The sequence below is a fragment of the Prionailurus bengalensis genome, chromosome C1, assembly GCF_016509475.1.
Source record: "Prionailurus bengalensis isolate Pbe53 chromosome C1, Fcat_Pben_1.1_paternal_pri, whole genome shotgun sequence".
Lineage (NCBI taxonomy): Eukaryota > Metazoa > Chordata > Mammalia > Carnivora > Felidae > Prionailurus > Prionailurus bengalensis.
The window spans coordinates 73,231,749-73,295,637 of NC_057345.1; the positions used below are offsets into that span (position 1 = coordinate 73,231,749).

General features: G+C 38.6%; 1 protein-coding gene across 1 annotated transcript; it reads left to right on the forward strand.

Annotated features, from left to right (window-relative positions):
* The first annotated feature begins 18,792 nt into the window (after positions 1 to 18,792).
* Positions 18,793 to 49,680, forward strand: CLCA1 (chloride channel accessory 1). Its single transcript, XM_043575489.1, has 14 exons — positions 18,793 to 19,093; positions 23,887 to 24,027; positions 24,193 to 24,340; positions 26,896 to 27,001; positions 32,341 to 32,518; positions 35,354 to 35,572; positions 36,145 to 36,372; positions 38,970 to 39,144; positions 40,990 to 41,096; positions 43,121 to 43,336; positions 44,191 to 44,452; positions 45,480 to 45,650; positions 48,140 to 48,379; positions 49,222 to 49,680. The coding sequence occupies exons 1-14, from the start codon at positions 18,887 to 18,889 to the stop codon at positions 49,608 to 49,610; spliced, it is 2,787 nt and encodes a 928-aa protein (XP_043431424.1). The 5' UTR covers positions 18,793 to 18,886; the 3' UTR covers positions 49,611 to 49,680.
* The last annotated feature ends 14,209 nt before the right edge of the window (positions 49,681 to 63,889 follow it).

The following is a 63,889-nucleotide window of genomic DNA, read 5'->3' on the forward strand; positions in this document are numbered from 1 at the left end:
GAAGCATTCTAGGTGAGACCCATATTTAACTAGCTTTTCCCTCTGAAGGCATTCCCAGTTTGCTCACAGCATCTGGATAGAGCCCAAGCAGAAAGCGGCAGTCTTACTGGATTGACAAGCTGAGGTAAGAGTTCTGGGTTGCCAAAGCAGTTGGAAATTGAGGGAGAAACTCCCCAAAAGGAAGCAATTACAAGGGGAAGCCCTCAAATCTGTATCCTCACAATCCTTCGGTGAGTCCTAAGCTGCAAAGGAATCTAATAGAAAAAAAGAGCTTGGAGGCTAAAAGAGCTAAACATAGATTTCAGTAACTGCCCAGTACTAGGGAGAAAAAAGTTTACTCAAGTTACAGAGGGTTGGTAAGAACCTTGTGTTTTCATTGAAACTCCAGGAGGACCACATTAGGGATAAGGACCACGTCCCCAGACTAAGAGTTATGCTGTAGAACAAGAGCAAAACTGAAATAGATCTGCTCTCACAAAGCCTCAAACCAAGTCTCCACAGAATCAAGATGATTCACCAATAATTAAACTACTGCTAGAAGAAAACATATACTGATTCTCTACATCATACAGTATATAATAAAAAATTAACAGACATGCCAACAAGCAGGGAATGTGTCCCGTAACTAATAAGAATCAAAATCTGTTAAGAGAAGATCCAAAATTTATCCAGATTAGAAATTAGCATCCAATGAGTTTACAATAACTATTATAAATATGGTACGTTATAGGTAAAAATAGGAAAAAGTAATGAAAAGAGAAGAAATTTCAGGAAAGATGCCAAAACTCTAAAAAGAAGTAAATGAGAACACTAAAATAGAAAAATACAATGTATGAAAGATTTTTGTAATGGATTAACAACAGACTGGTACTACAGAAGAAATGATCAGATGATTTGAAGACAGAAAAATGGAAATCATGCAAACTGAAGGAAGCATTTCATTTTTTAAAAATGGAAAAGCCAAAATGATAGGTGGAACATTATCAAAAAGTTTAACACACATAACAATTAGTCCCAGAAGTAGAAGAAGAAAAAAGGGAGCATAAAAATATTCAAAGAAATATTGGTTGAAATTTTTCCAAATTTGACTTAAACTATCAGCCTATAGATCTAAGATCCTCAGTAAACCTAACATAGGATTTATGCAAAAAAAAAAAAATCACCTCAGTATATAATAGAAATAATGACTGATTACTCATCAGAGCCAGTTGAGGCCAGAAGACAACAAAATGACATCTTTGAGGATTGGCGGCAAGATGGCGGCTTAGGAGGACGCTGGGCTCACCGCACGTCCTGCTGATCACTTAGATTCCATCTACACCTGCCTAAATAACCCAGAAAACCGCCAGAGGATTAGCAGAACAGAGTCGCCGGAGCCAAACGCAGACGAGAGGCCCACGGAAGAGGGTAGGAAGGGCGGCGAGGCGGTGCGCGCTCCACGGACTGGCGGGAGGGAGCCGGGGCGGAGGGGCGGCTCGCCGGCCAAGCAGAGCCCCCGAGTCGGGCTTGCAAAAGCGGAGGGGCCGGGCGGACTGTGTTCCGACAGCAAGCGTGACTTAGCGTCTGGGAGGTCAGAAATTAACAGCTCTGCTCGGAAAGCGGGAAGGCTGGAGGACAAAGGGAGGGAGAGCTGCTGAGCCCCCTGACAACAGAGCTCAGTTTGGTGGGGAACAAAGGCGCTCACCAGCGCCATTTCCCCCGCCCATCCCCCACCGAAATCCCAAAGGGAACCGGTCCCTGCCAGGGAACTTGCTCGCTCCGCGCAAACACCCAACTCTGCGCTTCTGCGGAGCCAAACCTCCGGCAGCGGATCTGACTCCCTCCCGCTGCCACAGGGCCCCTCCTGAAGTGGATCACCTAAGGAGAAGCCATCTAAGCCTGCCCCTCCTGCCCCCGAGCACCTTGCCTACCCACCCCAGCTAATACGCCAGATCCCCAGCATCACAAGCCTGGCAGGGTGCAAGTAGCCCAGACGAGCCACACCACCCAACAGTGAATCCCACAACTAGGAGAGGGGAAGAGAAGGCACACACCAGTCTGACTGTGGCCCCAGCGGTGGGCTGGGGGCAGACATCAGGTCTGACTGCGGCCCCGCCCACCAACTCCAGGTATACACCACAGCACAGGGGAAGTGCCCTGCAGGTCCTCACCACGCCAGGGACTATCCAAAATGACCAAGCGGAAGAACTCCCCTCAGAAGAATCTCCAGGAAATAACAACAGCTAATGAGCTGATCAAAAAGGATTTAAATAATATAACAGAAAGTGAATTTAGAATAATAGTCATAAAATTAATCGCTGGGCTTGAAAACAGTATACAGGACAGCAGAGAATCTCTTGCTACAGAGATCAAGGGACTAAGGAACAGTCACGAGGAGCTGAAAAAAGCTTTAAACGAAATGCATAACAAAATGGAAACCACCACAGCTCGGCTTGAAGAGGCAGAGGAGAGAATAGGTGAACTAGAAGATAAAGTTATGGAAAAAGAGGAAGCTGAGAAAAAGAGAGATAAAAAAATCCAGGAGTATGAGGGGAAAATTAGAGAATTAAGTGATACACTAAAAAGAAATAATATACGCATAATTGGTATCCCAGAGGAGGAAGAGAGAGGGAAAGGTGCTGAAGGGGTACTTGAAGAAATCATAGCTGAGAACTTCCCTGAACTGGGGAAGGAAAAAGGCATTGAAATCCAAGAGGCACAGAGAACTCCCTTCAGACGTAACTTGAATCGATCTTCTGCACGACATATCATAGTGAAACTGGCAAAATACAAGGATAAAGAGAAAATTCTGAAAGCAGCAAGGGGTAAACGTGCCCTCACATATAAAGGGAGACCTATAAGACTCGTGACTGATCTCTCTTTTGAAACTTGGCAGGCCAGAAAGAATTGGCAAGAGATTTTCAGGGTGCTAGACAGAAAAAATATGCAGCCAAGAATCCTTTATCCAGCAAGTCTGTCATTTAGAATAGAAGGAGAGATAAAGGTCTTCCCAAACAAACAAAAACTGAAGGAATTTGTCACCACTAAACCAGCCCTACAAGAGATCCTAAGGGGGACCCTGTGAGACAAAGTCCCAGAGACATCACTATAAGCATAAAACATACAGACATCACAATGACTCTAAACCCGTATCTTTCTATAATAACACTGAATGTAAATGGATTAAATGCGCCAACCAAAAGACATAGGGTATCAGAATGGATAAAAAAACAAGACCCATCTATTTGCTGTCTACAAGAGACTCATTTTAGACCTGAGGACACCTTTAGATTGAGAGTGAGGGGATGGAGAACTATTTATCATGCGACTGGAAGCCAAAAGAAAGCTGGAGTAGCCATACTTATATCAGGCAAACTAGACTTTAAATTAAAGGCTGTAACAAGAGATGAAGAAGGGCATTATATAATAGTTACAGGGTCTATCCATCAGGAAGAGCTAACAATTATCAATGTCTATGCACCGAATACCGGAGCCCCCAAATATATAAAACAATTACTCATAAACATAAGCAACCTTATTGATAAGAATGTGGTAATTGCAGGGGACTTTAATACACCACTTACAGAAATGGATAGATCATCTAGACACACGGTCAATAAAGAAACAAGGGCCCTGAATGAGACATTGGATGAGATGGACTTGACAGATATATTTAGAACTCTGCATCCCAAAGCAACAGAATATACTTTCTTCTCGAGTGCACATGGAACATTCTCCAAGATAGATCATATACTGGGTCACAAAACAGCCCTTCATAAGTTTACAAGAATTGAAATTATGCCATGCTTACTTTCAGACCACAATGCCATGAAGCTTGAAATCAACCACAGGAAAAAGTCTGGAAAACCTCCAAAAGCATGGAGGTTAAAGAACACCCTACTAACGAATGAGTGGGTCAACCAGGCAATTAGAGAAGAAATTAAAAAATATATGGAAACAGGGGCGCCTGGGTGGCGCAGTCGGTTGAGCGTCCGACTTCAGCCAGGTCACGATCTCACGGTCCGGGAGTTCGAGCCCCGCGTCAGGCTCTGGGCTGATGGCTCAGAGCCTGGAGCCTGTTTCCGATTCTGTGTCTCCCTCTCTCTCTGCCCCTCCCCCGTTCATGCTCTGTCTCTCTCTGTCCCAAAAATAAATAAACGTTGAAAAAAAAAATTTAAAAAAAAAAATATATATGGAAACAAACGAAAATGAAAATACAACAATCCAAACGCTTTGGGACGCAGCAAAGGCAGTCCTGAGAGGAAAATACATTGCAATCCAGGCCTATCTCAAGAAACAAGAAAAATCCCAAATACAAAATCTAACAGCACACCTAAAGGAACTAGAAGCAGAACAGCAAAGGCAGCCTAAGCCCAGCAGAAGAAGAGAAATAATAAAGATCAGAGCAGAAATAAACAATATAGAAACTAAAAAAACTGTAGAGCAGATCAACGAAACCAAGAGTTGGTTTTTTGAAAAAATAAACAAAATTGACAAACCTCTAGCCAGGCTTCTCAAAAAGAAAAGGGAGATGACCCAAATAGATAAAATCATGAATGAAAATGGAATGATTACAACCAATCCCTCAGAGATACAAACAATTATCAGGGAATACTATGAAAACTTATATGCCAACAAATTGGACAACCTGGAAGAAATGGACGAATTCCTGAACACCCACACGCTTCCAAAACTCAATCAGGAGGAAATAGAAAGCTTGAACAGACCCATAACCAGCGAAGAAATTGAATCGGTTATCAAAAATCTCCCAACAAATAAGAGTCCAGGACCAGATGGCTTCCCAGGGGAGTTCTACCAGACGTTTAAAGCAGAGATAATACCTATCCTTCTCAAGCTATTCCAAGAAATAGAAAGGGAAGGAAAACTTCCAGACTCATTCTATGAAGCCAGTATTACTTTGATTCCTAAACCAGACAGAGACCCAGTCAAAAAAGAGAACTACAGGCCAATATCCCTGATGAATATGGATGCAAAAATTCTCAATAAGATACTAGCAAATCGAATTCAACGACATATAAAAAGAATTATTCACCATGATCAAGTGGGATTCATTCCTGGGATGCAGGGCTGGTTCAACATTCGCAAATCAATCAACGTGATACATCACATTAACAAAAAAAGAGAGAAGAACCATATGATCCTGTCAATCGATGCAGAAAAGGCCTTCGACAAAATCCAGCACCCTTTCTTAATAAAAACCCTTGAGAAAGTCGGGATAGAAGGAACATACTTAAAGATCATAAAAGCCATTTATGAAAAGCCCACAGCTAACATCATCCTCAACGGGGAAAAACTGAAAGCTTTTTCCCTGAGATCAGGAACACGACAAGGATGCCCACTCTCACCGCTGCTGTTTAACATAGTGCTGGAAGTTCTAGCATCAGCAATCAGACAACAAAAGGAAATCAAAGGCATCAAAATTGGCAAAGATGAAGTCAAGCTTTCGCTTTTTGCAGATGACATGATATTATACATGGAAAATCCGATAGACTCCACCAAAAGTCTGCTAGAACTGATACAGGAATTCAGCAAAGTTGCAGGATACAAAATCAATGTACAGAAATCAGTTGCATTCTTATACACTAACAATGAAGCAACAGAAAGACAAATAAAGAAACTGATCCCATTCACAATTGCACCAAGAAGCATAAAATACCTAGGAATAAATCTAACCAAAGATGTAAAGGATCTGTATGCTGAAAACTATAGAAAGCTTCTGAAGGAAATTGAAGAAGATTTAAAGAAATGGAAAGACATTCCCTGCTCATGGATTGGAAAAATAAATATTGTCAAAATGTCAATACTACCCAAAGCTATCTACACATTCAATGCAATCCCAATCAAAATTGCACCAGCATTCTTCTCGAAACTAGAACAAGCAATCCTAAAATTCATATGGAACCACAAAAGGCCCCAAATAGCCAAAGGAATTTTGAAGAAGAAGACCAAAGCAGGAGGCATCACAATCCCAGACTTTAGCCTCTACTACAAAGCTGTCATCATCAAGACAGCATGGTATTGGCACCAAAACAGACACATAGACCAATGGAATAGAATAGAAACCCCAGAACTAGACCCACAAACGTATGGCCAACTCATCTTTGACAAAGCAGGAAAGAACATCCAATGGAAAAAAGACAGCCTCTTTAACAAATGGTGCTGGGAGAACTGGACAGCAACATGCAGAAGGTTGAAACTAGACCACTTTCTCACACCATTCACAAAAATAAACTCAAAATGGATAAAGGACCTAAATGTGAGACAGGAAACCATCAAAACCTTAGAGGAGAAAGCAGGAAAAGACCTCTCTGACCTCAGCCGTAGCAATCTCTTACTCGACACATCCCCAAAGGCAAGGGAATTAAAAGCAAAAGTGAATTACTGGGACCTTATGAAGATAAAAAGCTTCTGCACAGCAAAGGAAACAACCAACAAAACTAAAAGGCAACCAACGGAATGGGAAAAGATATTCGCAAATGACATATCGGACAAAGGGCTAGTATCCAAAATCTATAAAGAACTCACCAAACTCCACACCCGAAAAACAAATAACCCAGTGAAGAAATGGGCAGAAAACATGAATAGACACTTCTCTAAAGAAGACATCCGGATGGCCAACAGGCACATGAAAAGATGTTCAGCGTCGCTCCTTATCAGGGAAATACAAATCAAAACCACATTCAGGTATCACCTCATGCCAGTCAGAGTGGCCAAAATGAACAAATCAGGAGACTATAGATGCTGGAGAGGATGTGGAGAAACGGGAACCCTCTTGCACTGTTGGTGGGAATGCAAATTGGTGCAGCCGCTCTGGAAAGCAGTGTGGAGGTTCCTCAGAAAATTAAAAATAGACCTACCCTATGACCCAGCAATAGCACTGCTAGGAATTTATCCAAGGGATACAGGAGTACTGATGCATAGGGCCACTTGTACCCCAATGTTCATAGCAGCACTCTCAACAATAGCCAAATTATGGAAAGAGCCTAAATGTCCATCAACTGATGAATGGATAAAGAAATTGTGGTTTATATACACAATGGAATATTATGTGGCAATGAGAAAAAATGAAATATGGCCTTTTGTAGCAACGTGGATGGAACTGGAGAGTGTGATGCTAAGTGAAATAAGCCATACAGAGAAAGACAGATACCATATGGTTTCACTCTTATGTGGATCCTGAGAAACTTAACAGGAACCCATGGGGGAGGGGAAGGAAAAAAAAAAAAAAGAGGTTAGAATGGGAGAGAGCCAAAGCATAAGAGACTGTTAAAAACTGAGAACAAACTGAGGGTTGATGGGGGGTGGGAGGGAGGAGAGGGTGGGTGATGGGTATTGAGGAGGGCACCTTTTGGGATGAGCACTGGGTGTTGTATGGAAACCAATTTGTCAATAAATTTCAGAAAAAAAAAATAAATAAAAAAAATAAATTAAAAAAAAAATGACATCTTTAAGTGCTAGAAGAAAAATCTGTCAATGCAGAACTCTATATTGAGCAAAAATACCTTTCAAAATAAAGGCACATAGATAAAAGCTGCAATCATGTTCATCAGCAAGAAATACCAAAGTAATTTCTTTAAGCTGAAGGAAAATGTCTGGTGAAAATACAGATCTACAACATTGAATGAAGATCACTGGAAATGATAAATAGGTAAATGTGATATATTGTTGGTTTTCTCTTTTTACTTTCAATTCCTTTAAAAGGCAATTGACTGTTTAAAGTAAAAATAAAAACAATGTGTTATTAATAACAGAAAGAAGTGAGATGTATGACAGTAAGGGCAGACCAGACTTACACTGTTGAAAGTTGTATATTCAAGTAGACTGGGATCAATTAAGAAGGCATATTATAATCCCCTTGCCACCCATTAATAATAGAGAAAGGTATATCTAAAAATCTAATAAATGTGATAAAACAGAACACTAAAACTAACCAATTAACACAAAAGAAAACAGGTAAGGTACAATAAAGGAACAAAAAACAGAAGGAAATAACAGAAAGCAAATAGCAAGAAGGTAGGCTGAAAGCCAGCTAAATTAATAATTATATTAAATATAAATAGACTACTAAAAAGCAGAGATTTTTCTACTTGATTAAACAAAAAGCAAGATTCAACTATATGGAATTTATAACAGATACATTTTAACTTTAAAGACATAGAAGTCAAAAGTGAGAAGAGGAAATGGTATATCATGCAAACACTAAGCATAAGATAGTTGGTGTCAGTATATTACCATAATACAAAATAAGCTTTGAGAAAGGAGAAAAAAGGGGGTCATTTTATAATGCTAAAATTTACTGGTAACATATAGCAATCCTAAATTTGCATTTACCTATAAACAAAACTTCAAAATACATCAACAAAAATTTCCAGAACTGAAGGGAGAAATAGACAAACCAATAATCAAACTTGGAGGCATAAATATCCCACTGTCAAAAACTGTGGCAACTAGATAGGAAAACTCAATATTATGGAACAGTATTCAACAATGGAACAAGAATTTGAACAACATTATCAACCAATTATGACATTTATAAAAAACTACAACCAACTAGTGCAGAGTACAAATTCTTTTTAAGTGTCTAATAATAGTCACCAAGTTAGATCATGTGCTATACCATAAAACATATCCCAGAATATAGAGTCCAGAAATAGACCTGCACACATATGGTCAACAGGTTTTCTACAAAGGCATGGGCAAATCAATGGGGGAAGGCAACGCAATGGATGAAGGAGATTTCTTTTCAATAAATGATGATGGAACAAGTAAACATATGTTTGGGAAAGTGATTTTACTCCTACCTTATAAAAATATGAAATCACAATGAATCATAGGTATAAAAATGAATTAAGACATTATTTGTAGAAAAAATATAATATCTTCATAAGTATAGTGTAGAAAGATTTCTTATAACAGAGATAACACTAAGCATAAAAGGAAAAAAATAAGCTGGACTGCACCAACACTAAATATTCGTGCTCATCAAAGGGCACTGTTAATAATGAAAAGGCAAGCCACACAGTGGAAGAAGTACTCACAACACATATGTCTGACAAAGAAGTCAGATCTAGAATATGTAAAAATGTTACAAATCAGTGACAAAAGATAAAGAACCCAATAAAAATGGGGAAAAGATTTTTTTTTAATTTTTTAATGTTTATTTATTTTTGAGAGAGAGAGAGAGTAAGTGAGGGAGGGGCAAAGAGAGAGGGAGACACAGAATTCAAAGCAGGCTCCAGGCTCTGAGCCGTCAGCACAGAGCCCGACGTGGGGCTCAAACTCACAAACTGTGAGATCATGACCTGAGCTGAAGTCGGACACTCAACCAACTGAGCCACCCAGGTGCCTCAAAAAATGGGCAAAAGATTTAAGCAGACACTTGACAAAGAGGATATATAAATGGCCAATAAGCACATACACACCAAGGCTATCAACACCATTAGCCCCCAACAAATTAAAATGATAAATATCACAAGATAGTTCTTCATTCTCACCAGCAAAAGTATAAAGATTGACAAGAAAATGTCAACAAGGATGTGGAACAATGGGAAGTTTCCGATATTGGTGAGTGTGCACGCACTTTGGAATACTGCTTGGCAGTTTCTTAAAAGTTATGCATATATCTAACCTTTTACCCAGCAGTTCCACCTCAAGAGAGATGAAACGATGTCCACCAAAAGACTTCCTCAAGAATTTTATAGCCACTTTATTCATAATAACCCCAAACTAGAAACAACCAAGTTTTTATTAACAGAATGGATAAAACAAATGTTTCTATTTGTATGACTTCACAAGAGAATACCATTCAGCAACAAAAAGAAACAAACAACTGACACATGCAACAATGTGCATGAATCTAAAAAGCGTTATCTTGGGGCGCCTGGGTGGCGCAGTCGGTTAAGCGTCCGACTTCAGCCAGGTCACGATCTCGCGGTCCGTGAGTTCGAGCCCCGCGTCGGGCTCTGGGCTGATGGCTCAGAGCCTGGAGCCTGTTTCTGATTCTGTGTCTCCCTCTCTCTCTGCCCCTCCCCCGTTCATGCTCTGTCTCTCTCTGTCCCAAAAATAAATAAACGTTGAAAAAAAAATTAAAAAAAAAAACAAACATACAGAAACTCATTGATAATAATACAGTAGTAATAGGGGACTTTAACCCCTCTTCCCCCTTACATCAATGGACAGATACCCTAAGCAGAAAATCAACAAGGAAACAATGGCTTTGAATGACAGACTGAACGAGATGGACTCAACTGATATATTCAGAACATTTCATCCTTAAGCTGCAGAATACACATTCTTCTCGCATGCTCATGGAAATTCTCCAGAACACATCACAGGTCACAAATCAACCCTCCACAAGTACAAAGAGATCAAGATCATACCATGCATATTTTCAGATTACAACACTATGAAACTTGAAGTCAACAATAGGAAAAATATTGGAAAGCTCTCAAATACATGGAGGTTAAAGAATATCCTACTGAAGAATGAATGGTTAACCAAGAAATTAGAGAGAAAAGAATTTTACATACATGGAAACAAATGAAAATGAAAACACAATAGTCCAAAACATTTGTGATGCAGCAGTCCTAAGAGGGAAGTATATTGCAATTCAAACTTATCTCAAGAAACAATAAAAGTCCCAAATATACAACCTAACCTTACACCTAAAGGAGCTAAAAAAAGGAAAAGCAAATAAAGCCTAAAGCCAGCAGAAGAAGGGAAATAATAAAGATTAGAGCAGAAATAAAGGATATAGAAAGAACAACAAAAACAGATCAATGAAACTAAAAGCTGGTTCTTTGAAAGCATTAACAAAATTGATAAGCCCCAAGTCAAACTTTACAAAAAGAAAAAAGAAAGGACCTAAGTAGATAAAATCATGAATGAAAGAGGAGAGATCACAACCAGCATCATGGAAATACAAACAGTTATAAGAGAATACTATGAAAAATTATACAGGAACAATATAGGCAATCTGGAAGAAATGGACAAATTCCTAGAAACTCACAAACTACCAACACTGAAACAGGAAGAAATAGAAAATTTGAACAGGCCCATAATCAGCAAAGAAATTGAATCAATAATCAAAAATCTCCCAACAAACAAGAGTCCTGGGTAAGATGGCTTCCCAGGGGAATCCTACCAGACATTTAAAGAATAGTTAATACTTATTATTCTCAAATTATTTCAAAAATAGAAACAGAATAAAAATTTCCAAACTCATTCTACAAAGCCAGCATTACCTTGATTCCAAAACCAGACAAAGACTCCACTAAAAAGGAGAATTCGAGCCAATATCCTGGTTACATAGATGTGAAAACTCCCAAGAAGATATTAGCAAATTGAATTCAACAGCACATTAAAAAACTTATTCACCACAATCAAGTGGGATTTATTCCTGGGCTGCAAGGCTGGTTCAATATTCGCCCATCAATCAACATGATATATACCACATCAATAAAAGAAAGGATAATAACCATATGTGATCTTATCAACAGATGCAGAAAAAGTATTTGACAAAATACAGCATCCATTCTTGATTAAAAAAACCCTCAACAAAGTAGGAACAGATGGAACATACCTCAACAACATAAAGGCCATATATCAAAAAGACACAGCTAACATCATCCTCAATGGGGAAGAAAGGAGAGCCTTTCCTCTACAGTCAGGAAGAAGACAAGAATGCCCACTCTCACCATTACTATTTAACATAATACTAGAAGGCTTAACCTCAGCAATCAGACAACAAAAAGAAATAAAATGTATACAAACTGGCAAGGAAGAAGTCAAACACTAGTTGCAGATGACCCAAATAGAAAACCCAAAAGATTCCACAAATACATGAATACAGCAAAGTCACAGGATGTGAAATCAACTTGAAGAAATCTGTTTAAAAATTTGTTTAACGTTTATTTATTTTTGAGAGACAAAGAGAGACAAAGTGTGAGCGGGGGAGGGGCAGAAAGAAAGGGAGACACAGAATCTGAAGAAAGCTCCAGACTTTGAGCTGTCAGCACAGAGCCCGATGCAGGGATTGAACCCATGAATGGTGAGATCGTGACCTGAGCCAAAGTCACATGCTCAACCAACTGAGCCACACAGGCACCCCAAAATCTGTTGCATTTCTATACACCAAGAACAAAGCAGCAGAAAAAGAAATCAAGGAATCGATCCCACCTGCAATTGCACCACAAACAAAATATACCTAGGAATAAACCTAACTAAAGAGGTAAAAGATCTATACTCTGAAAACTATAGAACACTTATGAAAGAAATCAAAGATGACACAAAGAAATGGAAAAGCATTCCATGCTCATAGATTGGAAGAACAAACATTATTAAAATGACTATGCTACTCAAAGCAATCTACACATTTAATGTAATCCCTCCCCAAATACAACCAGCATTTTTTGCATACCTACAACAGACAATTCTAATACTTGTATGGAAACACAAAAGACACCTCATAACCAAAGCAATCCTGAAAAAGAAAAACAAAACAGGAGGCAACATGATTCTGGATTTCAAACTATATTACAAAGCTGTAGTCATCCAGACAGTATGGTACTGGAACAAAAACAGACACATAGATCAATGGAACAGGACAGAAAACCCAGAAATGGACCCACAACTATATGTTCAACCAACCTTTGACAAAGTAGGAAAGAATATCCAATGCAAAAGACAATATCTTCAACTAATGGTACTGAGAAAACTGAATGGTGACATGCAGAAGAATTGGACCACTTTCTTACACCGTACACAAAAATAAATTCAAAATGGATCAAAGACCTAAATGTGAGGCAGGAAACCATCAAAACACTACAGGGAATCACACTCATAAATCTCTTTGACTTTGGCTGGAGCAACTTCTTACTAGACACATCACTGAAGTCAAGGGAAACAAAAGCAAAATGAACTATTGGGACTTCATCAAGATTAAAAGCTTGTTCACAGTGAAGGTAACAATCAACAAAGCTAAAAGGCAGATTTCAGAATGGGAGGAGATATTTGCAAAAGACATAAGGATTAGTGTCCAAAATCTATAAAAACTTATCAAACTCAACACCCAAAAAACAAATAACCCAGTTAAGAAAGGGGCAGAAGACAGGAATACTTTTCCAAAGAAGACATCCATATGGCTAACAGTCACATGAAAAGATGCTTAACGTCACTCATCATCGGGGAAATACAAATCAAAACCACAGTGAGATACCACCTCACACCTGTCAGAATAGCTAAAATTAACAACACAAGAAACAACAGGTGTTGGTGACGATGCAGAGAAAGGGGAACCCTCTTGCACTGTGGGTGGGAATACAAACTGGTGCAGCCACTCTGGAGAACAGTATAGAGGTTCCTCAAGAAACTAAAAATAGAATTACCTTACAATCCAGCAATTGCACTATTAGGTATTTTCCCAAAGGATACAAAAATACAGATTTGAAGAGGTACATGCACCCAATGTTTATAGCAGCATTATCAACAGTAACCAAACTATAGAGAGCACAAATGTCCATTGACTGTTGAGTGGACAAAGAAGATGTGGTGTGTGTGTGTGTATACATATACATATACATATATATACGTTTGGGCTCTCTATAGTGTGTGTGTGTGTGTGTGTGTGTGTGTGTTTGTGTATGTGCGTGTGTGTGTGTGTGTGTATTTATATGTAATGGAGTATTACTCAGACATCAAAATAATGAAATTTTGCCATTTGCAATGATGTGGATGGAGCAAGAATGTATTATGCAAAGTGAAATAAGTCAACCAGAGAAAGACAAATACCATATGATCTCACTGATATGTGGAATTTAAGAAACAGCCAGATGAACATATGGAAAGGGGGGTAGGGAAGAGAAGAGAGGGAAATAAACTACAAGAGATTCTTAATGACAGAGAGCAAACTATGTGTTGATGGGGGAGGTGGGTGGGAAATGGGCTAGATCAGTGATAGGTACTAAGGAAGACACTTGTAATAAGTACTGGATGTTGTACGTAAGTGATGAACCACTGAATTCTACTCCTGAAACCAATATTACACTGTATGTTAACTCACTAAAATTTAAATTTAAAAAAGGAAAAGAAAAAAATAAAGAAAGAAATGTAAAGGACTTAAAATAGCCAAAATAATCTTAAAGAAAAACAAATCTGGAGTGTTTACACGACCAGGTATCAAGACATACAAAGCAGGGGCACCTGGGTGGCGCAGTCAGTTAAGCGTCCGACTTCAGCCAGGTCACGATCTCACAGTCCGTGAGTTCGAGCCCCGCGTCAGGCTCTGGGCTGATGGCTCGGAGCCTGAAGCCTGTTTCCGATTCTCTGTCTCCCTCTCTCTCCGCCCCTCCCCCGTTCATGCTCTGTCTCTCTCTGTCCCAAAAATAAATAAACGTTGAAAAAAAATTAAAAAAAAAAAAAGACATACAAAGCAGCAGTAATTAAGACTATATGCTACTGAGGTAAAGGTAACTACATAGACCCATGAAACGGAAAAGAGAGTCCAGAAACAGACCTGCACATTTTCAGGCACCTCATTCAGAATAAAAGCACAACTACAATTCAATGGGGGCAAGTATGGTCTTTTCCATAAATGATTTGGGCCTCTTGGCTATCCATAAAGGAAAACAAAACAAAAAAAGACAAAACTTATGAATCTTACCTTACGCTATTTACAAAAAACACCTTGAGATAGATCACACACCTAAACATGAAAGGTAGAACAATAAAACATAACAGAATACTGTATAATATTTTCATGAACTTGAAAAAGCTGTCTTAAATATGATGCAAAAAACACTACCCATAAAACAAAAGATTAAATTAGAGTCCATTAAAATTAAGACCCTCTGTTCATCCAAGGGCACCATTAAGGCAAGCCACAAACTGGAAAAAGCAATTTACAATACATATATCCAACAAAGGACTCAGGACCTAGAACATGTAAAGAACTACTATAAATCAATAAGACAACCTAATTAAAAATTGGGCAAAAAAATTTGAACAGGCACTTTACAACAGATGACATCCAAATGACCAAAAACATAGGAAAACGTACTTAAAAACATTAGTCATCAGGGAAAATGCAAATTAAAACCACAGTACAATATGGTTACATTCCTCTTAGAGTAGCTAAAATCATAAGGACTGACAGTACTACATACTGGTAGAAAAGCAGAGCAATCAGTATAACTACTTTGAAAAGTGCTTGGCAGGTCAACTAAAGCTAGACATATGTATACCCTGTGACCTAACAATTCCGCTTTTGGAATATACCCATGAAATAGATGCTTACGGAAGTTTTACTTACAATGGTCCCAAACAGGAAATAATACAAGTGTTCATCAACAGCAGTTGGTAAGTAAATAGTGTTATATTCTTAAAATGCAATACAATGGATAAAGAACATATTACTATTGCATGCAACCTGGCTGAATTTCATGCAGTGAATGTTATGTGACAGTAGCCAGATACAAGAGGATATACTGTATATTTCTATTATTTGAAGTTCAAAAGTAAGAATAATTAATCTATGTGGCAATGGAGGTCAGAATAGTGATGACCATTTGGGGGTTTCTGACTGAAAAGGAACACAAAAGAGATTTCTGGGTGCTGGAAATACTCTACACCTTTGGCAAAAGTTTGTCTCTCAGGGTGCTAACTCCCTGTACCTCTGGTTTGTGCACCTCTGGCCCACCTGCCCTGCCTCTGACAAAGCCAGATCCCACTTGCCATGGTGCAATGCTTTATCTGAGCCAAAGCCTCTGTGAATCAGTTTAGACCAGACTTGGGCACCAGAGAGAGTGGAGCTGCCACTCCAGCCCAATAGAGGCCATGCTAAACTAGGCCCTCTCCCTGGAGAGGCAGACAAGACAAGGAGGACAAGAGGAGGTGAGGTGGTCATGGCAGCAGCATAGACTCTCAATTGAGCAAGCAGCCAAGGCTCAGTGAGCAGGAAAGGCCAAGCAAATCTGGGGAAGCACCTAAACTGAGTTTCTCACAACTTTGTCATAGATAACTGCAAAAGCCACAATTCAATAAGGGCAGGGCAACTAAAGGCTCACACCCCTCAGGAATGAAGGCTCTGGTTACAGCAACAGGCGAACAAACAATACAGATCAGCCAAAATGCTGGCTAAAAGTGAGGGAAATTGGTGATAAAGGAAGGAGATAAATATGCATAATGGCTGTGAAAATTAATATAGGGAAGCCTCACTAAAAATGGAATCAGGAGGGTAGAAGCAGAGGCTGAAAGGGGGAACCATACCACTCAATGTCAATTACAGGAAGAATTGTTAATTACAGTCCCCAGTAGAGAATCATCAACAGGAAAGAATCATCCATTACAGGCCTCAACAGGGAAAGATTTACATGGCATCTCCTATAAGAAATCAACTGTACCTGCAACTCAGCCAATTTCTCCAATGGACTTTCCTTTGAAACAAACCCTCTCAATCTTCATAAAATACTGTTCCCTTCCTTTTTTTTTCTTTGACTTGCCTATGGTTTTGCTATAGCTTGCATGCCCCAAATTAAAATTCCCGGTTATGGAGCACCTGGGTGGCTCAGTCGGTTAAGCATCCGACTTTGGCTCAGGTTATGATCATCTCTTGGTTTGTGGGTTCGAGCCCCGCATCAGGCTCTGTGTTGACAGCTTGCTCAGAGCCTGAAGCCTGCTTCAGATTCTGTGTCTCCTTCTCACTCTCTGCCCCTCCCCTGCTCATGCTCTGTCTCTCTGTCTCTCAAAAATAAATAAATGTTAAAAAATAAATAAATAAATAAAATAAAATAAAATAAAATAAAATAAAATAAAATAAAATAAAATTCTCAGTTACTCCTGAATAAACCCACTTTTGCTAGCAAAATGACTGACTTTTATTTTAAGATTAACATGGTCTTGAGACTAGTCCTAGCAGCAGACACTGATTTATTCAATAACTCTCTTGCTTTAGGTCTTTTAGGAGATTGCAATTGGCCACCACTTTGTAGGAGATTCTATGAATGATTGGACTTGTACATTCTCTTAAAGAAAAAGCAAAATAGCGAGGGCTCGCACACACAAAAAAATGCCACCTCTACATTATAATATTGGAGCTAAATATCATGGAAGGAGAAGAGTGGATATGAGCAGTTCAAGGGGTAAATTGTGTTGGATTAATCTTACAGAACCCCCTTAAGATTTTCTTGGCCGCATCCATGCACTGGACCCTCAGTTACTCACTCCTTCTCAGTACCTACTTGCTCCTTGAGGGCCCAAGTGGTTCCACTGCCGGAGGTCAACCAGGCACCACTTGGAATATAGCTCCTTATACACCACAAGTCATGGAATCGCTCTTTCCAAGCTACTGCTGAATGGCTGGACAACAAAGCCAGTGAGTTCAGGGGAGCTGATCACCTATAGGAGATGAGAAGCCAAATACTTCCTCTTCCTCCTTCCCATGGACTGTTCCAAGGCATGGTTTCATTCTATAGCCCATTAGTAGACATCCCAAATGTCAGGGCAAGTCCAACTGCAGGGTGGCCCGCTGGGTCTCTTCATTGTACCACAGTGGCCAGTTTAGTAACATTTCACCTTTTATTGCTTCCCAGCCATCCCTGACTATTTCCCCCTTTCTCTCACTCTCACTGCTCTGCTCTGGGATTAAACTCTCCAATTATTAACACATAAGCTTGCCCTAGACTTTGTTTTTTAGGGAACCCAGGAAAAACATATGTAGTTGGGGGTGTGAGATGTTTTAGAATCAAAAATTTTGATGTATGATAAACGCATACATTTTTTCAATACACATTAAATAAATTATTTTTGCACCAAAGCATATTTAGATCATCTGGACAACCACTTTATAATCAGATATTCCCACTACTTCAATGCTTTACTTTCAATTGCTTAAAGACATGTACTTGAGCAATAAATTCTATTTATTAGCTGTAAGTACTAACCTAACTTTTATGAGCCAACGTCAAAGAAAGGGGATAAACAAGGTGAAATTGATGCTTATCACAAATGAAGTCTTGGGATGAAGGGATATTTCAAGTAATTTGAATACAGTAAATTGGTAGACCAACTTGAGTTTCCATCTGAGGTTTGACAAATTTAAAAGAGTTTATGAAGTAGGTGGCAGTCCATAATTCATATTGAGAGAAATTTAGTTTCAATAAAATAATTTAATGTTGTTAATTTGAATTATATTGACCCATGAGCTGTGGAATAGAAAAATAGAAGTCTGATGAGGGAACTGGAGGGAATTTGCTTTGCACAGTGATACGTAAATTTTATCTTTTGTCTCCATTATAAAATATTCAATAATATCTATGTTGCTTTCTAATTTTTTTTGTTGTTGTTACAAGTGGATTGTATAAGAGAGCATCAAGAGGTGATGAGGTTATGTCAAGATCAATGAGGATTAAAAAAAAAAAAAAGACCACCATCATAGATAACTGGGTATATGACTTACACTTAATAGTGCTCACTGAATATGCAGAATAGTCAGGCCTCCATGGGAGGTGAGGGTTGGAGGGTGGTGTTGGGTGGGTCAGTGTCTCTGGATCAGCAAACATTTGTAATAAGTAAACATCTTTTAATGGCCGAGCTGCTTGTCACCTGTGAATTCCTCCAAGGAACAGGATGTGGGCTCCCCACCCTCATTCCCAGCATCTGGCACAGGTGTAGACAAGGCTAATAATCCTTTCAAAATGAAATATTTGAAAGTACACAGAATTTGAGACTAAGCTATATGTATGGTTCCTTATATTGGAGACAAATGCAATGGTGAAAGAATTTTGGGTCAAAGGGTTAAACACTGTGATAAACCACCTCTGATAACTTGGAAAAATGTGTGTCTATATATTCATATATATAGAGAGAGAGAGGTAAAGAAAGATACCTCTAAATGCAGCATTCTCCAAAGAGAGAAATCAAAGTGCAATGTGCAGCAATGGGGTCATTTAAATGTTCTGTTTTCATCTTGGTCCTTCATCTCCTGGAAGGCGCTGTGAGCAAGTCACTCATTCAGCTGAATAATAATGGGTATGAAGGGATTGTCATTGCAATTGACCCTAATGTGCCAGAAGATGAAACACTCATTCAACAAATAAAGGTAGGTTCAAAATGATAATTATCCATGCTTTAAAAACATTTTTTATCCAATTATTTTTATTTTTATTTTTTGATGTTATTTTTGAGAGAGAGGGAGACAGAGCACGAGTGGGGGAGGGGCAGACAGAGAGGGAGACACAGGACCTGAAGCAGCCTCCAGGCTCTGAGTTGTCAGCACAGAGTCCAACACGGGGCCTGAAACCCATGAGCCATGAGATCGCGACCACAGCCGAAATTGGACGCTTAGCTGACTGAGCCACCCAGGTGCCTCTATGCTTTAAAAAAAAACAAGTGTAATATTGTCGTAGAGCAAACATGAGTTCTCTAACTCCAGCTGTGTGACATTGCCACATTATTTTCAGGTCTGAGTATGTTTCTTCAGCTGTAAAATGTAAATAATAACACTAAACTATTAGGATTCTTGTGACAGATGAGATCATAAATGCAGTGCACATAACTCAGAGTTTGATACATCATTGGTGCCTAATAAATGATGTCTACACTGACTGGATTTTACCATTGGTTTATATCAGATTCTCCTTTTATTCTCCTAATTGTAATCCCCTTCTCTGTGATCCTATTTAATACAGGAGCCCAGGATGCAAATCTCTGACTTAAGAACAATCCTGACCCTTCCAATGAGAGGAAACTATGCATTTTACCAGCTCCAATGCAAGGGACCCTCTCAGGGCTGCTGGGCAGGCTCACCTCACTTGTTACTTCCCCCATGGGGGAAGGAAAAACTAGGGAAGCATCTAACTGCTATAAGGTGGAGGGATTAGAGAGGTTGCATACAACAGCAAACTTTAAGAAGGAAATGCATTATAAAAGGCAAAAGTGTAGGTCTGTAAAATGGGAATAATAGTAAGCACCTTCCTCATAGGACTTTGTCATGATTAAGTTTAACAATGCATGCATATAAGGGAAGCTGAGTTAAGGGTATATGGGAACTCTGTACAATTTTTTGCATGTCTTCTGTAAGTCTAAAATTATCTCAAAAATTTTTTTAAAAACTTCAAAAATGTATGCATAATGCCTGATACATAATAAGAGCTCAGTAAATGTTAGGTATAGCCATCAATCATCAATCCCACTGTTAATCCTTCTAGATCAAAAGAGTTCCTCCCTCTTAACCAAGCCAAAGGGGCTGAAGCTTGTTTCTAGGCAGTGTTCCTAAGTGTGAGTTCAGAAGTTAATAGTGTAAGGGCCCCAAAGGTCGTCCCCAAGGTTTCTTTGCTCTGAGCAGAAGCAAGGCCAAAAAGATGGAGTTTGGAAAAAGGGCCATCTCTACCACCAAGAGAAGGTTGGGGTTGGAGAAGTGCAGCAGTTGATGGGGGAGGAGAAGCTTACCTGTTTAAGTGGAAGACTATGAGGTCTACCACCATTGGTGAAAGAGAAATTTACATCTTTTGAAATCCCTCAAATCAGAAACCTTGGGTAGGTTTTTGATTACCTCTAAATTTAGGCATGAGCAAAAATGAAGTAGCCACTTAAAGTAACAGACAAAGTATGGAAGAAAAAATGTGGCTGGCAATGTTTCTGTCTCTTGCTGGGTAGTCAGTAGGGCTCAGGAAATACCAGGAGGACACAGATGCCTTATCTTGAATGACAATGGTCATTTGTATTTATATTGTGCTTCAAAGCTTTCAAAGCTCTTTCATCTCACTATCTTAGGGGGATTTTCTTCCTGAGAAATGTACTTCTCACTACAACGATTAAATCTGCTTCCTGGTAGGAGTCCTAAATGAGTTGGGTATTAAGTTGGTGTCTACATCTTCTCTGTAACGGGAACACTTTTAAGGACAATAGTGTACTCTGTGTCCCTGAGTAGTGAATAAAAGTGGGTTCCCCACTATTTGATGTTCCAGATCTGCAGAGTTGAGGGAGCTCACTGTTGGCTTTTCTGCCTTTCCTGGCCATCCCTCACTCTCTGCTTTCTAAGGGGATTCTCTTCCTCAAGCCCTTGTGGGGCAGAAGCTTCTAAGTCAGCTCTTAAATACTGGCTTTAGCAGGACAGTCCCTAACATTTTTTCCATATATAGGACCGGCAGATGGCGCTGCAGCAGTTCTATCTATGGCACCTACATTCTAGTCCGTTTTAGTTGTAGAAACAACAGAACACACATGACAGAGTGAGAGAGACTAAGGGAGAAACTCGCTCTCTGCTTGTGTGAGCGCTCTCTGTCTCTCTCTCTCTGTCTCTCTCTCTCTCTCTCTGTCTCTGTCTCTCTCTGTCTCTGTCTCTCTCTCTCTCTCTCTCTCTCTCTCTCACACACACACACACACACACACACACACACTTATACACACATTAAAGATACTGAATGGGAGCAGTTTGGAGTGTTCTCAATGCGTGGGAGCCCAGGCACGCCCTGACTTGGCACTCCTGGACAGTTTGCCACTCATGAAACCGCTTCGTTCATTCATTCTTTGTTCATCTATCCAACAAATATTCATAGAGCATTTACAAAATGTCAGTACCAGGAATCCACTGGTGAATAGTATACTATCCCTGCCCTTAAGGCATTACCAGCCCATCCTATAAACTGTTACCCTCAACCTTCTCCAAACCTGTTAAGTTTAAATGTCTATTTGGATATGAAGTCGCCTTCTCAAAATCTGGAACAGATGATGAAGCAAAGTTTCCTTATTAATGTTTCTATTAAAACATGGGAGACAAGAAAATTTCATGCTGCTTATTCTTCCTGGAGATAATGAAAATTCACATTTCACAAGTCAAATTGTAATATAATACTCTAATGTAGGAAGTTTTATATCTACTTTTCAACTTTTTGGTGATCTTGACTTAGTGTTTTTATTTTTCATTTTATTTTTAAAAAAATTTTTAATGCTTATTTATTTTTGAGAGAGACAGAGTATGAATGGGGGAGGGAGCATAGAGAGAGAAGAGACACAGAATCTGAAGCAGGCTCCAGGCTCTGAGCTGTCAGCACAGAGCCTGATGCGGGGCTCAAACTTGTGAACCAGGAGATCATGACCTGATCCGAAGTCAATGCTCAACCGACTGAGCCACCCAGGTGCCCCCAGTGTTTTTATTTTTTTAAATGAGACAATATTATATTATCCTAGTAATTGTTAAAAATCTGGCTATGGGGGAAGAAGGATATGCAAATTACAAGAACTTTAATAAAACTGTCCAGGCAACCATTACTGTCACTATCTGAAGGGAGGGAACCTAAGGCTCATAGAGATAAAATAAATTCCCCAAGTTTATCCTGTTAGGAAGTGGCAGAGTAGGAGTCACTTCTGCATCAATGGGCAAGTACTTCCCCATGTAATGATGACCTGTTTCTGCCCCTAAGGCCAACCCTGCCAGGCACTGGACTCTAGTCATTCTGGTCTGCTCCAGCAAGGACATTCCTCCTGCAATGACCCATTTTTCTCTTAAATTATCAGTTCTTTTCCATTAGCATATACATGTGTTATAATAGTTTCCATTTAAAAAAAAAAACAACTAAACCAAACAAAACTCCCTTGTCCTGAAGTCCTCTTTCAGCTAATGTTTCATTTCTCCATTCCTCTTTAATCTACAGAAAAACTTCTTGACCTGTTGTCTGTATTCACCGTCTCTGCTTCCTCATCCCCTAGTGTGTTGAACTCACTCATATGGAGCTATCATCTCTGTTCCACTAAAATGGATCACTCAGGTAGCCAAATTCATTGCTCAGTTATTAGTCCTCATCATACTTGATTGCTCAACAGCATTAGACACCGATGAGGAATCTCTCCTTCCTTAAACACTATCGCCACTTAAACACAGTGCCTTCTGATTTCCTCCCCATGCACCTGCTGCTCCCTCCGGATCTCCTTTGCTGGCTTCTCCTCACCTGACCCCTAAATGCTGGGGGCCTGAGGGCTCAGTCTTCAGCCCTCTTCTCTCCTCTGTCTATACTTGCTTTTGTACCTTTCAGTGGTTTTCAGTCCTAGTAGACCCAATACCACTTTCTATAATAAATTTCTTATAATACCCTCTCTACCATCTTGTCATGAAGCAGCTCAGGGAATGTGCAGAGGCATTTATAATTTAACACTACAGCTCTTTTCATTTTAGAGAAATAAAGTTGAAGAGAAATTAATTACACCACTTCCTTATATTGAACACTTAGTACTATACTAAAAATAAATACTCTCATATCATTTAGTTAACCCCAAAATTATTACAGGAGCCAGCAGTGCTACAGGTGCATTCATTTTAATTTGAGTTTCTCTCCCAGTACTACTTGGTGTGGGACTTTGAGACCTATACTCTCGAACTGTCAGTTTCTCCCTTAAAGGTTTATTGATCCTCAAAAGATCAAATGAGATGAAACCAATAGCTAACATTTCATAATGTTAACACAACGTTGAAATGTTAACATTTCATGTTGCTAAGTAAACATGGTTCTAAGTGCTTCCTTGACTTCATTTGCTCCTCACAACAAATTTATGAGCTAGTCGCTAGAATATTTTCTACTCTACGCGTGGAGAAACTGAGGTTCAGGGGAGCTTGAGGAAATTGCCTGATGTCCTGCCATAAGTGGTGGAACCACAATTAGTGTCTGCCTCTGGAGTCTGCATTGTCAACCATTATACTGAAATATATAGCATGTGGCAAGTACTCACAAAAGATCAGCTATTATTATTAATAAAAGCGATTTCCACATTTCCCCTTCCCATCTTGATAAATAACTAGTCTTTGGAAATGTGAAATACAGATATAAATTTGAATGATTGACAGTTTTGCCTATTTTCTGTCATAAATGTGCTGGTTATATGTGTTTTCTTTTTTCCCAGGACATGGTGACCCAGGCATCTCCATATCTGTTTGAAGCTACAGAAAGAAGATTCTATTTCAAAAAGGTTGCCATTTTGATTCCTGAAAAATGGAAGACAAAACCTGAGTATGTGAGACCAAAACTCGAGACCTACAAAAATGTGAGAATATCAAGTTTTTTTTCACATTCAATTTCCTTCTCTAATTCAGATTTTTTTTCATCAAAATATTCTAGAATCAAATGAAATTGTTTCAAAATACTCTTGCATGAAAAAGGTCAATTCATTTGCAGAATTTTGTAATAATGACTATTTGTTAAATTTCAGGCTGATGTTCTAGTTGCTGAACCAACTGCTCCAGGTAATGATGAACCCTACACGGAGCAGATGGGCAACTGTGGAGAAAAAGGGGAAAGGATTCATTTCACTCCTGACTTCCTAGCGGGAAAAAAGCTTGCTCAATATGGACCACAAGGTAGGGCTAGAGATAAAATAATCTGGTATATTTCTCACAATTTAATGATTTTATTCTCAAAGTAGATCAATAATAGCATTTTCTGAGTAAGCATATACAAGCAAAATAAATTATTATAACTTTTTTCACTTAAAATAGAGATTCAGTGCAAATTGGTGCAGCCACTCTGGAAAACAGTGTGGAGGTTCCTCAAAAGATTACAAATAGATATACCCTATGACCCAGCAATAGCACTGCTAGGAATTTACCCAAGGGATACAGGAGTACTGATGCATAGGGGCACTTGTACCCCAATGTTTATAGCAGCACTCTCAACAATAGCTAAATTATGGAAAGAGCCTAAATGTCCATCAACTGATGAATGGATAAAGAAATTGTGGTTTATATACACAATGGAATACTACGTGGCAATGAGAAAGAATGAAATATGGCCCTTTGTAGCAACGTGGATGGAACTGGAAAGTGTGATGCTAAGCGAAATAAGCCATACAGAGAAAGACAGATACCATATGTTTTCACTCTTATGTGGGTCCTGAGAAACTTAACAGAAACCCATGGGGGAGGAGAAGGAAAAAAAAAAAAGAGGTTAGAGTGGGAGAGAGCCAAAGCATAAGAGACTCTTAAAAACTGAGAACAAACTGAGGGTTGATGGGGGGTGGAAGGGAGGGGAGGGTGGGTGATGGGTATTGAGGAGGGCACCTTTTGGGATGAGCACTGGGTGTTGTATGGAAACCAATTTGACAATAAATTTCATATATTGGAAAAAAATAGAGATTCAGAATAGTGTATTTCCCAGTTAAAATTTAAATTCTTCATGTTTAGTACACGTGTGTAAGTACAGAATTTTTAATTTTTAGAAATTGTTATCAGATAGTATTATAATATACTTTCCAAGTATAATCAAATGCAATAAGTTTTAGATAATTAAGGTAACTAATAACTAGTACTAGGTTTCTTCTCTATCTTGAAAAGATTAGGACCCATTTGATTTTCTTCATTTAAATAGGGAAGGCAGAGAAAACAAACAAAAGAGTACTAGCACCTCAATACCCCACCCCCAAATACACAAATGCACTTATAGACCTTATCAGAAAGAGGTGTCAAACAAATGTACCTCTCTCTTGTTCCTTTACAACATTCCATCTCTACTCCATAACAGGAACAGAAAATTCCCAACCTATGGCTCAATATGTGTTGAACTGATTTACCTAAGTGCCCCATCCCACTCCTGAGCCCACCTCAGCCATCATGGTCACCACATTTATAATCCCTTCTTTCTGTACTGTGCCTCCATGCCTGCTCCCCTACAGCCTTCCCTTCCCTTTAAGAGGTCATCAGTTGTTCCCCAGCACTGACAGAATAGTCTAAATCTTTAATGTGAGATTCTAGGTCTTCCTTAGCATACATTCCTTCATATAACTGTCCAAATTCAGCCTACCTAGGAATTTACATTCCAGAAAAACTGAGCTGAGTGTAAGCTCAAATACTCACTGAGTGCCTATTAAGTTCTAGGCATTATTTGCCAAGGCACGGCAATGAAGTCATGGTGTCTATTCTCATGGAGATGTGTCTAGTGTGACAGACTAGCATTAAAGAGTAATGAAAATATAACATGATAAAGTGTCATAATGGGATATAATGAAAGTGCAAGGGAGGGGTATATGGACAGGTTTAGGATGTCAGAGAAGGCTTCTAGGTGGAGATAAGCCTGATTTTGAAAGAGGAGTAGGATTTATCCAGAGAGAGGGAAAGAGTATTCTGAGTCAGAGGAAAACTATGTGAAAAGAACAAGAGATGAGCAAGAACATGGTGTGACTCTAGACAGCAAAAGGAGTTTAGGAATTCACTGTGATTTTAGAGTTTTGGTAGTGGATGGAGAACAGCAAGAGATATGGCTTCAGAGAGGAGCAGAGCCTGGATCAGGAATCTTGTGTGCCATGTTGAGATGTTGGACTTAACCTGAGCACCATAGGGGAGCCATCTAAGACTAGAGATATGGTGGCCAGTTGGGTGGCCATTGCAGTGATTCAGGAGTAGGCAGCAGTAAGATTGGAAAGAGGAGACTAGGTCAAAGCAAAAAGCCAGAGGTGTAGGAGGCAGACCTTGAGGGTTAACCAGATATGAACCATGAGGGAGAAGGACATATTGGGGATGCTGCTCTGGCTGCCCTATGAATGCCTCTGGCTCCCACAACAGCCTGCACTGGCCTCCATCGTTATACTTGCGCCACTAGGGATTTTAGTTATCTGATCATTTGTGTCATCTGCTAGACTGTGAGCTGTGTAAGGACAAGGCAGTTGTTTCGTCTTTGTATGAATAACTGCCTGGCACCTACTAGTGCCTGATTAACATTTGATGAGGCAAAATAAGTAGTTATATTTTAAAGAAATGTGCAGTTATCATTAGATTCTTTTTTCCCTGAGGAAATCAAACCTTTAACTGAAAAAAATTAACATAGCAATGCATAATGATGTTCAGAAAAATTACCTTCTCCTAGTGAGAAGATAATTTTGTCATTCTTATTGTAATCCGGTGTTTAAAATATTTTCTCACAGGAAGGGTCTTTGTCCATGAATGGGCTCATCTGCGATGGGGGGTATATGATGAATACAATAATAACCAGAAATTCTACTTTTCCAATGGAAAAAGACAAGCAGTAAGGTATGTGTATTTTAATTTAATTTTTCTCAACCTATTTTTAAGCTTATTTATTTATTTTGAGAGACAGAGAGAGCATGTGCACACATGGGCACTTGTGTGTGTGAATGGGGGAGGGGCAGAGAGAGAGGCAAAGAGAGACTCCCAAGTCGTTTCCACACTGTCAGTGCAGAGCCCAAGGGGGGCACAGAGAGCTCGATCTCACAAGCCTTGAGATCGTGACCTGAGCTGAAATCAAGAATCAGATGCTCAACTGACTGAGCCACCTTCCCAAACTATTTTAAAATTGCAATCATTTATTCCATGAATTGACTTCAAAATTATCAGTTTTTTAAATATTTTTTATCTTTCATTCTCTTAGCGCCTTCTTTTTCAGGTTCCCACAAAACTACTTCTTTTGTTCCCTTTATAAGTGCTTCAGTGGTTGAATTGTCTACTCTGCAGCTACAAATCATTTGCCTCTGTGTGTGTGTGTGTGTGTGTGTGTGTGTGTGTGTGTGCAATGATAAGAAATCCACAGGTACCATGTTCAGTGTCTCCATCTCCCTATATCAGAATCAGGGACATAAGCCAGCCTAATGGGATTCTTTAGTGCCTTGAGGGCAGAATGGTATCTATGTGGACTTGATCAGTACAAATGGGCCTGGGAGGGACTGTGGAACTTACATAAATGACAAGCCAAATATTAAAACAAAACAAAATTTATCCCAGTTTAAATTACACTTTCTGTACTGTCAATAGAAAGCAAAACGAATACTTGAAAAGTACTCTTGGCTGCCATTATTTTATGGGTGAGTTCAATTTCAGCGAATATAAACTGCTTTAGCACTAACATAAAAGGCAGGGAACTTTCCAATTTACTTTAAAGAGGTAGCATCATTTAGACACTAAAACCTGACAGATGGTATGAAAAATAATTCTGTAGATACAGTTTTCTAAAAAGATTTCAAATTAATGGATAGTAAATTATATCTGGTAGAATTAAGGGGATAACAAACATACTAAGGCCAAGTAGGATATCTTCCAGAAATTTGAAAATATTGTGATATTAGGTAACTAATTAATATGGTATATTGAGTACAGAAGAAAAATAATGATGCCAATAGATTCTCAAAGGAGTTTGATAACCTTGCACACATATGCCCAAGTTTAAAAACAACAACTCCTTTTTGAAGACTAAAATTTGGTACAACACTCCTCTCCACTTCTGCTTCCAGTTCTGTTTGCCTGATGCTGTTCAAGGACGGGAGCTAGGATTGGGTTCAGTTACTGTCCTACATGGTGCAACTGTTTCCAAGGGGAGCTGCACTTGGCTCAGCACTCAATCTTGGCTTCCCATTTCTCCCACAGGAGCATTACTACTCACCATTTCGCCTTTCTTTACTACATTCAAACTCTGTTAGCTAGGTCCACTTCTGTTGTATCTTCCCTCATTGTTACATCACCTCAGGCATAAATAGACACTACGTGCCTCCTAGAACCAGGCACAGTCCACCAGATTCCTTTAGCTTATTCCCTCTGCACCTCACAGACCACACCCAGGGGCCCTTCCCTGATGTGATCATACATTGGACCGACCTCTACAGTCTCAGCCAATGCATGCCATCCCAAACCCAACACCTGCCTTCCGCACTTCTCTTTTCTAAGCTACTACATAGTTGAACGCTGTATATTCCCTCAAGAGAAAAACTTATTAGTAAGCTTATTAGTCCTTCCTAGAGATATTCTAGACATATTTACATATACGGCATGTTCTTCCACAGATAACATTAGCAAAGCTGACATGATCACCATGTCCTCTTAACAAAAATTTAATTATAGTGTATTAATAACGTTTATTGCTTCTTATCTTCCAAATATTTTTATTGCTTTGAAGGGCTAGGAGCAATTTTAAAAAATGATGGTAGTGACCACAACAGAAAGTTACTTCTTTAATAAGATACAGAACATTCACTGAAAACTGATAGCCTTTCATATTTAATAGGGAAATGCTAGAGACATTCCTAGGAATAAGGATGACCACTATTAGCACATTCTAACTTTGTTTAGAAAGTTGGAGCCAATGCAATAACACCTTAAACTGAAGAGGTTAAAAACAGTGGGGCAGTAGGGAGCTGCTACTCAAAAGGAAGATAGAAAATTGCTTTTAAGCAGATGAGACATGGTCCACTCAGAAAACCCAAGGAAATAAATAGAAATTAAAACTGACAAAGGAAATCAATAAGGGGACCAGATACAAAATGAATATTCAAATTACCTTTCCATAGATTAACAATAACGAGTTCAAAAATATAATGGAAAATTTCTTCTCCACTTAAGACAGCAATTAAAAGTGTAATAAAAGTAGGGGAGGGGTATCACCTCGCAGTGTCAGAATACCTGAACTCAACAACACAAGAAACAACAGGTGTTGGTGAGGATATGGAGAAAAAGGAGCCCTCTTGAACTGTTAGTGGAAATACAAACTGGCACAGCTGCTCTGGAAAACAGCATGGAAGTTCCTCAAAAAGTCAAAAAGAGAACTACCCTATGATCCAGCAATAGTACCACTGGGTATTTACTCGAAGAATACAAAAACACTAATTCGAAGGGATACATGCACCCCTATGTTTATAGCAGCATTATGTACAAATTATGGAAGCAGTCTAAGTGTCCATCAATAGATGAAGGAATAAAGAATATTGGAACAATGGAATATTGTTCAGCCATAAAAAAGAATGAAATCTTGCCATTTGCAACATCATGAATGGATCAAGACCATACAATGCTAAGTAAAATAAGTCAGAGGAAGACAAATGCCATATGATTTCTGTCATATGTAGAATTTAAGAAACAGAACAAATGAGCAAAGGGGAAGACAGAGAGAGAAGGAAACCAAGAAACAGATTCTTAATTAACTGAACAAACTGATGGCTACTAGAGAGGAGGTGGGTGGAGGGAATGGGTGAAATAGGTGATGAAGATTAAGGAATGAGTGAGTGCACACACTTGTTGTGATAAGCACCGGGTAACTAAAATAAAAACTTAAAAACTAAATAAAATAATTTTTTTAAGTAGGGTCAACTCTGAGAAATGTGAAAGTCATATTAGAATAAAACAGTAAGATCCTTCTAAGGAATTTAAAAGAGTATCAAGATAAGTTGAAAGACTTTGAATTCATGGAAGATGTAAATTCAACACAAATCAATACATAGATTTTATGAAACTAGTTAAAATACATCTATTTTTACCTCATTTTTAAAACCTTAGAGATTATTCAGTAGATAGTAGCTAAGAAGTGTTTTGAAAAATAATAGTAATAAGTGGTCATTTTACTTATTGAATTTTAAATATACTCTAAGTCTACATTAATTAAAACAATGGGGCTAATAGACACATATATAATAATTTATTATTTAATACAGCCAGAATTACAAATCTATGAGGAAAGGCAGAATTTCTTAAGATATCAGAGCAATTTTTAACTGTGTCTGTGTGGGGAAAAAATTAACAGACCCTCATTCCAATTGGATAGACTCATCAAGTATAATGAGTAAGAAACTAGATAAATATTAATAAATATTGAATTGTTAGTTGGTGAAGTTCTTTCTATGCATTCAAGAATCGGAAAAAGACGTAACTAAAGGAATAATAAATTTGGCAACATATGAATTAAAATTTTGGTTGTACACAAATCAAACGTAAATTAAAGAAAAAGGTAACAACAGAAAAATATATCTATGAAAATTAAGAAACCAGACTTTTAAGAGCTTAGTATTATAACACACAAAGAACTTTTTAAAACCAAAAACAAAATGGTAACTCCCTAATAGAAAAACAGACACTGGAGAAGAATAAATAACTCACAAATGAGGAAATAAAAATGGCCAATAAACATATAATAAATGTTCAGACTTACTAGTAATCAAAGAGGTACAAATGTGACTAGGATGAGAATCACTTATTACCTAGTAAGTAAAGCTACTTTCAGCGGGATGAGCACTCCCACAGATGGTTGTTAGAGGCATAAACTGGCATAACTTTCCTTAGAAAGCAATTTGATGGCACATATCAAATCTGTAAAACTTTTCCTATTTTTTGATCCAGTAATTTCATGCTTAAAAATCCATTTTAAGGGAAATGACAGAATGGGTTGTATCCACAGACTTTAAAATGTTCAAACTTTTACTCTGGGAATCATGTAGCAAACTTGGAAACAGAGCCAAAACTTCATGTGAAATTTTATTTATTCATTGAAGTTTTACTTTTAGTACTGACAAATCAGTACCAAATTTCTACTAATTGGGGGGGGACCAAATTAAATAAATTAGGCTAGATTCATTTTATAGTATCAAAACATACAGCTATTAAAGTCACATTTTAAAAGGATATTATAAATTATAATAATACATTAAAATCTTAAGTATACTAACATACCAAGTTTTTTTTAAAGCAGGAAGCAAAGAGATATGTGCAATGCTATGTTGATATATAGAGAAGAAAATGCTTCAATATGTTAACAGTAGCTTATTTCTAATGGTGGGACATGATTTTTTTATATTCTTCTTTATGCTCCTTTGCTATTTTCCAAATTTTCTGTGGTGTTGATACATTATTTATATGTTTAAAAAATAAAATGTAGGGGCGAAGGGTACCAGGGTGGCCCAGTCAGTTAAACATCCCACTTTGCTCAGGTCATGATCTTGCGGTATGTGAGTTTGAGCCGCTCTGCGAGCCCCACTGGGTTTGAGACCTGTGCTGATGGTGCAGAGCCTGAAACCTGCTTCCAGTTCTGTGTCTCCCTTTCTCTCTCTGCCCCTCCCCTGCTCACTCTCTCTCTCTCTCTCTCTCTCTCTCTCTCAAAAATAAATAAACATCAAAAAAATTTTAATAAAATTTGGGGGAAAGCAGTCCATTTATAATAGCCACAAACTCATAAGCATATAAAGAAAAATCTAAAATACCTACGAACATATAAGAAATATGCAAAATTGTATAACTAGAAAAACAGGAAATGTCTTAAAGCCTTTTGAGGGAAACAAAAGAGAGTTCCTGATTTTCTAGCAATGAGGGTCCTAGATTAGGAGGTAGCTAAGGGCTTGGAAGCTTTTTAATTCTGACAACAGCCATAAGCCAGAGTTAGCTTTTCTGCTGCAAAGAAACAAATTCTGATACCGTTTGGGGAACTCTTCAGATACTTTCTGGCAAATAAAAATGACTCTGTTGAGAATTTAATAATTTTGCTATTTAAGGTGATCTATTTGTTTATAAGAGGAAATTGTAGACATCAGAACAACCTGACCACAGAGTCTAATAACCCTTCGAAATGATTACAGCACCTAAACGTATTAATGTATTTTCAGATGTTCGGCAGATATTACTGGCAAAAATGTAATAAAGAAGTGTCAGGGAGGCAGCTGTGTCACCAAATCATGCAAACTCGACAAAGTAACAGGGCTGTATGAAGAAGGATGTGAGTTCATACCTCATGGCCTGCAGACTGTGAAGGCTTCCATAATGTTTGCACAAAGTATTGATTCTGTAAGTATTCTGTTCTTATATTTTTGTCTTCTTGACACTTATGAATTTAGTGAAGTATCTTATCCCCGATTGCTGCAAGAAAGGATCAAATTTTAGGAAATCACCAGTGAGCAGCTGATTCTCTGTGGGAGAAACTGGGAGTACAAAATCAGCGATAAATTCATTATCTCCCCCCCCGCACCCCACACCCCCTCTTTAGGTCCATTAGTGAGACTCTATCATCTCCCTCCCATGAGCCTGTGGTTTCAGTGCTTAGAATCATCTCAAATATCCTTAAAGACAGACAAGCACAACAATTTTTGGTTAACTAAGAAATTTACCCAAGAGAATTAGATACTTATTTTTATTCATTAATAAAAAGTAGCCTTAAATTTAATTTGCAGAGATCTCTTTTCAGTCTGCATATTTGCTTTTGGTTGTTAACTGAAATTTTGAATCCTTTAAGCGTGTTGCTGCCTATAAGGGGTTTGAACATAGTTTTAATAATTTTAAGTAGTTTTTAAATGTGTCCTAATGTTTTTTTAAATGACCAACTGGTATATAATAAATTTGACAAATTATCCTTATTAGTGTTAAATATATATATCAGCAAATTTGCATAAACTAAAACTAAATGCATCAGTTTATCACTAACTAAAATCAGTGGAGAGACTTTGTGGGGAGACTCTCCTGTCTTTCAGTCTCCTATAAAATTATGTTTTCCTTTTGAAATAGAAGGCGAAGTAACTTGCAAGAGTCTGTCAATAAAAATGTGGTGTAAGTTTTAAAAATGTGATGTACCATGGTCCAAAAGGCCCATCCTTCACTCTGGCTTTGCAGTCTATTTCTAGACTTATTCAGAAACTTTCGAGAGAGGGCCCTCATTATGTTTTAGATTAACCACAAAGTTAAATTTAATGCATGATCGGGTTTAGGAACCTCTGCCTGGAGTTCACATACAAGTTTTTCAGAACCCCTGCTAAAATGTAGCCATAATGATATTATGGAAACACTACCAAAATGACCTGGAGAATGAAAACAGAAAAAAATAAGTGCTTTACACCTAATTATTACTTTCTATATTACTAGAATCCTGGATATTTAGGATTTTTAATTGAATGATAATACTGTGAATAATAGTCTGAGAGGAGGAATGAGGTTACACATTCTTTGCATACTATGCCACCTTTTTTAATCCCCCCAAATGCTAGCAATGTAAATACTTAAGAAAGGGGAGGAAACTTTCATTTACTGACTGTGTTAGTATGGACCCTATTCCGTATGTTCTCATATAATTCTTGCATAATAACTATTACCCTTTTGCAGATTAAAAAAAAAAAAAAACCTGACACACAGATTTTAGAGTTACTCAAAAAACAACAAACTTATATTGAGCTTTTATTATGTATCAGACACTGAACCAAGTTTTGAGGAAGCAAAATTTAATGAGTCAGTTTTCTGCTATATTTGGTTTATAGCAGAATAAGTGTACTAACGATGTTAAAGGGATCTTACTGAAGCATCCACGGGGTATTGGAAAGCCAAAGGGCTGAGTAGAAATTCTCTGGAGGGAAGGTAGGAAATGAAAAAACAATTTGAAAATGACCTTTTGGCTGAAAATGAAGGTAAAGTTCACAATGCAGAAGACAGAGGAAAAGGAATTCCTTGACAAAGTGGGAACCATGAGCAAAGGCATAGAGATATAAAACAAGGCAAGTTTGAGAATTTATGGATCACAGTGGGGGGAAATTAAAAGACTTGGGATGCACAGGCAGAGTGAGGATGTAGAGTGATGCAAAAATCTAAACACAGAGATTGCTCCTTGTTCTGTGAAATAGTCCAGATTACAGTGTATGAACAATGATTAGCCACCAAAGGGTCTTGAGTACAGAAATAAGAAAGAGGATGTTTCTAGAAGCTGCACAGTGGACCAACTGGAGGGCAAACAAGATGGAAAAGTCAGATAGGAGACCAAAATAGTCTGAGTCACGGACCATGAGGGCTTGAATGAGGGAGATTCCAATGGAGAAGGAGAAAAATGATGAACTGGAGACAGAGTGAAATATATGGATCTTGGTTATTTGGTAGAGGGAAGACGATAGGATTTCCTGACTTAGGTGGTTGTGTGGATAGTGGTGACTTAAGTTAGAAAATGCAGGGGCGCCTGGGTGGTTCAGTCGGTTAAGCGGCCGACTTCGGCTCAGGTCATGATCTTGCGGTCCGTGAGTTTGAGCCCCGCGTCGGGCTCTGTGCTGACAGCTCAGAGCCTGGAGCCTGTTTCAGATTCTGTGTCTCCCTCTCTCTGACCCTCCCCTGTTCATGCTCTGTCTCTCCCTGTCTCAAAAATAAATAAACCGTTAAAAAAATGTTTTTAAAAAGTTAGAAAATGCAAGAGGAGGAGAAGCAGAGTTAAAGGAAAGGCCATACGTTCAATTATGAACACAGGAAGGTTGAGGAGCCTGTGGGACATCTTAGTGGAAAGAGCTGGGATGTAGGGTGTTGGTAAGTGAGTGGGAAGTAAGAGGATGGAGAGATAGGATGGTACCAACAGAGAAATGTTAAGAAATGGGTGGCTTGTAGATAGTGGTGATGGCTTGAAATGGCAAATTTTAGAAGTAGGAAGGAAGCCAAGAGCAGATCTAGACTGCTGACGAACACTAAGGATCCAATAAGGTTGAAGACATGGTATGAGATTGGAACTCTGAATTATGACTGTGAATTTCCCTCAGCAGTGTTCTGGAGTGATTGTGGGATTAAGCCAAGTTGATGGGTTAGCCGGGCAGACTAGGAAGGAGGGCAAGGGATTTAAATACCCTTCTCTACTATTTATCTCTATAATTTTATTGACAATTTCAGGTGGTTGAATTCTGTACAGAAAAAAACCACAATAAAGAAGCCCCAAACCTGCAAAACCAAAAATGCAATCTCCGAAGCACATGGGAAGTGATTAGCGATTCTGAGGACTTTAAGAAAACCACTCCTATGACGACACAGCCACCCACGCCCACATTTTCATTGCTGCAGATAGGACAAAGAATTGTGTGCTTAGTCCTTGATAAGTCTGGAAGCATGGCGGTATGTTCACTGGGTCTTACTCTTCTGGACTCTGGTCTCACATTTGTATATGATATGATCTGGACTGCAATTTGTAACAGGTTGGGAATAAACACAACCCTTAGGGTCAGAACAGTTAGAACAATAACACGACCATCAGAAACACCCACCTCAACTCTATTCAACAGAAATTTCAGCATCAAGTGTCTCATTTGCCAAATTAAATTAGATTTCAATTTATGAGCACTGATCTGATAAAGTGCGTAGCCTTAACATTTTTTATGTTTCGCTGATAATATGTAGATCTATAGAACTGTTACTAAAGCAGTGCTCTAATGATCAAACTAAAGCCAAATTTGGTTTGATCTTTTAGGGCCACCTATACAAAGGCCCTAAAATTCTACCCAAAGATGTTACTAAATATAAAGGAGAAATTTAATACAGAAATCTAATTTAATATAAAGGCCTTGAATAAGCTTGTTGTCATTTACTCTGTGTTGAGGGAGCTATTTCCAAATTTCCTCTAGACTGTTCTGTTATTAGTCCGCTCATCTAAACTCAACTGACTGCCTTTCTTCTACTTCTTCATTCAGAATGGTGACCGTCTTAATCGACTGAACCAAGCCGGCAAACTTTTCCTTCTGCAGACGGTTGAGCAAGGGTCCTGGGTTGGGATGGTGACATTTGACAGTGTTGCCCATGTACAAAGTGAACTCATACAGATAAACAGTGATGTGGAAAGGAATGCACTCACCAGAAGCTTACCAACCGTGGCCGCAGGAGGAACGTCCATCTGCTCTGGGCTTCGATCGGCATTTGCTGTAAGACAAGTTCCCCTATAATCTGTCGATGTTTACAATTTGTTTCCTAAACATCTCTCTGTTTTCAACAAATTAAGTCAAATTTCCTCTAATATTAAGTTCTATCATAATATGGGGCCTACCTACCTTTCTGTGTTTACGTGGCAGGGATTCTCTTCCAGGTGTCCTATGTTTAAGCAAATTGGATCACCTGTCCTTCAGCACTTCCACACCTTTGCTAGGCTCCCCACTTGGAATACTTTCTCCTCCTTCTCCTGTAATTCAAATCACATTCATTCTTCAAAGATCCATCACAGACGCCACCTACTTCTTGACATCTTTCCTGATTCCTTCAGCTGTAGAGAATCTCTCTAAACACTGTGAACTTTAAAAAAAAATCTCTTACTACTTCTAGGTCTTCTGTCTTACTTTCTAATCATGTACTTCACTCAAGCAAAATTTCTTTAGGAACAGGACTTATCTCTTTACCTCCCAGGCTGCTGGCACAATATCTTTTATACAGAAGTTTGTCAATAAATAAAATTGAACCGAGTTATCTGATAGCACCTGATTCTTAATTGCTCCAAATATATCATCCAATATTGAATATTTCTTTAGAAGATATTTAGCCCCATGAAACAAAGAATAAGAGGCTGAGAGAAGCTGGCTGGCTAAGGTCTCAGAATATCTGTGGCATCTTGGGCAGGTCGGCCTTCTGCCTGCTGTGGAGCACAATACATCATTGGGGCTGTTCCAGATTCCCAATCAGCAGCAGGAATAGTTAGTACCCAGCTCACACTGTTGCATGTGGACAACAGACACTGTTGCATGTGGACAATTTCCTCACATTCAGTCTGTTCCTCTAGACCTTTTATTCCACCTTGAAGTTTAGTTCTTTAAAAGTGGTTTCCATTGTTTGTACAGTCAGCTGCAGATCCCTTCTCCAGATGCCTGTGTGCATCTGGATTTTCTGGCCTCTACCACTCACCCAAGCTTTGATTAAAGAACCAAATGAAGGAGGGGAACTGACATTGAAATCGCTGATGTGTTAGACTAAACTCCCACTATGCAAAACCTTAGGGGAGATGACTAATGCCAGATGGCCTGGTGGTGAAGACAGAACTTCTGGTTCTGCATTTTCCTCTCAAATGGGTGAGAGAGAGTGTGAGAGACACAACTGGAATTTACATGCTCCTCTTGCCCAATGGAGTCCAGATGTGGGGTGGGAGGAGCTTATATGTGACTTTACAGTGATGAGGTAAAGGGCCTTGGGTCCTACACTGTCCTTAAGTTCCCCATTGTTTCCTGCTGCAGGACCCATGTCAGGTCTGTTCTGGGCTCTTGTGTCTGCTGAAGTGCCCACTGGACTTTGCTCTCCAGGTTTGATCAGGGCCCAGTGATCCTTCCTGGCTGACTCAGCCCCACTCTGGCTCTCACTATTGGAGCAGAGCCCTGAGCACCCCATGTCCTCCATTCAACCCCTGAGCAGACTATACACCCCTCAGCCTGTCTGGCAAGATGACCTGTTCTCTTATCTGCCCATTTCTGTCTTCCCTACGGTGTATGTGGGAACTTCTGCATGTTTTCCATGGCATGTAGCAGTGATGGGGAGTAGGACACAAGAATCCAAATGAAGCCCTTTCCCTGGCCTCTCAGGCTCTGCAACTTAGTCAAATCAAGGCCACAGCCATGGCTGAGAGGATCGTGGGCTCTGGACTCCTACATGCAGCAGCAGTCGTAGTTCTTCCCTCTTTCCTTGTGTGGCAGCCCTCTCTCAGAGTCCAAACAAAGTGGGGCAGAAGTCCCCTCTGTTCTTAGCTTTCGTTTCAAGCTACTTAAGGTGCCTTCCCTTTCTGACAGTCTGGTCCAGAGAAGATTGCTTAGGCTTGATTGCTTGTCTCCCCTACTTCTGGGTCTCTCTTCTACTCTTCTTAGGGGAAGAGTGGACTCTTGCCTTCCTCTTCTGAAATGAACATCACTATTTTTTAATCTAATTTTCCTTCTATCGTAACTTATCCAACATGGGTAAAAGGTTGGTTCTACACAATGTAAAAAGCTTTAATCTGTGTCATAAGAAATGGTTGAAATGTAGATCATAAGACAACTAGGAACTGTGGGTTAATAGTAATGAAATTATTTTTTTATTAGAGGGAATATTAAAAACTATTAACAACTCACGGGACCCGGGTACTTACCAGTCAGAACCAATGCCAACCATTTTATAGGCTAAAATCTGCCCTGAGTCTCATATCTCCAAAATATTATTCTCATTCAATGAAGGTAGTTTCTGAGAATATCTGGGAACTTCTGAAAGCCCGTCAAGGAGAGATCATGTGAAAGAAACTAGAAAAACCTCCTTTGCTGCTTCCACAGTGGTGTCCATCCCTAGAACTGTCTTGTATCCCTCTTAACGGAGCCTGCTCCATAGCAGGGTAACCAAGAGAAAACACTACTGTCAAGTTCCATGAAAGTTGTTGATTTAAAATTAATCATTTCAAGATAGAAAGATATGTGACCATTCTCAGGCACTCGTTTATTGCCTCTGGCATTTCCCTTTAAATGAGTTTTCCCAACACCTTGGGCACCCTGATAACTCATGCCCTGAATTATGTTCTCAGGTTATTAGGAAGAAATACTCAACAGATGGATCTGAAATCGTGCTACTGACTGATGGGGAGGATAACACGATAAGCTCATGCTTTAACGAGGTGAAACAAAGCGGAGCCATCATCCACACAGTCGCCCTAGGACCCTCAGCAGCAAAAGAACTAGAGGAGCTGTCTAAAATGACAGGTGAAGAGTGGCCTGCTGCATCCCACTGAATTGTCACTTCTACTGCACTGCAAGCTCCAGTGAACTGAGGAGAAGGAGAAGGAGAAGGGTGGGATAGAGAGAGAGAGGGATAATCTTATTAACCAACTACCTGCCCTTCCTCCCAAGTGACCATTAGAACTAACTCTACCCATTTATTTTAAGGCCTTGGTTCTAGGATTAGGGCAGTCTGGAGGAAGATGGGAATCAGCACAGCACTCTAGTTAGGATGCAGGTCTCTCCTCCCAGACACTTTGTGAGGACTGGATAGAATCTAATAGGTTACCCAGGAACCACTCTCTTCCAGTTTTCAGCTGGCTAAGAGACCCAGGGGGGACAGATGACAAGCCACTAACCACATAATACCATGATACAAGTACCATATTAGCAGTAGAAAGCACTTGAATAAAAAGAAAGAATAGAAATCCTTGACTTTATTGAGGGAAGAAGGTTCCAGGAGGATGACCTCCAAGCAGAGACTTTAATAAGGAGTAGCAGAGGTAGAGCAAAGGGTCTACTGAACCACACAGAGAGGAGATCACTCTGAAAATGTAGAAAACAATGCAGTTTCTCCATAAGACATTAATATTTTGTGCTTCTAACTCACATACAGAGACAGATGTTTAACATAGATTCCATATATGCCTGGCTTCTTTAGCAGAGTAAATGGGCACATTTTTTTTTAACTTAGGGCCAGGATTATGCATATCAATTATTATGTGAGCTGCCTTCTGAGGCAGGTAAAATGATAGGACTGCTTGCTCCTATCTGCTTAAGACTGCTTACTTGTCTTAAGTTGGGTTTCCTAGAAACAGAGCCTGAGACAGGGAGTTATAGAAGGAGAGCCCTCAGGAGAACAGGAGAATTGAAAATAGGATAGGGCAGGGGAAAGACGTAAGCACAGAAATGGATTTAGAGTCTAGCTGAAGTCTAAGCCCACAGCGGGCTTTCGATCTGGAATTGCATCACACACCTGGTGCAATCTTGAGGTAAAAGCGCTGACCTTTTGTAGCACTGTGTCCATCAGTCAGTGGCTATGAAGAGTTGAGGCAAGTTGGAGGTGAAGGGACATGTTATTTCTCTGGCAAGTATAGCCTCTTTGGGTAAGGCAACTCTCTGGACAAAGGGGTAGCTATCTGCCATTAGCAGCTAACACTCAGAGCAGCTGGGGAGAGATTCACTTGTCTAGGTAAGGGTATCTGAGTGAGGCTCCAAGAACATTACCAAAATACTTACCTTAAACTTTGGATGGCATTAATAGTTTAAAAGTACTTTCACATCAACTATCTTAGTTACATATGTTCTAAATAGCCCAAGACTGCAAGACCTGGTTTATAATCTTTTTTTTTACTACATATTATACTTTTCTATAACTGTTCTTTGTCAGCTGTTATTTCTTGCTGTTGCTACATATACATGTTTTATGATTTAGGGGAAAACTCAAAATTGAAGCTTGTTAGGATTATGTCTAAAATAAGAATAAATCAATAGGCTTGGAATAAGGCTTAATGAATTCTCTTATATGAAAGTGCATGACTTTTAAAACATGAAATTTTATATTATTTTTGACCTATCAGAGATCCATGGCTGCTTTACAAATAATTGACATAGTTGGGCAACTGAGATGTTGCTGAAGCTATTATTTAGTATGATTAAAAAATTAGTAGCAGCTTCTGAGTTCATCTGGATGCCTATTTGATATTGATCAATTAATACCTTAATAATGCAACAAAATATTTCACATATTCTGCTGTCTTAACAATAGCTAAAATGCTGCAAATACTTGCTTTCTAGAAAACAACTTCTGATAATGTAATTGTATTTTAGGAGGTTTACAGACATATGCTTCAGATCAGGCTCAGAACAACGGCCTCATTGATGCTTTTGGAGCCCTTTCATCTGGAAATGGAGCTGACTCCCAGCGCTCTATCCAGGTCAGAATTTTTACTCTTTGGTTTTTCATGTTTATAAATAATCATAGCCAAGATGGAGAGTTTAATGGTTAAAACTCCTAAGTACTATATTCTTCTAGTAGTAGATTAAAATTAAAAATAGAAGTTTCAGCCTGACATTAGACATTATTCCTAAAATGCAACACTACTTATTTAAACAAAGCAATTAGTGTTTACTTGTTTGGAAACAATGCTAACTGACTTCCTCATGGAAACCAGCAACATAAAATATAATAGGTCCAAGAATTCATTTTTAACATCTGCTAACAAGCACCCATAGCAATATAATTGGGTCAGAATTTTCTTCACAGTAGATCATCTTAAAACAAATTTTCTGGAACAAGTAAGTGTTCAGGGATTACTTGCTCTATTTTTCCATTACCTCAAACCCCTTATATTTGCCAAGAGTTTCTTATAATGGGTGGAAAGTGTTTTGTTCTGTGAAAAGCCCATGATGTCAGTCAAGACACCTGGATCCTGGGCCTGGGCCTGCCATTGACTCTATAACTGTGAGTTAAGAACTTCATCTTTCTGGACCTCAGCCAGGTATGAACCAGAAAACATTCTTGGACCCTTCTGGTTCTAAAATTTAAAGAAAACCAAATTTTCTTTCAAAAGTCTTGAGGCTATTTTTTACGAAAAGAACAAATGTATTTTAAATGTTTTCCTTGAATAGTTTCAAAAGCTACTCCTATGAATTTTTAAACCTCAGAGTGAACAATCAGAACTCACATGTGTGTGAATTATGAGTTTTATTGTGATAATTTCATCGTGATTTCACAATTTTATTGTGAAAATTTGGACAAACGTAAAGGAATACTGTAATGTCAAAACCAAATAATGACAAATTTTGAAGCAACAGGCTTTCTGGGCTACCAGTGTAGCATTTATTCAATTAGAGAAGACTATACTCATTTGGGTAATCCTAGCTCAGATTCAAAAAATTAAACTCAGGAGTCCAGTCTGGAAATTGGAGGATGGTGTCTGAAAAAAAGTAATTACACTGATGAAAGGACAAGTTCATAATCAGGCAGTTTCTGACCATTATTTTTGTATTTTGGAAACCTAACGGGGAGAGAAATAGAGAAATGAGCAGAACTCATTTACCTACCTGCCATAAAAATCATATCTAAGAGCCCTTCACTTTCTCCACATCCAAGATCAAAACTACCTACGAAATTAGAAAATCTGATCCCATCACAGGTCACCCTGTCTTCTCATAGATATCAGTTTAAGGATGAGAAATAATTACCTAGGAGACAATCCTTGAGGTCACATTCTCTGTAAAAGTCCCGTTAAGTCTTCCCCACCACAGTTCCTGCTCTACCATTCCTTCATTCTGCTCCAAACAGCAAATCTGCCTTGGCCCTTGACTTACTTCATTTATCTTCACAGGGCCTGCAATAACACTTGACCTAGTAATCGATTATCTGCAACCCAAATGATCCATATGTGGATGGAAAAAAAAGTCCCAGTCAGTCCCCTTAAGAGTTTATAGTCTAGTAAACAAGATGAGGTATAAACACTAGTAGGTATAAAGCAAAACACACTCTGAGAATATCAAAGGACTGATAGAATCAAGATTCTATGGGAACTCACAAGAGGGAAAGATTATTCTCAGCTAGTAAGTCAGATGGATGTCAGAGAAAGTTTCACAGAGAAAGTGACATTTGAACCAAATTTTGGAGGATTGATAAGCTTGAACAAAAGGAGATTAACATACAGATTTCCAGGAAAAGCAGAGTATAATAAAGTCAGAGTCATGGATTCATGAGTGTCATTTGGGGAAGTAGTCTGGTTTGGGTATAGGAATATACATCTTGGAAGCTAAGATTGGAAGAAAGGTAATTTAAAATTCAATCATGACTAGACCTAAGTGCCAAACCAAGAACTCAGGCATCACTGAAAGCTTTTAATGGGGCAACTGAGAGCTGGAAGCAAAGTGGAAGAGACTGTGTGATGCAGGCTCTATTCTCCAGTATGTAAAGAGTTGTTTTTCTTAACAGCTTGAGAGTAAGGGATTAACCCTCCAGAACAATCAGTGGATGAACGGCACAGTGCTTGTGGACAGCACTGTGGGGAAAGACACTTTATTTCTCATCACCTGGACAAAACAGCCTCCCCAAATCCTTCTGTGGGATCCTAGTAAAAAGAAACAGGATGGCTTTGTAGTGGACGCAAACACCAAAATGGCCTACCTCCAAATCCCAGGCACTGCCAAGGTATGGGGCCAGGTTTTATCCTTCTCACATTTGGACAAAATAATCATAGCTTTTTATTTATTTATTTTCTATTTTTATTTTTTGAAATATATTCTCATATTTATTTATTTATTTATTTATTTATTTATTTCAATATATGAAGTTTATTGTCAAATTGGTTTCCATACAACACCCAGTGCTCATCCCAAAAGGTGCCCTCCTCAATACCCATCACCCACCCTCCCCTCCCTCCCACCCCCCATCAACCCTCAGTTTGTTCTCAGTTTTTAAGAGGGGAAGGAAAAAAAAAAAAGAGGTTAGAGTGGAAGAGAGCCAAAGCATAAGAGATTCTTAAAAATCATAGCTTTTTAAATGTGCATGGTTGCTAAAAGGAGAGTTAGTATTGAATGAAAGGGAGAACACGGAAAATTCTCCATCTAATTCTCTGTCTCATTAGTATGACAGAAAATCAAGAGAAAGGAAATTGGTGATGTTTTCTCCATGTACTAAAAGGAGAACTTTCCAATTACGTAGGAGTCAAGATGCAACATGGTCCTTGAAACTATGGGATCATGAAAAACATTTTCTCTACTTCAGGAACCCAATTATTTGATACTTCTTTTTAGAAACCAAGCAATGATAAGGACACAGCTTTCTGACCTCATTTTCCCAAATTACAATTTTATTGACTATAAGAGACATGTAGTCATTCCAAATGTACCTAAGTTTCCCTTGGCTGACAGAATATCAAAGATCTTCTTCGATATGCTTGTAAAATGCTTGTATCAGATAAGCTTTTCCTATAGGTGGCATTGAAGTCATGTCTGTGTCACCTATGGTTATTAATTGGAAATGTCTCCATTTGTTTTGATTAGGTTGGCATTTGGAGTTACAGTCTGCAAGCAAGCTCACAAACCCTGACTCTGACTGTCACTTCCCGTCCATCAAGTGCTACTGTGCCTCCAATTACAGTGACCTCTAAAATTAACAAAAACACAGGAAAATTCCCTAGCGCTATGACAGTTTATGCAAAGATTCATCAAGGAGCCTCACCGATCCTCAGGGCCACTGTCACAGCCATAATAGAATCAGTGAATGGTAAAACAGTTACCCTGGAATTATTGGACAATGGAGCAGGTAACCATTCAAAAAATTGGAAAATACATCTTTCTTTTCCAAAAAGCAACCAAGAAAACAGAAAGAGGCCATGGTCTGATGAGGATAGTTAGAAGCAGGGGGTCCACTACTGGGGGTCTGGTTGGGAGAGCTCTCTGCTTCCCCACAATTCCTATATTTTAAAATGTTGGAAAACATGAAGACAGGCCTATCTTTTGCTTCCACAAAGGCCAAACACATTAGTGGTTTAAGCTCAATAAACTCAGAGACTCTAGGGAGTTGTCAGAGGATATTCTACACTCCCTAAAAGGGAAGGAGGAAAAGTAATAACTATCTTACGTTATCTTCATTTTTATCTTCATTACACACTTTTGAGATATAAACCATACATTACAGATGAAGAAACTGAGGCTTTCGTATTTAGAAAACAGCAGATATAAATTCAAATGCTACTTCTCTGTGTATGTAGACTCTGTATTAGCTTGCCCCCAAAGTGAAATTATTGTCCATTATTTTTTAAAGAATCTAATACAGAGAGTGAGAGAAAGAGAATTCTACATTTCTTTTTAGAAGGAACATTACTATGATGCAAGTAATCTTACTAGAACAAATTCTGTAAATGAATTGCCTACCTAAATCTACCCTAGTGAGAAATCATGAATTAAAAAAAAAATAATCATATAACATTTTTTTCTCCCCAGTAATGTACAGCAATTCAATTCAGTTCAAAAGATACTTATTGAATAGTTACCTTGTGCTATGTTGGATGTAGCAGAGACATGCGGCATGATGTCAGATTTCAAAAAGAAAGATAACAATTCAGGAAGACAAAATATACACACATAAAGCTACACACACACACACACACACACACACACACGAAAAGAAAAAGTAGATCTCATTCTTAACACAATCAAATCCTAAACTCTCTTGGAGATAGTGTGACATTATCCTTGCTTTGAAAAATTTTAACCTTCTATAAGTTGGAAATATACAAATGCCCAGCTGCCTTTAGGATATTCATTAATTCCTTCATTTCCCTGTCAAGGTGCTGATGCTACTAAGGATGATGGCGTCTATTCAAGGTATTTTACAGCTTACAATGCAAATGGTAGATACAGTGTGAAAGTGTGGGCTCTTGGAGGAATAAACGCAGCCAGTCAGAGGTTGATACCCCAGCAGAATGGAGCCATGTACATACCTGGCTGGATTGAGAATGGTAAGAAGTTTGTAATAACACATCTGACTTGAGTAAAAGGCTTGAGATCAAGAGAAAACCATTAAGCCTGTGAGGAGAATGGTGTAATTTAATTTCAGGGTTTCTCAGTATTAAAACTACTGACATTTTGGGACACATAATTCTTTGTTGTGAGGGCTGTCATTTGCATTGTAGGATGTTTACTAGCATTTCTGCCCTCTACTCACTAGTTATCAGAAGCAACCCCCACAGTCATGACAATCAAAAATGTCTCCAGACATCATCCACTGTCCTCTAAGAGGCAAAATAACCTCCACTTGAAAACCAATAGATTGAAAGTAGCTTTCAACTGCCTGGGTTCATATTATAGCCCTCTAGCAAATAAAGTATTTTAGGTAATCTCTTTGTGCTTCATTTTCCTCACTTGTAAAATAGGAATAATAATGGTAACCACCTCATATGGTGGCTGTGAGGAACAAACAAGGAAATACATCTAATAAGCTGTTGCTGGTAAATAATAATGTTCAATAAATGTTTGCTATTATTTTTAATAAATTTTAAAACATTTGTTTTTAATTTTTTAAACATTTATTTATTATTAAGAGACAGAGACAGAGCATGAGCATGGGAGGGGCAGAAAGAGGAGGAGACATAGTATCCGAAGCAGGGTCCAGGCTCTGAGCTGTCAGCACAGAGCCTGACGCAGGGCTCAAATTCACAAACCCTGAGATCATGACCTAAGCTGAAGTGGGATGCTCAACCGACTAAACCACCCAGGCGCCCCATTTTTAAATATTTTGTAATGAAGCTCTTTCCACTGATATTGGCATTTCCATAGAATAAGGAAATTTAGGGCTTATTTTATATATCAGTATCGCAAGTCCACTGTCTCCTTTCTCTTGCTCAGACCAGGGAGACTAGTAGATGAATCTAAAACCAACCAGCACACAGAGCCCATATGCAAGCGTGCGGGGAAATTATGTACCAAGAAACAGATATTCCTATACCATCTTTGGTAATAAAGACATCCTCTAGACTAGAGCTGGAACTGGGACCAAGACTAGTCCTCATGGGTTCCAGGACCTGCTTTCCATCAATTTCTACTCTGTCTTGGGCAGAGTGTGTTGGTGCTGGTGTATTATAAGAACAGCTCCTCCAAGTAGCTTCCCACTGTCCTCTTTACTTGGTTGGGTGGTTGGGTGTGTGCTCAGCAAAAGGAGGATTCTAGGACGTGTGGTATCTGATGCAAAGGCGATCACAGAAAAGAAAAAAAAAAACACTTTAAAAGACACTATTGCTTCCAAAGCTCTTTTATATATTTCACCTGAGTTTATTTTCATTTGTTCGTCTTTCTGAGTTAGGGGAAGAAGGCAAGGGGAGATCGGTGTGGTGGCTATATCTAGCCTCATGCTCAGTGTTTTACTCACATTAGGACATTACTTTCTCCTAATTATCCCATTCTATAGATGGAGAAACAGAGGCTAGAGAGACTATTAGTCTAACTGTGATAGAACTAACTGTGACAGGACCTGGATTGGCATTGGAAAGTCAGTGTTTTTCCCTCTATCCTTTGATGAATCTTAATACCAAGAGAGATAGTCTCTATTGTTAAATTGAATACTAACTCTGAACTTGCTATCGTATCCACTTCATCTTTGCCCAAGACGAGATTGATGGGTATGAAAATCAATCTGTCTCTACAGACAAAAATTTTAAGGGCTAAGGAAGTAGAGTTTATAAGAGGGTAAATTCTGACTAATGCCATGTTAGGGTATTATGGAATATTTTTATTGAAAAGACAGTATGAGAACCCTAATGACTGACCAGGCCAGGGTATTTGTTGAATTCCAGGATTACTTTTATATAACCTTTCAACAACAATGTGAGAAAAATTGAGATTGCTTCAGGCACTAAGTTCCCATGCATTCAATGAGAAGATAAGAAGTCTTCCAAAAGCATAACATTTTAGAACCCCAACATAAAACAGTTCATGAGAATCTGCAATCTAATAAGGAAGATAAAACATGAACATGGAGAAAAGAAAAATGTATAGAAGAAATAATCAAGGCAATTCTTGATGGTCCAGATGATTAGCAAATAAATAGGAAAAATAATAAAACCAACAGTATTACCTAGGTGCAAGAGATTTCTTAAAATCTTAAAACAGAGGTAGGATTTAAACTGACTGAGGAAGAGTAAAATCAGGATAGACAAAGAGATGGGAAGAGAAACAATTCCAGGACAAATGTCATGAAAATAAATTATGAGAATTGTTATTCCTGAAAATGTCTGATTCCCTGTTTTTTTTTTCCCCAGATACAACCTGATTTGGGATCTTTATACCAAATAGTTAAAATTAGTTTTGTGTATGGGAGGAAACAAGGCAAAGGGGACAGTAGGAAGAGGGCATTCTGATAACCAAAGAGAAGGAAGTATAGTCATACAACGCTTACAATGTAATGTAGCATAACATAACATAATGTAATATAATGTAATGTAATATAATGCAGGTGAAGTAAACTGGAATCCACCCAGACCGGAAATTAATAAGGATGATCCTCAAAGCAAGCAAGTGTGTTTCAGCAGAACATCCTCAGGAGGTTCATTTGTGGCCTCTGGTGTCCCACAGGCTCCCATACCTGATCTCTTCCCACCTTGCCAAATCACTGACCTTAAGGCAAAAATCCACGGGTACAAATTTATTAATCTGACTTGGACAGCTCCTGGAGACGATTATGATCATGGAAGAGGTAAGCAGAATGTGGTATGCACCCTGTAAAGGAGTTTAGCAGCCACGCAGGGGTGCAAAAGAAGGTGAGGCAGGCAGGTGTGTTGTGATGCATGTGGAAGGCAGAAGGCAAGAGGGCTCTTGAATGTCCTCTGAAATGAAAGGTTAGGATTTTTAAATATGAGAGGTTTGGAACCCGAAAAACTGGCGTACTTTAAGTTTTAAGAGGCTTCAACCAGTAACAGGCAATCCTTAGGGTTTTGTTTTGTTTTTGAAATATTGCCAAGCTGTCCTTTAATAAACCCCATTTTTAGAAACAACTCTTGGAAAGGATTGGGAGTGGAGCATAGATTGCTAAGGAGCAGAACTGGCCTTTGGAAGAAACCTACTAGATTTTTGCTGCACCGTGTAGTCTTTGGATTGCAGCATGGGCATCACATGAATCTTGTTAGAAATGTAGAACCCCAGTCCCCAACCAGACCTACTGAACCATAATCTGCATTTTAAGATCCCTGGGTGTTCTGTATGCACATTAAAATTTGAGAACCACCACTACCAAAATCTCCTCTATAAGTAATAAAGCAATAAGCAGTAATTTTAAAACTTCCTTTCTCAGTCAGGTGCATGCAGCATGCACAGAAATACGGACCAAGGCTTTTGGTCATGCCTGATCCAGTTTTATATTTATCACTCTGTCAAGATACACAAACGAGAATGTAAAAAGTATACCAATACTTATAAATATGGACCATGAATTACATTTATTCATTGGAACATAGGGGATGGTGATATAGTTTCTAATAGACTTTTAAACTTCTTTACAACTTGAGAATCACATGCCACAAACTTTTTTTTTCTTTTCAGCTCACAAGTATATCATTAGAATAAGTGCAAATATTCTTGATCTGAGAGACAAGTTCAATGATTCTATTCAAGTGAACACATCTGATCTCATCCCGAAGGAGGCCAACTCTGAGGAAGTCTTTGTGTTTACACCAGAAAACATCACTTTTGAAAATGGCACAGATCTCTTCATTGCTGTTCAGGCTGTTGATAAGGCCAACCTGAAGTCAGAAATCTCTAACATTGCACGTGTGTCTTTGTTTATCCCCCCCGAGATTCCTCCAGAGATACCTAGTCCTTCTCTTCCTTGTCCTGAAATTAATGTCAACAACACCATTCCTGGCCTTCACATTTTAAAAATTATGTGGAAGTGGCTAGGAGAATTGCAGCTGTCAGTAGCCTTGGGCTGAGTTTTCATGAAATGAATAAATCATCCATCCTTTCTTTGATTGTAAAATTTTCCAAAATGTATTTTAAACTTTCCTGTAGAGGGCGACATAATGAAATAAAATGTTAAACAACTGGCTATGCATGAATAAAAACTATCCATTCAAATCCAAAAGTTTTATCATTGCTCAGGCATTTATTAATGAAAGTATGTTTTAGTTCATTTTAAGGAGCTTTTCCAATTAAGAAGAACATGTAATTTCATGTGAAAGATGCCAGAAATGGCCAACTAGGTTAGTACCAACATTACCAGGAATGTGTATTCTTTTCCCTAAATTTTGGCAAGGATGCATTTCAAGAAGAGATTGCATTGTAGAAAGAAATAGTAGAATTATGAAATCTCCACAGGCATAGATATGTATGTTATGTGCATGAAATTACAAGTCAGTGATGCTTAAAGCCACAGCGGTGGGACATGAAGTGGGAAAAGTGGGTTCAAGCCTGATAGGAAGGGAAAGTGATTGAGAAATGAATTATACTGTGTATGCTTTGTACCAAATTCTCTACTAATGGCTTATATGCATTATCTTATGTAATATAATTCATTCAACAAATGTTCATCAGCTGCCTATTATATTCTAGGCCCATTCTAAGTCCTGAGTACAAACAAATGAGTAAGATTTGGCCTCTTTCCTGTAAGCAATAAAAAATATCTGAGGATTTGTTTTTAATGAAGAGGTAGATATCATCAGAGCTACGCTTCAGAAGACGGACTTTGAGGACCATGTGAAGAACTGAATAAAGTCGGGAAAGTTATGACAGATGAAAGGAAAAGGAGAGGAAAAGGAAAAGGAGCCAAATAAACTTAGCAGTATGGCAGCCTCCATACAACTAATCACAAATTCCAGGGCCTTCAAGGGGAAGTATCCTTGTAAAAGGTATTTCAAGTTCTCAGTTCATTAGCATGACGAGTTCAAGATGTGGGTGGCTCTCTGACTGAAGGCCCCAAATTTATTTCTATACAGATCTTCCTTCTTTCAAAATAGGATTTTAGGCACTTCAGAGACACATTCAATACATATATTAGATTAAGAAAATTTTTAAATGAAGTGAAATAAGTATATAATAAAAACAAGTGGAAGGTTCAGTACATCCAACGCCTAATATAACAGTCTATACAATCGATACAATCAGATCACACATTTCATTTTGAACCTCCAAGCAGGCAGAACAAAGGAGCCCTGCAGAGTAACAAAATTAACAGAATCTACAATGGAAAACACACCAGAAGCTCAGGAGGAGCCATGTGGAGTTTCATCAATGGATGCTTAATAAATTAGGGTACCGTGATATTAAGGGCTGCGCCCTCAGCAGCATCCATATAATAATTGCAACAAGTTTAATATAGTGTTGGTCACAACATCCTGCACTGTGATCACACTTCACTGTGGTGTTACAACAGAGTGATACCCCAGCATTGTTTAGGAAAGACAACTCTACATTGACCCAAACAACCCAAATCTAGCAAGTAGCTCTTGAGTTTGCTCCAAAGATAAATTTCGGAGACATGGATTGTATGTCCTTTAGGCCATTTTCTATGCCAAATTGTTCTTACATGCAAGTTTGTTATAGTAATTGAATGGCAGAGTGTTCTGAGGCTAGAAGCACACCAATGTCCTAAAGTTCAGTACTGTTGATTAAGGGCACTTTCAGGTACTCTTCCAAGCAAACGGACAGAAGGTCAATTCGAAGGTTTCTTTGAACAGTTATAAAACCAAACTGGGACACGTGCCTGACCAGAGGGCCACTCACCTGCCCCATGTGGGAAAGTGGGTCTGAAGTCTTCAACGCAGCCCCATGGAACATGGCTACCACGGGTTTAGCTTGGAAAATGTCTAAGTTACTCACTGAGATTTTAATTTCCCATTTGGACAAACTCAATGGAATATACTATGGAATACAGAAGGGAACTTCATAGGGATATATAATGTTACTTAAGAGAAAGGAGGTAAATGCCAGCACGTAAATAAGGCAGAAAGTAGAGAAGAGCAAAAGAAAACATTCGTATGTACTCTGGGAATGTAGGGAAGCTTGTTGCAAAATAGATCTGGAGTCATACGTGGTAAAATGTACCAAAATTTTGCCTTATGCCATCATTACCCCAAAATGACCTTAGTTTTTTTAGTTTCTCCTAGGCCACTTAAGTGAGTGGGTAAATCTGGTGAATATATCCAAGATACTGGTAACATAGAACTTTCAAATAAAGGCCTGTGTCCTACATAGATTTTTTTTCATGTAGAACCACAGCTTCATTCTGCTTCCTTTGTGAATGCTTTCTCCGCCTTTGTTACTTAACTGAGCTTGAACTCTTCTTGGAAGACTCCCTTTCTTCTAGAAGAGACTTTTCCCAGTACCCAAGAACCAGGGATGGGTGGGGAGAAGTATTCTCTAAGCTCCCTTTGCAACTTCCAAACTAGGCCATTACTCCTCTGGTATCATGTTTTTGTTTTTGTTTTTTAAAGCCTTCATCCATTTCTGTTCCTTCACTGTCACCTACCAATCCCAAGACAGGTGCCTGGGTAACAATCTTTCTTCTCCTTGCCTCCTAAAATCTCTCTGCCTGATATCATAATCTATGTGAATGAGTCAATCAATATCTTAACCTCAAAATTCCTTGATCTTCACCTGATCTCCACTAAACTTTAACAAATTGTTAGTCTGAATCATGAAAGTGCCTTTTTATAAATTAAAAAATGATAGAATATTGGCAATTCTACGTGGTGTGACCTAATACTTCTAAGGTCCAATCTGGACCTAATAATTGCATAGAACAACCCCACCTATGAAATCTTAAAATACAATAGCCTATTCTGGGACAAGCTCTTAACCCTCTTCCTCACTTCCTATCCTCCTAAACTGTCTGGCAATTTCATGATGCTCTCTCATTACTTGATTCCCTCTTTTTACCCAGCCCATTATCTCCTTTGCTGTACAGCCCCTATATGGTGTGTCACTTCAAGTCCTTCCTTGACAACCCCTTCAATTCCTTCATCTACTTCTACTTATCTTGTTATCACACCTGCCTGGGAAATCTCTAGCTTTGCATTAAACATACTGTCTGTGTGCCTGAGGCATTCGTTTACCCATTCAACAAATATTTTTTTAAGTATCTACATTATGTCCCAAGCACTGCATTAAATGCCAAGGATACAACCAGTGAACAAACCAGGTGGGGTTTCTGCTCTCAAGGAGTTTATAGGCAGCTGGCAATAAACAAGCAAGTGGGAAATTAACAATGCACAATATGTAGTTGCTATGGGGGCGGGGGAAGCATCTATTTTAAGAACCCATGATGTGGTAGCCAGTCCACATGTGGTGTGGTATCTGCCAAAGGAAGTGATACTTCTACTTTCATAATGTCTGGCTAGAAGCATAAAATAAGGAGGGAAAACCAAGAGAAAGATAAGCATAATAATCCTAATCAAACTTCCATTTCTACAAGTATTATTACATCTTTCATGTTGGGCAAACTCTACTGCCACACGCAATCTGGAGTGACTCTGGGGATCAAATTCTTTTCATTTACTCAATGAATTACTTGGTGATATCAAGATCAGCAAAAGAATAAGGACGAGAATATAAGCACTATGTTTTTAAAATTATACTTTAAAAAAACTACCTGACGTGTGGCCTCAGTGAATTAATTCTACATGCTCTCAAATAATTCTACAAGGCTTCAGACTTTTGAGCAAATGCCAAAACCTTTCCAAAGAACATGCTGTCCAAGCATTTTCAACATTGAGGGATTGATTAAAACTAAGAAAGAGAAGACAAATCAATAAAACAGTGTTCAAGGAAGCTTACAGTAAAATTTCACCAAAATAGTCAAAGATGAAAATCCAGGTAAGAACCAAATAATGAGGACAGGAAATTCATTGAATTAGAAAGCCTAAGCAAAACATAGTTATTGTAATTAAGAAAATCTATTTAACCCAGTTCTTGGCGCTCAATATGAAAAGGGAAAAATGTTAAATCGATCTTCTTAGCCTATTCAATTATTACTAGAGATAAGTTTTTCCTAAATTTCCAAAATAATTTCAAATCCATTAGAAAAAGAAAAAACCAAAACACACGTGAAGAGCTGCAGAATGTATAGCACAATCTATACTGTTAGTGGCCATAGCAAGCTCATGCGTGATTCCAGCGGGCATAGGACTGTAGTTGGTCCTACTCATAGGGCATAGCTATGGGACCCAGAGCAATACTTTGAGGAGCCAGACAATCAGGCTATTTAGAGGAAGGCTTAATTTAGTATTTGGGGGTTGGAAAGCAGAGTACTAGCATTACCACCATCACCCCCACTGACTTAGGGGGTGAGGAAGAAGTGTTGATGGAGGGAGAGATGACAGGGTTTCAAGGCCTTGGCCAAGAAGAGGAAGGCATTACATTATCACCATCATCATTTGGTATATTACCTAATATTGATAACAACCATAATTTATTAGGATTTTACTAAGTGTCAGGCACTAAGTGCTTTGCATATTCACATCCAGGTCCTGACCTAATATTAAGTACAAACTGATGACCCACCTAAAATATGTCTAAATATGCAAATATTACAAATCAGGCTAACAAGCTATAAAAAAAAATGTGTTTATCCCCTATCTTCACAAATATACCGTCATTACGACTTCAAAACCCAGATTCAGAGTTAACATTCCTGGACCCTCACAATGTCATCCTGGAACATGGCAGCCCAGGAACAGATGGGCCATGAAGCAACCCTTTTTTTTCCTACTCTTTCCAACTCCAGTCCTCACCCTGAGGGACCTCACATTCATGGGTATGGCCTCTTTAAGCCCATGCACAATATCAATAGCTGCTCTTTATCCATCTCTTTAGCCTGGAAGTGCACACACCTTTGATGCAATCTCTGCCCTAGGGAGAACTGATCCTTGCACCCAAGTCAGTTCTGGGCCATAAAGACCATGAAAGGAGGGCCATTAACTAATCAGAGAATTTCAGGTTTCAGGCATGAGTAGCATGTTTTAGAAGTAGGGAAGGGGGGTCATTCACTGGATGGTATAATTCCCTGGCCCTCTGGACTCTTTACCCAGAAAAAGAGGACAGGCCAGTTTCATAATTATGGGGACTCAGTGCAACATGAAAATGTAATACCCCTTGTTCAAGCAGCAGTAAAAAATAATGTTATTAAAGCTACTAAGGGGCACCTGGGTGGCTCAGTCACTTAAGCGCCCAATTTTTTATTTTGGCTTAGGCCATGATCTCCCAGTTTGTGAGGTCAAGCTCCACATCAGCCCATGCTGTCAGTGTGGAGCCTGCTTGGGATTCTCTCTCTCTTTCTTTCTCTCTGCTCTGTGCATACATGTGAATGCACACACTTTCTCAAAATAAATAAATAAACTTTAAAAAAGTTCCTAAAATATAAAGCTTTTTCCTTTCTTCCATAGTCTTTCTCAGCTTTCTGTGATATTTTTGTTATTTAAAGTTATTCCAAATAAAGATAAACCACTATTTGAAAGTACATATATGAATTTTACTATTCATTTTCATATTGTACAATGCGAGGTCTAAATGCAAATGTAAGAACACTTAACTTGTATGTGGAACACACAATTTGTATTTTGTAGCCTGTACATGCATGTATATTTCATTCTTGCCAGAACAGTGAAAACACTGAACAAAACTGACTCAAGTCAGTTTTTATTTCACATCTTGTTATATATATGTTCTCCACCTTTCGCTTACCTGTGAGTAAGCAGGACAAAAAGAAAAAGGAACTACGGTTACCCTATTTTTCCCTTTCCTTCTATCTCACCATTTTCAACATAAGTAGTTGGCTAATAAAGGGAAGTAACAAGAATAAGAAAAAAATACAATACAATTTCTTGGTTGTTTATCTTTCTTAGAATATCATTGCCTTCTTTCTGTGTTCAAAGAAAAGTTCTGGGTTGAACTGAAAGTACAGACTCTCAGGACTGTCAGGGCACCACCTACTCAATTGCAGATGTAACATGCTCACCTGGTATTCACTTTGAGTCTCACTGAACTCCAACGCATTGTGGGTCCAGCCAAGTTCTATGCTTAGGAGACATTGTGAGTGCTTTATGCAAATTGGGTGGCAAGGAATGTTGGATACACATAGTGCATGTATTTCCTCTACTTAAATGCATGAACCATTGTCCCAGCAGATTTCACTTATAAAACATAAGCTCAAAGACAAAATTAGTAAGGATTTCAAGACAACTACAGCAAAGCATTAAACCAAGCACAGGACCTTTCTGAGTAGAGGGCCCTGATATGTGACTACACAGATCTTGCCTGTGATGCCAGACCTGAAAGAGACACAGCCATCAAAGAGCCAGAGCAAGGTCCTCTAAAGGGAAGAAATGTCCTATCAAAAGGCTATATAGATGGGAAACTAAGGTTCAGAATTAAGTAAGTTTCCTGCAACAACTGATAAGTGACTTAAGTAGTATTTAAGCAGAGTTAGTTGAAATCTAGAGACCAACCTCTTTAATCAGTTTACCATAGTTCCTCATGAAACAGAAGCTTAGTTGTGTGAACTGGATCAACACTGTACAAGGCTCATATTTTCACAGAGTTCTTTTCCCCATAGCCAAGAACTTCCAGGCTGATTCATTGGCAGTCTGGCTTCAGCAACATAGTTGCAATTACACTATTGCTAAGCATAAAACATTAGCTTGATGAAGAGAGAGGAAGCAAGCGACTTTCCTTCTAGTAATAATTAGAATACACAAAAAAGCAAGAATACTTATTATTTATAGTAATAATGAGGATAGCAAATATTTATTTAGCACTTACTATGTGCCAGATACTGCTCTAAGAGCTTCTGCTCTAGTATCTCATTTTTCTTCACAGAAACTTTACGAGGTTGGTAATATTATTATCCACATTTTATAAATGAGGAAGCAGAGGCAAAGAGTGGTCCAGCAAATTGAGTAAGTTCACACAGCTAGTTAGTGACAAAGTCACCATTTAGAACTCAGGCAGTTCTACTCCTTTGAATCATCTTTCTCTCTTCATAGATCTGTCCTTATATTATTGAAGACAGGTGGAACTAAAGCAACTGACCCAGACAAGATGAGTAAATATTCCTAGAATAATAGTACAAGGAACTTTAACAGCATTTTAGTTTATCTGACATAACGAAAACCACACATTAACCAGTTTTTCATGCATTTTACTTTTCAGAAAATAATTTTTAAATGTTCCCTTTATAGACCTAACTTTTTGATCCTATAGCCAATGCTCCATAAACAGGAAACATTTTATATTTAATTCAATGTTTTGCGTACCTTCCTTATCTACACTTACAACATATCCAGGAACCAGGAAATAAGGGGAAACCCCAGCAGACTCACAAAACTGTTACAAGAAACTGTTCTCAACATAACTATTAACTTTAAAATTGACTGTCAATCACAGCTCAGAACCTGGAGCCTGCTTCGGATTCTGTGTCCCCCTCTCTCTCCACCCCACCCCTGCTTGTGCTCTGTCTCTCTGTCTTTCAGAAATGAATAAACATTTTAAAAAACTTAAAATTGACTGCCAACCAAATTTGCTAATAACTTAAAGTACAGAGATCATTGCCTGGCTTGCTTGTTTTGTTTTTCTGTTTTAACACTGGACGGTATGTGGATCAAATTTGCTAATATAACATAACCTAGTTGTCCAGTACTTTGAACTGTTTCTCTGTTTCACTGGATATTTGTAGGAACTCATGTATCAAATGTGCATATCTGATAGTGAACTAGCAGTTCTGAATAATAAGCTGTGACAAAGGTAACCAAGAACAACAAAGATCCTAAGTACTAGGATGGATTGGTTCATTCAATTTCCTCAACTGGGAATAAGGGTATCTTCTAGCCCTAGCTTTCTGTGTGCTATGAGCAATCCCATTGATTGGTAACAACAAAATCCATACTACTACATTAAAAGCATATATGGAGCACTATTTGTACTTTTCAAACTAACAAAGATATCTTTAAAATTTTTTTTTCAACGTTTATTTATTTTTGGGACAGAGAGAGACAGAGCATGAACGGGGGAGGGGCAGAGAGAGAGGGAGACACAGAATCGGAAACAGGCTCCAGGCTCCGAGCCATCGGCCCAGAGCCCGACGCGGGGCTCGAACTCACGGACCGCGAGATCGTGACCTGGCTGAAGTCGGACGCTTAACCAACTGCGCCACCCAGGCGCCCCCAAAGATATCTTTAAATGTTAATGCTTATAAATTACAATGAGGTGTTTACTCTCATGTACCACCTCATGAACTATAAATGGGCACTATCTTTCTAGAAAGCAACTGGCAACGCCAAGGGCCATAAATATCTTCACCCCTTTGAAACATCAGTTTATGTCCAGATATATATCATGAGGAAAGAACTAAAATTGCCAACAAAAATGTTCATAGAAGCATTATCTGAATGATACCCAAACTGGAAACAATTGCAATGTCTAACAATAATAGTAAAGTATGAGGTATTCATGTGGTGGAATTCTACTCAATCATTTCAAGTGGGATTTATGAAAGAATTTACTGACATAAAAAATGCTTTAAAATATATAACCATTCACTTATGGAACATCGGGCAAGTTACTTATGTCTCTGTACTACAGTTTCTCTATCTGAAATGTAGGAATAATAATCTTATCATAGGATTGATGTGGAGATTAATTGAACGAATACAAGTAGAGTAGTTAGAACAGGGTCTGGCACAGAAGAATCACTAAGTCAGTATTAGTTACTTATCACCTCCATCATCAATTTCATCCTCATTCCAAGAAAGTCTTTTGGTAGAATGCTTATAATATATACAGTTGGGTTTTTTTTTTAATGTTTATTTATTTTTGAAAGAGAGAGACAGAGCATCAGTGGGAAAGGGGCAGAGAGGGAGACACAGAATCTGAAGCGGGCTCCAGGCTCTGACCTGTCAGCACAGAGCCTGACGCGGGGCTTGAACCCACTAGCTGTGAGATCATGACCTGAGCCGAAGTCGGCTGCTTAACTGACTGAGCCACCCAGGTGTCCCTAATATGCCCAGTTTAAAAATGTTTACAAAATTGAATGCACAGTATAGTCTTAATAGTTCAAGAAAAAAAAGTGTATGTATATATAAAATAATAAGTAATTAAAATTTCCTTCTTGAAAACTTGTAATGTTTTCCAATTTATATAATAAATATTATTTATAATCACAACAAAGATTTTACACATAAAAAGGAAACAGTCTACGTAGTACAAAAGCCAAAGCATGTTGAGAAACAAAAATCAGAAGAGTGATGCCAGAAATTCAAAGTGGCAACAAAGAATGAGCACTGGGAAGACAGAACAGAGCCAGAAATGAGGAAAATGGAGAACTTACAGCTCTGCAGCACAGGACAACATCTCTGCCTTCAGGGGCCACTGTTGCATGTTAAAGATACACAGGACACCACACACCTCCACAGAGATTAGCAAACTTCCCAGAACATTGTAGTGGTCTCCAAAGGAGACCAAGGTTGATTTGGAACATGATGACCCCAGGTTTGCAGCTGAAGTAATTCTAACATTAAATAGAGGATGCCACAGAGAGGTAAGTCCAAGAAACACTCAGAGAAGATGCCAAGTAAATGAGACTTCTCTACTCTATTGACCCATCACTGATTACCATATGCATTTATTTGATATTGATCACTAAAAATAATTGAAAATATGGCACTTACCTCTGTGAAAATATGTGTGTGCCTCAATAAAATCTGACTCTTTGGATAAAGACTTAGACTATATGAACCTGGTGTCTACGGGAGGGCATTCATAAAGACTCTTGCCACATGCATTCACTCAGGTCCCATTACATCACCTAAGCTATCATCAGTACATCCTACATAATATATTCTCTTTTAGAAAGATAGGCATGAAAACAGTTAAAATTAAGTTTCAAACTCTATGGATTAGGTTTCAGTTATCTGGAAATTTCAGTGACATTATTTATTCCTGATCGATTACAGACAATCAAGACTATCATATACTCTACAAATAATAACAAGAAATAGCAGATTGGCTGGCACTGCCTATACCACAGCCTAAAGCATCTGCCAACTAGGGTGTTTTCACCTGACACCATTCCAGACTTTAGGAAATCATCCCCCAGATAGTTTCAGAATCGGATCTGGATTGAAAATTTTGCCAGCAAAACTAATATACTGGTTCCTTAATTTGCATTGCATTTTGCACTTTACAAATATTAGTCCTGTATTGTCCTTAATCTGAAGTTGGGCTGATTCCAACCAAGTTCTCTCAGGGACTTATTTCCTGAGCAAAAAAAAAAAAAAAAAAAATCAGTTGACTTTCAGTAAATCTTTGAACCAAATGGAGAGGGCTCTTGGCTACTCTAGTTTCAATATAAATCAAATGGAGAGTTGCTGCTTTGGAACATTATCTTTCAGAAAAATGAAAGAGAAATGATTTCACATAGACAGAACCAGCCACATTCCTTAAAATTACTGTACCAGTGGAATAATCCAGGCCAATGAGATTTCAGGTCATATAATAATTCAACCAAGCTCAATGATATCTATTTCTTTAGTCTTTAGACCTCATCTAGAATGCTCTAGAAGATTGGTAAATTCAACAACCTGTTATTAGCTTGATGTACAAATGAATTCTTCCATTTTATTCCTTCCAGAAGGAGCCTCTACATCACTAGACACAGCCCTGAGTACTGAGGACCCAGAGTCTCATATTTGTTGACTGGTTGACATAGGTTACTGTTATACAAGCTCAGAAAGTGTGTTGATACCACCATAGAGCCACTCTAGGAGTTATCATGGTCAATGTCCAACTGTTTAATTAGGACCATCTGGCAAAAACATAATAAGAGTGGGGCCCAAGGAGAAACCAGGTCACTGGTATAGAAATGGGGATTTCCAGGAGCCAATAATTAGTCTTTGGGCTATGAAATAAGAGTAGGTAAGTTTACTATAAAAAACAATGGGACAGGGGTGCCTGGGTGGCGCAGTCGGTTGAGCGTCCGACTTCAGCCAGGTCACAATCTCACAGTCCGTGAGTTCGAGCCCCGCCTCAGGCTCTGGGCTGATGGCTCAGAGCCTGGAGCCTGTTTCCGATTCTGTGTCTCCCTCTCTCTCTGCCCCTCCCCCGTTCATGCTCTGTCTCTCTCTGTCCCAAAAATAAATTAAAAAACGTAAAGAAAATTAAAAAAAAACAAACAAACAATGGGACAGTAAAGGAAGTTGAAATGTCTATTTCTTTACAAATATGACAAACTATACCAGAAAAAATAGTGAATAATATTTCTCTGTAAAATTTGCTTCAAAAGAAAATTCCAAAACTTTTCAAAATATTGTATTTTATGTGAAAATACTCAGGATGATCTTGCAGGCATGTCCTTGAAACATCTCCTACAACTAAAACCAGTGCTAGTATACCCAACATCAAAAGAAATAGAGAGCAGTTATTCCCAGTCAATGTGTCCTGTGTTTCTCAAATTTAAGTAATCAGTTAGGGAGCTAGCTAAAATGCAGATTATGCTTCAGTAGATTCAGAGCCCAAGATTCTTCATTTCTAATGATACCAGGAGGACCTCACTTCGAGTGGCAAGGATTGAGAATGCCCCTCTTCTCATATCATTGCTATCTGACCCTGCCCTCCTTGCTATTGTTGATTTGCCCAGGGTAAGTACTTGTCATAACAAACTTATCAGAACTCTTCTCTAGGGCTTTTTGAACCAGAACTAGGGAAGATGATCAATGTCTCTCTGGCAGCAAAGCTATGTATTGTGAGGCTGAGGACTAGTCTCTGTACATTTTCCCTGCTGAAAGGGGTAAGTTGCTATGGGGTTATGAGGCCAATAGACCAAGAGATGGGCAAAAACCTGGCTACATTCGCATCCCTAGTTTCCCCAGTTCCCACAGAACCTGAACTCTAGGTGACAACCTCACCTTTGCAGCACAATGTGCCTAGTATCCTTCAATATATAAAAATATATGACTAACTTATTTGAGTTGGTTTTATTTGTCACATGCAGACAAAGAGTATGCCTAACACACTCAAACAATACAATTAATATTTCAGAAAATAATTTATCTCAATCCTCTTTTTTGAATTGAATACACCGTTCATTGTAACCTTTATACACAGAACCTATTTCCTAATTTTTGATTCTCACCTACTGGTCTGAGTCTAGCACCATCTAGCATCTGACATATTTGCTGACTTGAATTCATTTATCCATCCAAGCACAATTTATACCGTATGACAGGTACCATGCTGGAAGCTGGGACCGCATGGTCCCTGCTCTTCCAGTGGCTTACAGTTTGGTTAGGGAGGGACACAAAGTAATTTCATGTGATATGATATAATGTCATACAATTATAGGAGCATAAAGGAGAAAGATCACAGAAAAGGTGGCACCTCATATAAGTCTTGAAGGACAAATAGAAGGAGAAAAAGGAAATTCCAGTCAGAAAGAGCCAAATAGGCAAAGACATAAAAATGAGAGACAGAGTGTTCCATTTAGAAATGTAAACGTTTCAGTATGCCCAAAGCAGAAAGAAGAAAGGGCAGGGAGCTGTAAAGTAGGGAGGCAATGAGGAAGTAACTAAGCTACAAATCAAGGAAGGCCTTAAATAAAATGCCAAAGATCTTGAGCTTTTTCTTGTAGTCAACTGGGGAATGATAGTAAAATAGCTACAGCAGGACAAAATCATGTTTTGTTTAGGAAGATTATGCTGTAGAATATATTGAGAGAAGATAGAGACAGGAGTTCTGTTGGGAAAGAGGTTGCAATCTTTGAGCTAGTGAGCTACTATGCAAAATTATAATGAGGCAAAATAAAATCAGGGTCAACTGATTTTGTCTTTTTTGGAATTGTTATAAAATATAACATTATGATTTAAAATCTGGCTCTGTGGACAGCATATTACTACATCTTTTCACAAATCTGAGAGTCCCTGTCTTACTAAAAGTGAATTTAGTGAATTCACATGAGGTTTATTTGTTAAAAATTATTTCTGGCATCTTCTTTCATATTTTCTATCTCATGTATTTCCTTTTTGTTTCTTCTGTTCCCCTTCTTTCCTGACATCCATTAGGTTGACTGAATTTTACTCTGCTGGTTTGAAAATGATACATTGTGCTTTTAGACTTCTGGTGGTCATCTCTACTGATTAAGACCCATTATTATACTTATTATTCATGTATGTATTCCTATAGTAATAGAATTCAAAAGCTTATCAATATCTATTGTTCCCTCATCTCCTCACTTCCAACAAAAATGCCTTAGCAGCCTCTTATCTCTCTCTGCACTCCAATACCAACCTCCCTTTTGTTGATATTTTCTAGAGTTTAAATTATAAATTGATAGATTTTTGTCGTTGTTGTTCATTGCTTATTTAGACAGGAAATTTTACTAAATTATTTACCAGCATTTAGTTACCAAAACTTATTTTTTTTAATGTTCCAAGTTTTTGTTTAAATTCTAGGTAGTTAACGTACAATGCTATATTAGTTTCAGGTATAGAATTTAGTGACTCATCACTCACATACAGCACCCAGTGTTCATCACAACAAGTGTCCTCCTTAATCCCCACCACCCATATCTTTTTGATTCATCTTTATTTATTTTGCTTGCTGGAGAATTTCCTCCAAAAGTGTTTTTAAAGTGTGTATTAGGTAATCTAATATTTCTGACATTATTTTTATTTCACTCTAATATTTAAGTGTTAATTTAAAATATTAGGTTTATGGACATTTAGGCTCTTTCCATAATTTGACTATTGTTGAAAGCTATAAACATTGGGGTACAAGTGCCCCTATGCATCAGTACTCCTGCGTCCCTTGGGTAAATTCCTAACAGTGCTAATGCTGGGTCATAGGGTAGATCTATTTTTAATTTTTTGAGGAACCTCCACACTGTTTTCCAGAGTGGCTGCACCAGTTTTCATTCCCACCAACAGTGCAAGAGGGTTCCCATTTCTCCACATCCTCGCCAGCATCTATAGTCTCCTGACTTGTTCATTTTGGCCACTCTGACTGGCGTGAGGTGATATCTGAGTGTGGTTTTGATTTGTATTTCCCTGATGAGGAGCGACGTTGAGCATCTTTTCATGTGCCTGTTGGCCATCCGGATGTCTTCTTTAGAGAAGTGTCTATTCATGCTTTCTGCCCATTTCTTCACTGGATTATTTGTTTTTCAGGTGTGGAGTTTGGTGAGTTCTTTATAGATTTTGGATACTAGCCCTTTGTCCAATATGTCATT

Coding starts and splice junctions, on each gene's coding strand:
- CLCA1 (XM_043575489.1), top strand. CDS start 18,887: ATGCAGCATTCTCCAAAGAGAGAAATCAAAGTGCAATGTGCAGCAATG. Junction 45,651..48,139: donor ACCTGGCTGGATTGAGAATG/GTAAGAAGTTTG, acceptor AATATAATGCAG/GTGAAGTAAACTGGAATCCA. Junction 48,380..49,221: donor CGATTATGATCATGGAAGAG/GTAAGCAGAATG, acceptor TTTTCTTTTCAG/CTCACAAGTATATCATTAGA.